The sequence below is a fragment of the Maniola hyperantus genome, chromosome 9 (assembly GCF_902806685.2).
Source record: "Maniola hyperantus chromosome 9, iAphHyp1.2, whole genome shotgun sequence".
NCBI classification, from domain to species: domain Eukaryota; kingdom Metazoa; phylum Arthropoda; class Insecta; order Lepidoptera; family Nymphalidae; genus Maniola; species Maniola hyperantus.
In genome coordinates this window covers 14,547,776-14,618,370 of record NC_048544.1, presented here as the reverse complement: position 1 = coordinate 14,618,370, position 70,595 = coordinate 14,547,776, and the positions used below count along the sequence as shown (strand labels likewise).

Here is a 70,595-nt window from a genome sequence, read left to right as displayed (position 1 = left end):
TTTCTATACTATCGGATAATTTTACGGGGAAAGGAAATAGATGTTTTTCCCCTTGATAACCCAGCGACGCATGCGCGGTTCGCGACCATTGCAATACGGTGCGTGTGACAGCTACGCGGGCCTATTTATACTAGAGGTGACCAATTTATTTATTAACCTGTTAATTTAACACATATTAAAGTTTGTTGATTAACTGCGATACTAAAACTTAACAATTTTAAATAAAAAAATATTATTAAATCAAAAAATACATATTAATATTATTATAGTTAGGACCTATACCTACGTTCTAAGTAGCTGCAGTAGGTAGCGCAAAGATTCCAGGAAATTAAATTTCGAAGCGAGCGCGCGGTGCAAAACGCGCGCGCGACGACATTATACCTACCGATTGCGACCGATTACGTCATGCGCTAAAAATACCGATGCATTGAATATGGTTAAAAATAACAAGTCAACTAATATAATGTTAAATAGCACCACATCGATATGATGATAAATTTAACATATCAAATGATTTTGTTGTTCCCATCGAATACCTACGAAGTGTTAATAAATAAGTTAAATAATTTTGTTATTTTTGTTGATGCTTTGATTTGATACATAAATAATACAATAGTCGAAATTTTTGTTATTTCTGTTTATTAACGATACTGTTCGATTAACGATAGTGCGCGTTCATAGACTTTTTGCTAGTTTATTTTTTCGGGTAAGTAATTTGATGGTGTAGTTTATTTTGCTCACTTCGTTGTCTGTCCGTCCGGTCGTCCGTCTGTCTGTCTGTGCGTCCGTCTGTCTGTGCGTCCGTCCGTCCGTCTGTCTGTGCGTCCATCCGTCCGTCTGTCTGTGCGTCCGTCTGTCTGTCTGGCTGTCTATCTGTCTGTCTGTCAAGAAACCTACAGGGTACTTCCCGTGGACCTAGAATCATGAATTTATCAGGTAGGTAGGTACCTAGGTTTTATAGCACACGCAAGGGGGAAAATTTGAAAACCGTAATTTCTGGTCACGTCATCATCATCATCATCATCAACCGATAGACGTCCACTGCTGGACATAAGTCTATTGCAGTGACTTCCACTCCACACGCCACGGTCTTGCGGCGCCTGAATCCAGCGGCTCCCTGCGACTCGTTTGGTTACATCACCAAAAATAAATTTAAATGTGTTCATGAAAGTAGTGTTTCCAATTTTCAAAGTAAGATGAAATCAAGTGGGGTAGGTATCGTGTTTTTTTTTTGTCAGTGTTATATTTTTAACGTGTTTAATTATCAATAAATTTTAATAACAATTATTGATATTATATTATGTAAGTTTAACAGCATTTGACACCACTAATTTATACATCCCTTTGTGAACGATTATCACGAATATGCTTTACTTTACTCTCTCGTGATTTGTTAAGGGTCGCGATCCCTTTCCATTCATCACATAACGGTAGTGGTGTTTTTTATATGAAAGTAGCGAGCATTCGTTGGTGACTCAAAATGGTTAACACCCACTTAGATTTTCGTCTCTGTCATTTGTATACGATAACTTAACAGAGAGAGTCCTATACTAACTTGTTTCCGCGGATAGAGTATAATCGGGTAATTTCCCGGGGAAAGGAAATAGAGTATCTTCCCCTGACAACCCAGCGACGCATGCGCGGTTCACGACCACTGCAATACGGCGCGTGTGACAGCTACGCGGGCCTATTTATACCTCCCTTTGTGAACGCTTCACACGAATTATGCTTTACTTTACGCACCCGTCGTATTCTTCGCTGCTGAGGGTCGTGATCCCTTCCCATTCATCACATAACGGTAGGGGTGTTTTGGGAATAATGCAGTGGGCTCCCAGATCCTACCGCATACGACTCGGTTACAGGATTAGGTTAATTTTAAGGATTATTTTAGGTATCAGATGTTATTAACCGGCACCAACTCCTCTCAGTAGAAGTTGCTTTCCGAACCGGCGCGGTGGTAGAGTCCTGATTATCATAAGTGCACAAGATGTCCTACGTAAAATAAATACCCTGTACCAAGCACAATTATTAGTTGCACGATCGTGTATGGAGTACTGCAGCCATTTATGGGATGGCTCTGCCAAGCACCTAGTAATATCCTTCTGTGGTACGCAAGCTAGTTCCGTACCAACTTTCGTCAAAAACGGCCGAAATTAGCCGATGCCCGAGACTATAAAAAAATAAAAATAAAAAAATTTGTTTAAGGCCAGATTTTTACGCATCAGCGTAAAAATCTGTCCTTCTAGTTAATAGGTTTTTTTTCTTACAACAGCCGTTGCTCAAAATTTTCCTAACCATGCCAATCTTACCCGACGGCCGTTTTCTAAGATCTTTAGAGTCCTTAAATCTTGACTTAAATCTCAAGGGCCCCTTAAACCTCTCAGCGTTTCACTGAAGTGGCTATTTAACTGGGAAATTGGGGCAAAGAACAATCTTCTTCGTCTTCTTATTAATTGAACATTCACTTACCTACTTACTCAATAAAACTAACCGAGACAACGAATATATCTTATAAGTACATTATTTATAAATATTTTCTAATAATGGGTGGTATAGACTGTGTACGAATGATTGTCTACTGCCTTGCGGTGTATTGTGATGCAAACCAAATAAATATAAAATAAATTTTCTAAAGTCTATTTTTAAAAACTGTCAAAGGCTTCTCTCTTAGCTAACTTTCAGGCATGCAGCTGTCTTTTCTTATTTTCCTTCTTCGTTAACATAACTCATATTTAACTGCTTTATTATATTTTATTTTATTTTGTTTTATTTTATTGAACCACTAACAGAATTATACTTACAAAAAAAATTACATTACTCAAATCCTTTGAATCAAATCCTTTACCTTTGCTTAAAACGCACGTAACTCCGAAAACTTAGAGGTGCGTGCCCGTAAACGAACCCCCGATCCTCCGAATAGGTGGCTGTCGTCTTAACCACTAGGCTATCACAGCTTTTAGTTATCACTATGATTATCACCGTAGTGGTCTCTGTACCCAGATACCTTTTCAAAATTTTCCTCACACGCTCCGATTGTACTAATCTTTTCGAAAAATTGAAATTACCCGAAACTTAAAGCCTGAATTCCATTTAATTAGATAGACAGATAGATATGGAAAAACAAAATTCGCTTCAAACGAATTGATAATATTTTACCGAACGATAAATTATTATCAATTCCTAATCTTAGACTGAAAGCCAGCGAGTGCCAGACTTTCGTTATTTTATAAAAGCTGAAATTTTCTCTACGTACCTACTGTAACACAGGGAGGAACGATCAGTGACTATGAAGTTTGGATCCTGGTGGCTTTGGGAAATAACAGGTACCTAGTTAACAAAGGTGTAAAAAATCTAACGTTAAAGTAAAAAGTCTATTTTATTATATTTTCTTCGGAATAAGTAATGCTAGAAATCACGTCATGCTCTTTTTTACCCGCTATCTCTCAAATTCACCATAATCCAACCTTCATAGTCAATGATCGTTCCTCCCTGTGTTAGGGACAATACGCGGAGAAACTTTTAGCTTTTATAAAATAAGGAAGGGCTGGCCCTCGCGGGCTCTTAGTCCATCTGATATGATTAGCAAAACGGTAATAGAGATGTAACAATTTTTTCGACTCGACTTCAGCAGTCTTCCAACAAAAAATTTTTTTTAGCATGATCAACAGGTCAATCATTTATTTTATTTTTTGTTTGTACCAGAAAGTTGTAACCATAATAAAGAAAAAAAAGTTCGCCCAATCGTTGAAGAAAATTGAACAATGCTAAGGGGGTTTTGCTATATCTGCAGTTTTATTTTAACATGTTATCTATTTTTCTAGTAAGCGATAGGTAGTGTTAGATAGATTGCTAATAGTGCAGACACGCCCTAACCCTCTCTGACGGTTCTCTAGGGCGGCTTTGGGCGGATCTATGAACTCTCTGGTGACACACAGAATGGCAGCAGTTCATTGTATACTTGTAAATTAATTAAGCAAACAGTGATTAAAGTATATCATAAGTACATTTTTTATGTTTCTCAATTCCAATGATCTAAATCTAAATTGTAGAAGGAAAAGGACTGATCTATAAACGCACAGCTCAAACTACTGAACGGATCGGGCTGAAATTTGGCATGCAGATAGCTATAATGACGTAGACATCCGCAAAGAAAGGATTTTTGAAATTTCAACCACTAAAGGGGTAAAATACTATGACCGAAATCCTTCTCATTCTGAGAGGAGACTCGTGTTCAGTAGTGGGCCGGCGATCAGTTGATCATGATGATGATGATGATAGCTCTATCATTGGTTACTTCGACTCGACTCTAGTAAAATTTTCGAATCCAAGTTCGAAACTATTAACCTCACTAATTAGATACATCGGGCATTGAATTTATATTAAAAGTTAGAGCAAATTTTGAGGCTTTTCGTGCGTATATAAATTATAAATTATAAATTATATAAAAAACAAGAAAATTTAAGAATTAACAACTTCATTCACACTTTATAATAATTTCAAATGTCTTTACTTAGTTGGTGTAAAACAATGTTTTCTTTTACCAAAAATACTTAGACGTCCAGAATTCCAAAGTCCAAACATCGATTTGCAATTTTCACTTTGCCGTTTTTGACCAAAAAAAACGAGCAAAATTCATTCACCCGACCTCTCTCGGGGTGAGGTGCGGTTAGAGGGAAAGGGTGACTCGCACAGATAACGTTGTTTCCGTTATCTGTATAAACAACACTATTTTAGGAGAGTATATAATATACTATATCTTAGATTTTAGACACCACCCATCAACGAGCTATCGCTTCTATGAAGCGGGCTCTAACAAAATTCAATATAATATTATTATTGTACGTTAATCTAAGTATTGCAAATATGGCGGCGGCGGGGCGAGTTCTTGTGTTCATGTTGGCGTTGAGTTGGGTAAATATACCTTTTTATTCAAAGTCAAAGTCAAAGTCAAAGTCAAATGATTTATTCAAAATAGGTAATAAATTACTCTTATTGATTGTCTGGTATAGTGTTAGATTTGTAAGATATAGTGGTGATAATTATAACGCAAACTTAAAACTAAAGCTACGAGGGTTCCAAACGCGCCCGTCTATTTCTCACTAGCATATGCTTGCGACTTCGTCCGCGTGGACTACACAAATTTCAGACCCCTATTTCACCCCCTTAGGAGTTGAATTTTCAAAAATCCTTTCTTAGCGGATGCCTACGTCATAATAGCTATCTGCATGCCAAATTCCAGCCCGATCCGTCCAGTAGGTTGAGCTGTGCGTTGATAGATAAGTCAGTCAGTCAGTCAGTCACCTTTTCCTTTCATATATTTATATAATATAATAGCTATCTGCATGCCAAATTTCAGCCCGATCCGTCCAGTAGGTTGAGCTGTGCGTTGATAGATCAGTCAGTCAGTCAGTCAGTCACCTTTTCCTTTTATATATTTAGACTAAGGTGGCTCCTCCAACATCAGTGGGTATAGTTTAGTTATTGGAATAGTCATATTATTGATATCAATCAATCAATGAATCATCGGTGACGGGACAACGTGTTGATTGAACATTATCTTTCTCATTAAATATAAATAAATAAATATAAATATACCAAGTCATATTGGAGTCAACGTAACGTGATTGATAAGCTTAACTTAAACTCATCCACTGCGCAGGTACAAGGTCAAATACTTTTTGACGTAACACCTATTTAATAATTAATTTTTTTGCTATTATTTTTCAGGCTAACGCGTGTGCACAAAGTCGGCAAACCACACCAGTAGAACTAGATTTCGTAGAAAATGTACGAGGTGGTATGTATTTTTAACGTTTTTTTTTTTTGTTTTTTAATGCGGACTTTGTTTATTATGTATTTTTATTAGTTTTTTAATAGTGTAGATATTTTTTTAATAGATATAGCGAGCAAACGACCAGGCGGATCACCTGATGTTAAGTGATTACCGCCGCCCATGAACATTTGCAGCACCAGAGGAACCGCCTTGGACGATCTAACCTATAGATCGTCCAAGGGAACCGCCGCCGATGCGTTGCCGGCTTGGACGATCTATAGGTTAGATCGTCCAAGGTTGCCGGTCTTTTAGGAATTTGTTGGTTCCGCCCCTTTAATAACCCAGCTGGAAGGAAAAGCTGACTGACTGACTGACTGATCTATGAACGCTCAGTTAAAACCACTGGACGGATCTGGTTTAAATTTTGCATGCAGATATCTATTGTGACGTAGGCATCCGCTAAGAAAGGGTTTTTAAAAAATCAATCCCTAAGGGGGTAAAATAGGGGTTCGAAATTTGTGTAGTTCATGCGGACTAAGTCGCTGGAATAAGCTAGTATTGAATCATTGATTCGATATTTGCACTTTGCAGTCAGTACGAGCAGAATCGTCTCGGGCTGGGAAGCGAAGGAGGGCCAGATCCCGTACCAGCTCTCTCTCCGTATGGTTAACATAAACGGGCTCGTCGCCGCTTGTGGCGCCACCATCATCCACAGTGAGTGGGGGCTCACCGCTGCCCACTGCACCGCCAAGTTAGTGTATTTGCATTTCACGAAGACGACTCATGGCTCCTGCTTGTGTTTATGTCGAATCGGTATAAGTACTGTACACTAAATGCGTGTGTTTGCGAGCGCTTGCTCGCGACTGATTGGTCCGACATACACGCACATTTACGCAATGTCCATGTAAAAGACGTAACCACAAGTAAAGTTCACTCGTCTACGCGAATTGCAAGATTTCTAGACATCTAATAATCCACTTTCGCACATTCCTGCAGAAAATTATGCAGAGCCGCGTGTGTCGTCGGGAAATAATGTCGTCTTGGAGTTCGAGTGATGAAGTAACTTTATTGATAAGATAATTTAACCATTCATCATCATCATCATCATCAACTGATAGAAGTCCACTGCTAAACATAGGTATATGTCTTCCACACGCTACGCTCTTGCGCCGCCTGAAACCAGCGACTCCGTGTCTACTATGTGCTATGTGCCCTATGTAACTATGTGCCCTGCAAATTGCCACTTCAGCTTCGCAATCTGTAGAGATATGTCGGTTACTCTAGTTCTCCCACGCATCTCCTCATTCCTGATTTGATCACTAACCATTTAACCATTAGGTTGATTCATTGCTCCGTTGCATTGCCATATAATTGAAGGGCAAACCAGTAAACAAATTACACACTTTCGAATTTATAAATTGTAGTGATTATATTTTCTTTCCTTTTCAGCCGTGTGACCATCGTCATTCGTGCTGGTGGTCGCGCCCTGAGCCGTCCTCAGCTGCTGTTTGAGACGACGGACTATTACAACCACCCCGAGTACGACGAGTCACAAGCAAGGGTGCAGCACAACGACATCGGTGTCATCAAGTTCAATAGAGTCCTCCAGTTCAATGGTAACTGATGTACCTACTTATTTGAACTTTTGAAAAAAGCAAGTCGAATTTCTTGCTGGCTCTTCTCGATAGAAAGCCTGAAGAAATACCAGTGGCAGATTATATCTATATGAAAACAGTATATAAAACTTTTCTACTTATTAAGTCATCATCATCATCATTATCAACCCATCGCCGGCTCACTACAGAGCACCGGTCTCCTCTCAGAGTGAGAAGGGTTTTGGCCATACTCTACCACGCTGGCCATGTGCGGATTGGTAGACTTCACCTTTGAGGACATTATGGAGGACTTTCAGGCATGCAGGTTTCCTCACGATGTTTTCCTTCACCGTTATTTAGCAAGTGATGTTTAATTACTTAAAATGCACATAACTCCGAAAACATGCACAACAGACGGAAACGTTTAAGTGCGGAAACCAGCCTAGAGAGAGAGAACTCCGAAAAGTTAGAGGTGCATCGGGATCGATCCTCCGACCTCCGATTAGAAAGCGGAGGTCCTAACCACTAGGCTATCACAGCATTATTAAGTAGATATTTCTAATAATAATTATGCTCTCTTTCAGACCTCGTTCAGCCCATCAGGCTACAGGCGTCTGCGGATAAGGATAAAAATTACGACAGGATCCGACTGCAGACCAGCGGTTGGGGACAAACGTCGGCCAACGGTACTAAACTAAGACAGGCCCGGGATGTGTTCAGCAGACCAATCAGATAATTGATAGATGACGCGAACTTGCAATCACGTCATCTATCACTAATCGAATTGGCCCGTGGCGTGCCGGGCTTTAAAAAAATATTTTTCTTCACTTGATAGTGATAGACTAACAAATCAAGGGGCACTCGGTAAAACTTTAGGGTGCGTTTACTTAAGAGTTAAGACCAAATTCTTCAGTTCTAGAATTATTTTAAATTCCAGTTTTATTAAGCTCTATTTATTTATTCAGAAACTACGTTTTAAATTAAATGAGTAAAGTAAAATAACGTGCGGTGACCATCCATAGAATTAGATAGTACGCGACAGGTCAGGATGGCAAACGGGGAGGAAACGCCACGCACACCCGCACAGCCCCTTTTTTTTTTTTTTTTTTTTTCCGTGGGGAAATCCTCATGGATGCCACCGCACCCGGGGAGGTGCGGAGGTTATGTCGGACTCTTACCGACTAAAACCCCACGATGTTCCACGCATCGCCTGGTGGCTGGGCTACGGGGCCAAACACGTTCGCGCAACCCAGCCAGCGGCGCCTGCTGAGGACCCACCTCAGGGGACCAATGAAGTCCCTAAACACCGTCTGAGGCGCACCAGGAACACAAAGGTGCGCCTTCCGACTCGAGGACTGGTTTCTTTACGGACGATAGACTCACACCCGCACAGCCCCTGCGCTAACCCGATGCGGGCGGGCGCGGGTGATGTGCGTGTGTTCGGGGCGTCCGTCCCCCGCCTTTTACCTCGATTGCCATCTAAACCTGTTGCGAACTTATATTTCGTAGGAACATCTAGGAACATATACTAGATCATAATATTATCACTGAACTAATACTTAAAAATTCTTGAGCGGTGACAGCGCTTACTTATCAGATTTTATGTGGATTTTATCAAATACATACATTTTAAATTTCTAGTAAACTGCGTTGATAACGCGCCCTGTCGTCGCTTATTTTTATCAAATCATCGATTGATAACATTTTTTTTAATTTATAAACTAGCGCTTGGCTGCAATCAGACCTGCTTGCTGGCAAGTGATGATGCAGCCTATAAATACGCTTGCCTAGAAGATGCCTATTCACTATTGATTTGAAGGGTACCTTCATTAAAATTTATTCTTATTAAAATTGAAGGGAAAAACTGATGCTGGAAGGGCGTTCTATATCCTAGCGGTTTGAGTTAGAAATGAGGCAATTTTAGTATTGATGGTATTACTTAATTTTTATTTTATTTTATCTAGCTGCACCTTGATACACGAATTATAGCCTCAACAGCTCAACGCTTATCCGTTGCACTATTGGCGTACCTACTTCTATCACTAGCTTTTTTGTTTTTTTTTAAAAGAACATTAGCCATGTTAGATGACTAATATTCCCCTTTTTCCTCTCCAACTAAGCGTGAAGCTTGTGCTAGGAGTAGGTACGACAATAGTGCAACGGGCGGGGTTTGAACCGTCGACCTTTCGGTTTTCAGTCCACTCCTTTACCAGTTGAGCTATTGAAGCTCAACGCTATACGCTTAGTTGGGAAAGGGGAATATTGATCATAATTAACATGGCTAATATTATACATACCTATCTCACATCCGGCTTTACTCACGTGTTTAGTCGACGTTAGCCTGACTAGTTTCGACAGTCTCAATCGCGACGCGTGCGCGAACTGACTCCCTTTGAAAAAGACCCCCGGATGGGTTCGAAACTAGTCGGGCTAGCTTCGACTAAACACGTGAGTAAAGCCTAGTGTGAAATATGTATAATGGAAATCACTCACGATAGTTTAAACGCTAAAATGGCTAATATTCTTTTAAGAAAATGTGACTGTATCATTTGCTAGGCCCCTCCCCCGAGATACTGAACTGGGTGTACCTCTTCGGCACCAGCAACGCGCGCTGCAGATCCGCCTTCGGCGGAGGCACCAGCGTCATCGCCTCCACCATCTGCGCCAGCAGCTACAACGTCAGCAGCCAGTCCACTTGCCAGGTTTCAACATTTTTTTTAATTAACGTGAAACTTCTTTACCCAAAGCAGAGAGGTTTGCAGTATTAAGTAGTTGATTACTGAAAATATTATTTTATTAATTTTTATTTTTATTTTATTTCGACTTAATTAAAAGTGAACATTTTACACCACACTTTTAGACCAAAGCACTAGATAAAAACCGAGACTGGTGTTTGCAATTTGCAGCCCAAATAGACCTGTGCCAGGTCTGACAAAGATCATTGACCTCACACGATTATATTTTTAGGTAGGTGCCTACTTATTAGGTGTTAGTTAACCTTTCATACGAAAACATTTATACAACACATTCATACTAGCATTCATACAAAACTGTACATTTTTATTTTATTTTAAATTACCATTTAGTGTTCTTTATATCATTTGGTGTATTTGTTTGTTTGTTTGTTTCTTTATAGTTTATATGGTTTATATATTATCAGAAGCTTTTATTACGAAACGAAAATGTCGTCGTCCATTTTTAAACCCAAGATGGCTGTGATATTTGTAGAACTCCGTACAGTGCCAATGGGACCCTATCACTAAGGGTGAGATCTATAGAGCGCACTCTGACTTAGCTTAGACTTAAGACAGAGTTTAAACGAGACAGAGTTACATCTCTCACATAACTCTGTCTTGTATTAACTCAATCTTAAGTATGAGTAAAGTGCGCTCTATAGATCTCAGCCTAAGACTCCGCTGTCCATCGGTCCGACCGTCGTCGCCGTCCGTCCGCCTGTCTTGACGGGCATGGACATTTGGTTCATGCACTCGGCCAAGCGGCTGGTGGTGCGAAGCTACCATCCGCGGGATTATGCCTGAACGCCTCTAAGGCCGAAGCCAGCCTAGCCGAATCCGGCAAGGATATGCTCACTGTGGAGCCCCGAGAGTCGGAAGTCTCTAAACAATGTGACTTTAATTATTCTATACTTTTCAAAATCCCGAGGAAACTCTTTGATTTTCTGGGATAAAAAGTAGTCTATGTTAATCCAGGGTATAATCAATCTCCATTCCAAATCAGCCAAATCCATTCAGTAGTTTTTTGAAAGAGTAACAAACAAACAAACACACACATACAAACTTAGCTTTTATAATATTAAGTGATACTGTGATAGTGTGATTACTGATTATCCTCTCCTTCAGGGTGACAGCGGTGGGCCGTTGGTCGGGATCGACATGGACGGCGTCCCGTCCCAAGTTGGTGTCTTCTCCTTCGTGTTCGGCGGTGGCTGCGACATGGGCTTCCCTGCTGGTAAGAGCTGTTGCCTTGAGAAACACAGTACACTGTACACATTGGATTGAATATGCTTCATTCATTATCATCATATCAACCTGCACCCACTGCTAGACATAGGTCTCTTGTAGGGACTTCTACGCATCACGGTCTTGCGCCGCCTGAATCCAGTGGATCCCTGCGACTCGTCTGATGTCGTCCGTCCACCTAGTGGGAGGTCTTCCAACGCTGCGTCTTCCGGTGCGAGGTCGCCATTCCAGCACCTTGGGACCCCAACGTTTATCGGTTGTACGAACTATGTGCCCTGCTCATTGCCACTTCAGCTTCGCAACCTGTTGAGCTATGTCAGTTACTCTAATTCTCCTACGGATCTCCTCATTTCTGATTTGATCACGTAGAGAAACTCCAAGCATAGCTCTCTCCATCGCCCGCTAAGTGACTGAGCTTTCTTATGAGGCCCATAGTTAGCGACCATGTCTCGGATCCATATGTCATCACTGGCAACACGTACTATTCGAAGACTTTGGTCTTCAAAGATATATCGAGTAAGCTTAATCTAAAATATTTTCAGGGTTCATCCGCCCAGGGTATTATCACGAGTGGCTGACGGGAGTGACTAGCATCAACTTCGACTGGAACCCACCTTCCACCACGCCCAGACCAACTACGCCACCTGGAGTACTTCCGGAAAAAGATGAAGATACACATGGTTCTTCATCAATGATAAAATCAAATAATTTACTCAAAATAGGTACTATTGTACAATTTTTGATTGTTAATTATTGGATTTTTAGATAATGTAATAGTGATAATTAATTAAGGTAAATGCAGGTATTACCGACCTATTTAAGGAAATTTTGAAATTGATGTAAATAATTGAGAGCACTGATTTCTTTCACATTTACTTTTTTATTTTTATAAATAATGAATGTATAGTTTATTTTTACTACCTTCAATACTTTCAAATAGAAGAGTTTTTTTTAAATTGCATATATCACATTAATATTTAAGGCTAGCCTTATCCAATAACTGTACAAATCATGCCCGCGTGGAATGATGCCATTTCCGCGTTGGGCAGCCAGGCTGATCTTTTGCGTAAAAAATAATTAATGAAGTGAATAAGTCAATTCTTGGTATTACCGTGTCGTAATTTGTCGGTTGGTAGCCGGTAGGTGGATAGGTTTGGAGTTAGGTTTTACAGGTAGATAGACTAGCCTTGGCTGAGCCTCGGTAGAGCTGGGTGGATTCAGGCCTTAGTTCTAGATAGACCGACAAAACAGAATAAGTAGGTAGGTAGGCAGCATTATGGGAGATTAGCAATACAAATTAGTTCTGCTTAATTTTTTTTTTATTTGATGACAGCATAATTCAAGTGTTCTTAGCCGGTGGTTCTCAAAGTGCAGCGTCACTAAATCGAATTTTAGTTAAATACTGCCCTGACGAATGAGCGCGTATCCGTCCGACTTTGTGGCATACTTCTGGCCTCAGAAATTCGCAATGAGGAGTTCTGGGCCACGTATCTTCGTCAGATACGGTCAGGCTTCAGGGCTTCGAATGGGAAAAGCTTTGGTTAGTATGTTGAAAGAAGAGTAGTAGAATATACTCTGGAATAGTTTGTTTTGCGTCCCTCCGTTTGGTGGACACGAGACTTTCCATGAGGTTGTAATGAGATTCTCTTTTAGTGTGAATTTCATAATAATATGTAAGTAGCTAGATTTACATAGAAATCAGTTAAGATGCAATGAGCTTAATGTACCTACCTACTTATTTGCAGCTCGAAAATGTTTTATACTTTAGCAATTTTTGGTCGTTAATCTATGTAGGTAAAGGCCTTTACCCGAAAAGGGGCCCATATCTCATAACATACATTTTTATTTTACACTAGCTTATGCTCGCGACTTCGTCCGCGTGGACTACACAAATTTCAAACCCCTATTTCACCCCCTTAGGGGTCGAATTTTCAAAAATCCTTTCTTAGCGGATGCCTACGTCATAAAAGCTATCTGCATGCCAAATTTCAGCCCGATCCGTCCAGTAGTTTGAGCTGTGCGTTGATAGATCAGTCAGTCAGTCAGTCAGTCAGTGTCACCTTTTCCTTTTATATATTTAGATTTTATTTTTTGTTTTTGTTATATGCATATAAGACAAACTCTGTACGTATCTACTAACAACTTAGCAATTTAAGAATACAGAAATATATTGTAATTAACGAAACTAACATAATATATTATCATTGTGAACTATAAATGCATTAAGGAGTATGGGAATAAACGGCTTTTTTATTTTTTGTTATATTTTAAAATCTATGTAGATTTATTTTATAAAGTAAGTTTTTAAGATTGTACTTAGTTGTTTTATTCATAATTTTTAGTAAGTACCTACTAGATGCCCGCGACTTCGTCCGCGTGGATTTTAGTGTTTAAAATCCCGTGGGAACTCTTTCATTTTCCGGGATAAAAAGTAGCCTATGTCCTTCCCCGGGATGTAAGCTCTCTATACCCATCGAAATCGGTTAAATTGTTTGGCTGTGAAAAGCTAGCAAACAGACAGACGACAGACAGACACACTTTCGCATTTATAATATTATATGGATATGGATTTTTAGTACATATTGTAACAGTTTTTAACTAAGTGACGCAGTCATGTGCCGCTAGGTGTCATGGCGGTCTCATTTTAGGACATTCTTCTATTCTATGGCATAATCTTGTATATCAAATATTTGAAAAGAGCAACCGCCGAGTTTCTTGCTGGTTCTTCTCGGTAGGAAAGGCATTATGAACCAGTGGTAGATGCATCCGACGATTCGAAAGCACTTGTGAAAGTTTACTTGATTAAAAAAGATTTTTATTTTATTTGTTTATTTGGTGTTGAAAGATTGAGTCTGTAGATGGCGCAATCGTTACACTTCATCATCATCATAATCAACCCATTACCGGTTCACTACTGAGCACGGGTATCCTCTCAAAGTGAGAAGAAGGCTTTAGGTCATCTGCTACGCGGGCAAAAAATGACGTGATTTTTTGTATCATCATCATGATCAACCCATCACCGGCTCACTACAGAGCACGGGTCTCCTCTCAGAGTGAGAAGGGTTTGGCCATAGTCTACCACGCTGGCCATGTGCGGATTCGTAGACTTCACACACCTTTGAGAACATTATGGAGAACTCTCAGGCATGCAGGTTTCCTCACGATGTTTTCCCTCGCCGTTATAGCAAGTGATATTTAACGCACATAACTCCGAAAAGTTAGAGGTGCGTGCCCGGGATCGAACCCCCGACCTTCGATTAGAAGGCGGACGTCCTAACCACTAGGCTATCACAGCTTTTTTGTATAGCGGTAGTTTATAGCGCTAATAGAGTGTTTTTATAAAGCGCGAATGTGGCGCGAATAGGGTGTTTTACAAAGCGCGATGTCAGAAGCTCGCGAAGAAGGTCCTGAATGAAGCGATAAATTCAATTTAATTATATGAGCAGATGTGGAGAGACAAAATTCACGCTTCACGTCATTCGATAAAATTTTATCAATTAATCTGATATGATTAGCAATTAACGGTAATAGAGATGTGACAAATTTTTCGATTCGACTTCAGCAGTCTTCCAACTATGACGACAGGTGCAATGCTCTACAAATCTGCTATCCCCTTCTAAAGTTCGATGTACATTACTACTGTAATGTAGTTTTCCCCTCCAATTTTATTATGGGTACCTTCAAGTCAAGAGTGAATAGGCATCTAGGCAAGCGCGCTCCATCTTAAGCTGCATGATCACTTGCCAGCAGGTCTGATTGCAGCCAAGCGCTAGTCTATAAATTTTAAAAATGTCCAAAAGGAGGACTATTATGTTTGACGTCAATCTACAGTACACGGCCGAAAGTAATGTACATCGGCCATTAGAATGACATTTCAGCTTTGTAGAGCGTTGTCTTCACTCATACCTATATGACATTTTGTCGGTCTCAACGACAGGGGCAATGCTCTACAAATCTGCTGTCTCCTTCTAAAGGTTCGATGTACATTACTTTCTGCCGCGTACTGAACTCAGCAGTGGTCCGGGCGACGGTGGGTTGATCATGATGATGCTATGTAGCTATATCTTCGACTCGACTCCAGTAAAATTATACTAAAAAATTCCGACTCCAACTTCGAAGTTAACACCGTCCCTAATTAGATAAATTGGGCATTGATTTAAATACAAAATTCAATATAATTACACGTTAATCTAATTATTTCAAAAATGGCGGCGGGGCGAGCTCTTGTGGTCGTGTTGGCGTTGAGTTGGGTAAATATACCTACTTTTTCAAAATATCTTTTAATTTTTTCAAAAATTTTAAACCCTTATTTTACCACCTTAGGGGTTAAATTTTCGAAACTCGTTTCTTAGCGGATGTCTGACGACCTCCCTGGCGCAGTGGTAAGCGTTGTTGTCTCATAAGTGGGAGGTCCCGGGTTCGATTCCCGGCAGGGGTTTGGAATTTTATAATTTCTACGCTTCTGGTCTGGTCTGGCGGGAGGGTTCGGCCGTGGCTAGTTACCACCCTACCGGCAAAACCGTGCCCCCAAGCGATTTAGCGTTCCGGTACGATGCTGTGTAGAAACCAAAGGGGTGTAGGTTTAATAAAAAATTGCCATCCCCCTTCCAGGTTAGCCTGCTTTCATCTTAGACTGCATCATCACTTACCACCAGGTGAGATTGCAGTCAAGGGTTAACTTCTATCTGAATATATTATTTTTTTATAATTTCTACGTCATATTAGCTATTTGCATGATCCGTCCAGTAGTTTGGGCTGTGCGTTGATAGATGCAGTCAGTCGGTGACCTTTTCGTTTTATACATATAATTATTTACTAAGATTAGTGTGAATGGCATTCCGAACCAGTGGTAAATTAAAACTACCTGACTATTCATAAGCACTTTTAAAAAGTTTACATGAATAAAAAAACATTCTATTCTATTCTATTCTAATGCTTTTCGTAGCACCGTAGGTTTACGGTTACGTAGGTTACGCGGCTTCGTAGACTGGCTACGGTTAAGGCTACGGAGGTCGGAGAAAAAACGGGCGACGAAAGATCGTGGCATGTGGATTGTGGAACCGTGGCTCTATAAGAGACCAAATGTCCGGCTGTGGAGTGTGGACATCTATCGGTTAAAGACGAAGACGAAAATAACAAGTCTAAGTATATTATGTACATATATTCAAAGACAACAGGTGCAAATTAGGGTGTTTCAAGGTTATGTTAATTAGATATTGGAGTCAACTAGCGTCAATGATAAGCTAATAGATAATATTTCAATGTTTTTGTGTCATCGCTCGAATTTGTTCTACCTAATCGATAGTTTTTTGATAACGATAACCTAGGCTTGCGTTATCAAGTACCTAGGTATAGTACGCGACTGGTTGAGATGGCAATCGGGGTATGGGGCGGGGGATGCCCCTCTTAAGCACAAGTCACCCGCGCTATCCCGCACCGGGAGCGCGTGGGCTGTGCGGGGCCGCGATTGGCATCTCGACCTGTCCCTTACTATACAATTTAGTATTACGTACCTCTGTAGGACAATCTCGTACGTACGTACCACCAATTACTTAGTATATTTTTTTTCAGGCTAACGCTTTGCCCACACCAAGTGAATTAGATTTCGTTGAAAATGTTCGAGATGGTAAGTATTTTTTTACCTATATTTAAAATACCGGTCTAGTGCGTGTTAAGGAAGCTTTTAAAAGTTTTTAAAAAAGTTTACTTAGCACTTGTGTCGTGGCAACCCCCTGCCAGACGCCCTTAAAGTTTAAAAATTTAAGGGCGTATTTTTATGTGTGTATTTAAATTTATCATTGATCATCATAGTGTAAGTGGCACTGCCGTTCCAATTAGATGTAAAATAAATAAATTATAAATAATAAGTAATCAACATAATTTTCTTGCAGTCGGTATGCCCAGGATCGTCTCGGGCTGGGAAGCGGAGGAGGGCCAGATCCCATACCAGCTATCACTCCGCATGGTTGCCAGAAACGGAGCGGTCTTCAGTTGTGGCGCCACCATCATCCACAGCGAGTGGGGGCTCACCGCTGCCCACTGCACCGCCGAGTTAGTAGCATCCATACCTTTTCGTTATAGGTGTCACCATAGAGCAGAAACAAAGAGGAGTTGGCCTAAGCAACTGTGCACTGTGACTTTCAACTAGGTCCTGACGTCATCACTGTGGGCGGGGCCTTAGTTAGTATGCTGTCTGCGTTCGTCAGGTTCACATATATTGAGACTCGTATTATCGGTGTGTTTTCGCGTTTTTAAGAACAAAAGGATGAAGTGTTGTGTTTTATCGTGTCAAAGTTATTCAGACAGACGTTCTGATGCTATGAATGGTATCACATTTCATTTGTAAGTAATTTTATACGTAATTATTAAAATAGTTCTAGATTATTGACATCTAGTGTGAGATAGCTGAACTATGTAGTGACATCAATATATCGATGTTAGGTCGCTAAGCGAGTAGTTTTGCTACTTGGTTGTGCAATGAGAAACCTGGAAATTATTACGCAGAATATTGTTTAATACACCTATTACTAGAAAGAATCATTGTAACGTTTTCTTTAGTTAATTCATTCATAGCTCCCTAGATGACGCTATATAGGTGTTGCATCGCGGCAAATCGCGCGCACACACGCTCCCGTCATAGGAGCACCTGTCAACGCCATATGTAAAAACGCAGTCTGAAAAACGACACGCTAACATCCGCTCGCGCGCAGGCCACCTATGGCCTTGCATTGGTACCAGCACGAAAATCTAGAAACGCTCTCACGCATCCCTAAGGCTGATTCAAGGAGTCCTGGAGAATTTCATAAGAACAGGTCAGTGATTTCTTCCTTGTATATATCTGTTTTAGGCATTATTTTGTTGTTTTTTCTAGGTCTTTTGTTGCACATACCATCGCCGCTAATTTCATACTATTGCAGTATAATTATTATAATTAATTTCGCACACGCACCCAGGATCAGTGACTATTTACACGTTGCCGATTCATTTTATGGTCCATTCGAACCTAGGATATTGTTTCTAGTCACATAATATTATAATACTCGATTTACGTAAATTACTCGTAACGCATTGTCTGTTCTTTGTTAGCCGCCATCTTAGCTAACATTTTATTTGTGAACTATTGCTGTTAATTTGTCGTTAAAATGGACAAATTAACGTCGCATTTAAATATTTTAATTTGCAAAAAGGAAAATCTATTTCAACGAATGAATAGGTTATATGAACTATCTAAAGGTATTTCAAATTTTGATTCGAGAAAAAAATGAAAGATTCTTGAGTGAGTCAGAGACGGTAGATGAACTTCGATCAAAGTTTGAATCGATATTAGACGAAATAAACGTTATTTCGCTGAAATTAGATCCACCAGAACCGCCTAATTATCAGCCTCTTGATGCTTTCGAGGATTTGTATGCGCCTGTTAAGAGAATACGCAATAAAATCTTATCATGTTGCAATGATTCCACAACTACAAGCAACAATGATAGCCAATTTCAGCCTCAAATAAAGCTACCGCCTATTAATATTCCAAGTTTTGATGGAAAAAATGAGAATTGGCCCTTATTTTATGAATCTTTTAAGGCCAATATACATAATAATAGTAATTTAACCGATGCACAGCGCGTTCAATATTTAATTAGTAAATTATCGCACGGTGCATTGCATTTCACTGCAGGTATTGTACCTACAGGGGAAACCTATCATATTATTTGGGATAGTTTGGTAAAAAAGTATCAAGACAAGCGAGCACTAGGCACGCATTATTTAAATAATATTTTTGAACTAAAGAACTGTACAAATAACGCTAATAGTTTAAATACATTTATCGAAAAATTCTCCGCTTCGATCGCCGCTTTAAAACAGTTAGACATTCCAGATCTTACTGATTTTATATTTTTATATCTTGCTTTAAAGAAGATAGATTCGCAAACTATACAAAACTTCGAAATGACGATGCGATCAAGTCAGTCCGACATACCGTCATACACGCAATTTATTGAGTTCATTCAATATCACGTTAAAGTTCTCGAGCGCTCAAATAAACCTACCTATTCTATTAATAGATCGGACAAATCGAATGCTAGTTCTCGAGGTACCTACAAGTCATTTGTCGCGTGTGAGAACAACGAGTCCACCACCTCGACGCAAAGCGAATGCGTATTGTGTAAGGGTATACATAGAAACCTATATCAGTGCAATAAATATATGGAGATGGAATCGCCGCAAGCGAGATTCGACTTTATTAAGTCTAAGAACGCGTGCGTAAATTGCCTATCTTTATTCCATACTCTTAGTAAATGCAAGTCTAGATCGTCTTGTGTCCGGTGTCTCCCAGCTAGGAAAAAACACCATTCCAGCTTATGCCGAAATAATAATACGGATACAAACAATAACAATTCGCTGTTAGGCCGCACGCACACAAGCACGGCGCCCGCTGTAACTGTGGACGTGTCTCCCGCGCCCGCCTCTCTGACTAGTGTTCAATCCACAAGTACTTCGTTACCTACGCACGCTTCGAGCTCGTTCACTACAAATAACTCGCGTTCGAGCGTTTTATTGTCCACCGCGCAAGTATACGCCCAGCCTTATAATAGTAATAAGAAATTAACTATTCGCTGTTTATTAGATACTGGGTCACAGAACAACATTATTAGTTATAAATGTTGTAAATTGCTTAATTTGCCTATTACTCCCGTTTTTAATTCATCTATTAAAGGTATAGGTTTAAAATCGCAACCAATACATGGTTATGTTTATTTAAACATAGAATCGCGCGTTTACCCTGTTAATAAGTATCATATTAAGGCTTTAGTTTTAGATTGTCTTACAGACAATTTACCGTCACACTTTATTGAAAATTGTGATATAAGCCATATCAAAGATTTACCCCTAGCAGACTTGACATGGAACGCACCTGGAGACATTGACGTAATTTTAGGTGCCCAATTGTTTCCACATATTTATCTAGGCGATAAAATATTATCGGGTAGTAATGTCCCGGCCGCTTTATCAACAACGTTAGGATACGTATTAATGGGAGATTACACGCCGTGCAGTCCCAAACATTTGGATGAATCCTCGTTCTCCGCGCTCGCACTGGAGGATTTAGAAACAAATCTTCAAAAATTTTGGGAACTGGAACAAATTAATGAAAAACCGCACCTCAGCCCCGCAGAAACGGAATGCGAGAACTTATACCGCGCTTCCGTCTCTCGCGATGAGAGTGGTCGATACTCAGTCGGTTTACCCTTTTCGCAAAATGCAGCCGAACTAGGTAACTCGCGCTGTGTCGCTCACCGCCGCTTGCTAGCGTTAGAACGTAAGTTGAAGACGGATCATTCTTTGCGCCTTGCTTATAATGAGGTCATTATGGAGTACATAAAAAGAGGTTATTTATCTGAAGTCCCGGATCATAGCAATACAGCCGAGGGCTATTATATTCCGCACCACGCTGTTATTCGCCCCGAAAAAAGCTCGAGTCGCGTTCGAATCGTGACCGATGCATCGGCTAAAACCGCGGATAGAATCCTATCATTAAATGACGTACTTCATACTGGACCTAATTTACAGGCAGATTTATTTTTACTTTTATTAAATTTTCGATTATTTCCAGTCGCTATGACTGCGGATATAAAGCAAATGTACTTACAAATTGAAATTTTGCCTCGCGATCGTAGGTATTTAAAAATCCTCTTTAGATTTGACGCAAATGATAAAATACGCACCTTTCAGTTTAACCGCGTACCGTTTGGACTTAAGTCCAGTCCGTATTTGGCCATGCGTACTGTACGACAACTGTGCCAGGACGAAGGTGATCGCTTCACGGACGCCGCAAAAATAGCTGAATCTCAGTTATATATGGATGACCTTGTGCATTCAGCTACTAACGATCAAACCGCTATAACATTGTCGCAAGAATTAATCGAGTTGTTCAAATTAGGTTCCTTTGAGTTGATCAAATGGTCAAGTAACTCGTCAACGCTTTTGGACAGTCTTCCAGACACGCATCGCGCTTCGGTAAACTTCACCGACAGTAATAATACCACAAAGGTCTTAGGGCTGTCTTGGGAGCCCAGTGAAGATGTTTTTCGCATGACTATTTCCAAAATCGATCACAAATGCACCAAACGCACAATTTTATCCCTCTTCGCTAGATTGTTCGATGTTTTAGGATTAGTCGCGCCAGTTATCTTGTACGCTAAACTGTTGATCAAAGACCTCTGGCTCCAAAAAATCGACTGGGATGAAACTCCTTCCGAAGATATAATTAAAAAGTACTTAGACTTGGTCCACGACTTTTCAGTACTTCCAAATTTAAAAATACCGCGTCACACTGGTATCACCGACGGATGCAGAGTAAATATAGTCGCCTTCAGTGATGCTAGCTTAAATGGCTATGGCTGCGTGATTTATTTACATGTTACTGATGCTCTCGGTAACATACGCGTTAATTTATTGTGCTCAAAATCGAAAGTTTCGCCTACCAAAATAACAACCCTCGCTAGATTGGAATTATGTGCCGCGCTTTTAATGTCAAAATTGGTTAAGGTCGTAAAAGATACATATTCCTCCCGCATTCCTATTGAAGGAATTTTTGCGTTTTCCGATTCCACTGTAGCTCTGTCATGGATAAAATCTTCGCCTCATAGGTGGAATACTTTCGTTAGCAACCGCGTCGCGCAATGTCAAGAAAATTTAGACCCACAACATTTCTATCATGTTGCCGGAATCGAAAATCCAAGTGACTGCTTATCACGTGGTATTTTGCCATCGCAGTTACTCTCGCACCCTCTTTGGTGGAACGGCCCAGAATGGCTTCGCGACTCGCCATCGGAATGGCCAATAAATAAGTTCTCGCCTACCAAGGACGATCAATTACCGGAATTCAAATCAACCGCTTTAATAACAACCGATGTTCAATGTGAACAACCGATATTATATGTTTTATCGCAACGCTTTTCCTCATGGAATAAACTTATTCGCTCTGCTTCGTATGTATTACGCTTCGCACGACTTCTACCGCCGACTGGAGAAATTGACAAACTTAATTTTATTGAAAACGCAATAATAAAGGACATTCAAAAGGTTCACTTCTGCGATGAAATCACGCGATTAAAAAATAAAAAATTACCTTCAAAGAAATTGCAAAGGCTAGCCGTGTTTTTAGATAATGACGACATTTTACGAATTGGAGGTCGGCTTTCTAAATCGGATTTACCTTACGAATCGAAACACCCCGCACTTCTTCCGAAACATGATCATGCGGTTAACTTGATCCTTGATCACTATCATTCGCGCAATTGTCACACCGGGCCTAGCCTGTTAATGTCACTTATTCGACAACGATTTTGGATACTCGACGCTAGGACAATTATTAGGTCTAGAGTGCACAAATGTAACACGTGTTTCCGAGTAAAACCCGTGCATCCTACGCCAATAATGGCTGATCTTCCCTCTTATCGTCTGCAAGAAGCGAAAGCCTTTCTGCACACAGGTGTGGACCACGCAGGTCCGCTTCGTATAACACCAACGCGCCGCCGCGGTTATCAGTCGCAGAAAGCTTATATATGCTTATTCGTATGCCTTGTGACAAAAGCCGTTCATATTGAGCTTTCGTCAGATTTAACTACTGACTGTTTTGTCATGGCTGTAAAAAGGTTTTTAGCACGCAAAGGTCCGATTTCCTGTTTTTACAGTGACAATTCTGGAACTTTCCTTAAAGCCAAATCGCAGTTGAGCGAAGTATATTCACTTCTGAATAGTTCCGATTATAAAACTAAGTTAAACCTTGAATTACAAATTAATCGCATCGAATGGAAAAATATTCCCCCTCGATCCCCTCACTTTGGATCTATGTGGGAAAGTAATATAAAATGTGTCAAAACACATTTATATCGAGTTATCGGTAATCAGCTTCTTACTTTCGAAGAGTTAGTTACCGTGCTAACGCAAATTGAATGCATACTAAACTCGCGCCCGCTTTGTTTAATATCGTCAGATCCGCATCCTGAAATTTTAACGCCGGCCCACTTCTTAATGTCTACTCCGCTGCAATATTTTCCCGCTGCGCCATTACCTAGCGAACGCCCTAACCTCGTACAGCGAAAAAGACTACTAGATAGCTTAGTTCAGTCTTACTGGAAGAAATGGCGCTTAGAATACTTACACACTTTACAAGTTAGGCAAAAGTGGTGTACATCTGATAATCCGGTTAAAGTAGGTACGGTAGTTTTAATTGGGCATGATGACTTACCGCCTTTACAATGGCCGCTAGGAATAATTACGAAGGTTTATCCTGGGGCTGATAATGTGGTTCGTGTTGCTCTAGTGAAAACCGAATCTGGCGAATTCAAACGCCCTGTTGTAAAACTTTACCCACTTCCAACGCAACAAACGCATTGTAATTTATAAAAGGTACTTAGAATAAGTAGCTATAGATACCTTAGTGTTTAACTTGATTAATTTGATGTAAATATAATTTCTTTACCGCTATTTTATTAGATTTATAAATAAACTTTATTTTATTTAGTTAGATTAATTATCACTCGCGCAAATTATTGCAATAATTATGAAGTATTGGACTTCGTCAACGCGGGGAGTATGGTTGTGCAATGAGAAACCTGGAAATTATTACGCAGAATATTGTTTAATACACCTATTACTAGAAAGAATCATTGTAACGTTTTCTTTAGTTAATTCATTCATAGCTCCCTAGATGACGCTATATAGGTGTTGCATCGCGGCAAATCGCGCGCACACACGCTCCCGTCATAGGAGCACCTGTCAACGCCATATGTAAAAACGCAGTCTGAAAAACGACACGCTAACATCCGCTCGCGCGCAGGCCACCTATGGCCTTGCATTGGTACCAGCACGAAAATCTAGAAACGCTCTCACGCATCCCTAAGGCTGATTCAAGGAGTCCTGGAGAATTTCATAAGAACAGGTCAGTGATTTCTTCCTTGTATATATCTGTTTTAGGCATTATTTTGTTGTTTTTTCTAGGTCTTTTGTTGCACATACCATCGCCGCTAATTTCATACTATTGCAGTATAATTATTATAATTAATTTCGCACACGCACCCAGGATCAGTGACTATTTACACGTCGCCGATCCACTACTAACCCGCAGATGGAAAATTGAGAAGTGGGCGGCGTTCCACAACCCCTCACCCCGCAAAATGTCACTCGATATTTCATAGGGAAATCTTAATACAACATCTCCTCTTTGTTTCTGCTCTATGGGTGTCACCGACAGTCCTTTGTGCAGGGCCTGCATGGAGGTCGATGAAACACCGACGCACGTGCTCCTAGAGTGCCCGGGCGTAGCAGAACAACGCAAACGCCATTTGGGTTCCCCAACCTCACTCCGTGAAGCCCTCGGCAACCTGGGCGGTTTACTCAGCTTCTGGAGCGAGCTTCGATGGCTGGAGTGCAGACTTCAGCGGGGAGGGACAATGCACGCACAATAGACGGCAACGTTTATGTGCGGAAACCAGCCCAGAGCGAAGAAGGAGAAGAAGGGCTTCCAAGTTCCGACACGGTCAAGCGGCTTGACGACGTTTTGCTTAATTAAGCAGCTTAATGCGCCCGTCAAGCAGTTTGAGCCAGCAAACGACACTTTTCTCATATCTCGAACACTGTGCGAACGGCGCGCAAGCAAAAATATAAAAGTGCATCAATCACGCGTCAAGTAGGTACGTAAATGCTTGAGTCAAGCTTGCATCAAGCAAACTTTGTAAATGGTCAAAGTGCTTGGCTCAAGCAAAAATCTACGTGTTTGCGGTTAAGCCGCTTGACTGTGTCGAAGGCCCTTCACAGTTCCCGTGGGAACTCTTTGATTTCCCTGGATAAAAAGTAGCCTATGTCACTCTCCAGGTCTTTAAATATACCCATGCAAAAAATCACGTCGATCCGTTGCTTCGTTGTGACGTGATTGAAGGACAAACCAACAAACTAGCGATCCAACAAACCAATAAACCAACAAACAGACACACTTTCTCATTTATAATATGGGTACTGATTTAGATGCTCCCGACTGTACTCACTTGGTTAGTCGACGTGGGCCCGACTAGTTTCGAACCCATCCGGGGTCCTTTTTCTCAGGACTTGAAACTGCTTGCCACTCGCGCTGCGGCTCGCACGGACCGCTGCCTGTGAGGGTGGAGAATGATTTTGCAATATTATTACCTATACGTACCTAGTGATTATATTTTCTTTCCTTTTCAGCCGTGTGACCATCGTCATTCGTGCCGGTGGTCGCGCCCTGAGCCGTCCTCAGCTGCTGTTTGAGACGACGGACTATTACAACCACCCCGAGTACGACGAGTCGCTAACAAGGGTGCAGCCCCACGACATCGGTGTCATCAAGTTTAACCAAGTCCTAGAGTTCAATGGTAACTGATAACATCTGGTGCCAAACAAATAGCCCCTGAGCTTAAACCATGGGAATTCGCGTCGTTAAATTCGAGTCGCGCACGTGTATTGTGTATGCATGTAGCACTCACACTAATGCAATATCAGCCAGATGGGTGCAGCGCGGAGCGCGGGCTGGTGTCGTGTGCTCCTCCTCCCTAGTTCGTTTCACTTCACTGATTCCTAATAAATGCCATTGCGACGCGTCTTGCGGTTAAGTTCAGAGACACGTTCAGGTTTTGTACATTGCTATAGACTGAGTCGCCATCAGACTAGACCCACCCCGAGTATGATGAGTCGCTCACAAGATTGTAGCCCTACGACATCGGTGTCATCAAGTTTAACAGAGTCAATTCAATGGTAACTGATAATATCTCTGCGTAAACTGAACCGCCCTTAGCTGTCGATCGATACAATGCTTTTATTTAGTCAGATACACCCTTGCGTGGACGGTGAATTTGACTTACAAATGCACTAGGCTATTTTTTTAACAACCTTCTAATATTTTATTGTTGGCTCTTTTCGATAGAAAAGGGCTTCCCGAATCAATGAATAGCAGATTCTTTTGATGATTCGAAAGTTGGTAGGTATACTTACTTTGTAAAAGTCAAGAAAGAAACTTTTCTATTTTCTAACAATCTCTCTTTCAGACCTCGTTCAACCGATCAGGCTACAGGCGTCGGCGCATATGAATAAGAACTACGACGGGATCCGACTGCAAACCAGCGGTTGGGGACGAACGTGGACCAATGGTAGGTACTACTAAAGTTAATTAAATATAAAGTTAATTATACAAGTCTCAGCCGAAATAGTAATTAACGACCTCGTTTAGTTTCCCCCCACATCCACCCCATTTGTCCCACCTCTTTCCTCATCTATCCCCTCGTCTCCCCTACCTTCCCTCAACTCTCCTCTAACTTCCCCCATCTCCCTCCCACTTCCCCTCTTCTACTCCATCTCCACCACCTTAATTCTCATCTAACTTATCTTTCCCCACCTTCCCCCAGATGGGGGGGAGGTAACCCCCCCCCAACACCTCCTTCCTCGTCTACCCCATATCCCCTGACCTACCCCTATCGAAATTTATTCAGTTGCTAATAAATAAAATTCTCGATAATTTAAAAGATACCCACAATCATATGAACAGGTTCTGTTTCTATTTTTTAGTCGCTAAGCATTAGTCGCCAACCTAATACTTTTGGAAGCCGAAGTTAATATTTCAAGCACCCGAATTACTATTTATTTGCCGCCGCGTTAAATACGACTATTTTAATTAATTCACTTGAGAAGTCCTCGGCTTTGCCCCGTCCTTCCAATAATACTCGATCGCAATACCTTTATTTCCTGCCTGGACAGTAATGCATTACTACTTTATCATTTGCTAGGCGTCGGCCCCGAGGTGCTGAACTGGGTGTACCTCCTCGGCACCAGCAACGAGCGCTGCAGAGCCGCCTTCGGTGGAAGCACCATCGTCGTCAACTCCACCATCTGTGCCAGCAACTACAACGTGACCAGCCAGTCCACTTGCCAGGTTTTCTCAACTATTTTTACCCGACTGCGGCGAAGCCGGGTTCTTCTTTCACTTTTCTACAGTACCTGACCTTTAGAAAGAAATAGCGGTTTCGTAGCGCGTTGTTTCTGTCGTTGAGACCGACAAAACGTCACATAAGTATGAGTTCCAGAGACAACGCTCTACGAAGCCGCTTTCTCGTTCTAAAGGTCGGTGTACAATATATCCTGCCGGGTTAGTACAGTAGGTAGCCTGTACCACTATAGTACTGCAAGGCATCGCCAAGATCTGCACCCATACGTAGTCAAAATTCCACGGATACACCGTACGAAGCGATTCGATTCGCCGCGCCGGCCGCCTCGTTTTTAATTTGAACTACTAGGATATTGAACGCCCTTCCAGCATCAGTTTTCCCCTCCAATTTTATTATGGGTACCTTCAAATCAAGAGTGAATAGGCAAGCGCGCTCCATCTTAGGCTGCATGATCACTTGCCAGCAGGTCTGATGCAGCCAAGCGCTAGTCTATAAATTTAAAAAAAAGTCCAAACGGACGACTATTGTGCTATTATGTTGGACATCGTACGCGGCAGAAACTTATGTACATTAGAATGACATTTCGGTTTTTTAGAGCGTTGTCTCTGTCACTCATACCTAAATGATGTTTTGTCAGAATACAGGCGGAGTTTTTTTGAAGTTGGTTAAAATTGAAGTATTATCTTGTTCAGGGTGACAGCGGTGGCCCGTTGGTCGTGATAGACGTGGACGGCGTCCCGTCCGAAGTTGGCGTCACCTCCTTCGTGTCAGGCACTGGTTGCCACACTGGCTTCCCTGCTGGTAAGAGCTGCTACCAAGAGTGGAGACCATAGTTGTTCTACTTTACGATGATGATTATAAAGCCTGTTCGACCTATTACGGTTCACGAGATGCAGCCCACTGGCAGACAGACGGACGGACAGTGGAGGATTAGTACCTTCCTAATAGGGTCCCGTTGGCATACTTTGGGTACGGAACCCTAAAAAGATTAAAAAATATAAAATATCCAAACTTCTCTTCCGCAGATTCAGCGTCATCTACCTCACTTGGCAACTTTTTCTAATTATCATAATATGGTAGCTTTTTTAGGGTTCCATACCTCAAAAGGAAAAAGGAACCCTTATAGGATCACTTCGTTGTCTGTATGTCTGTCTGTCTGTCAAGATACCTACAGGGTACTTCCCATTGACTTAGAATCATGTAATTTGGCAGGTTTCCCATAGTAACAGACATTATAGGAAAAATATGAAAACCGTGAATTTGTAGTCAAATCACAAAAAAAATTAAAATGTGTTTTGAACAAATAATTAGTATTTTCAGCTTTTAAAGAAAAATTACTATACCAAGTGGGGTATCATAATAAGGGCTTTACTTGTACATTCTAAAATAGATTTTTATTCATTTTTATGCAAAACAGTTTTTGATTTATCGTGCAAAATGACGTAAAAATACGACTGTAGTACGGAACCCTCGGTGCGCGAGCATGGCTCGCACACGGCCGGTTTTTTGAATATCAGTCGGGTTTCAGTGTTTGAAACTATTAATTTATATCGTTAGATATAAACGGGTAAGCTTAGATGAATTAATAATTTTCATCTAAGTGGGTAAGTAAGGTACGAGCTTAATTTATTCAAAAATATTTTCAGGTTTTATCCGCCCGGGGCATTATCACAGATGGTTGACAGAAGTGACTGGCGTTCACTTCAACTGGGACCCACCTTCCACCACGCCCAGACCACCCACGACACCTGAAGAACATTCCGAAGAAGATGATGATGCATCTTCTTCATCATCATCTTCAGAAGAAGATGATTAAATTAAAAGACTATACTTAGTTACTTGCCTCAATTATTGGATACCTAAACTCGTTCCAGTTTATTCATTGTTACAAATAAAAATATTTGACTAATATTTTTTTATTTTTTTAACGCCGACGACGGTGTTAGAATCTAGAAAGACGAGAAATACTACTAAAAGTATTGCTGCTGGCGGCATACCAAAGTATAATATTGTAGTCTCTGGACATTCCTATTTTCCTATGGAGCCTACTAGGCATGAATAGTTATATAGTTACTCACATTTTTTAACGGACCAAAAGACCAAATTATTTTATTTGTAGCGTTACTAAATACCGTAATGCTAACGTTAAAAAGTAACGGGTAAAATGACGATATCCATATTCCATGCTCATCCAATATCATTATCCTCGGCTAAGCTCGACTAAAAGGCCGTGGCAACACTGAAGTCTGGACAACAGTTCAACAGTTGATGTTCAAAAAGACCGTATCCAGAGCCGTAAAACCAGTTTAAAAAAATAAGACAGCTAACAGTTGAACTCAGTTGTGATTATTGGTCTGTGGTTGAACTGTCTGGGTCTGTCAGAAAAAAAATCCGTTTGTGCTCGTCATAGATTAATATGTATACCTTGCTCGTTTGTGAAATGTAGACGACGACGTGCTACCTAATGTTTTAAGTTTTCTCGTGGTTTTATCTTTAACGTGTAAACTTAAAGAATTGTTTACTGCTCGAAGCTAAACAGTTTATCAAAAATGAGTCCGTGGCCTGAGGTTGAGACTGCAAAGTCAGAGAACCGACATGAAATCAAGTTGGCGGGCGCCGCAATCTCGAAGCGTATTTCAGAAGAAGGTTTAGACAAGACGCTGTTCACATTAACTAACATAAATCTCTTGAACATCAGCGACACATGTCTTTCATCGATTCCCGATGACATAAAGCGGCTCGTGAACCTCCAATCACTTTTATTGTACGGGAATAAGTTGACTGAATTCAATGAAAACATAACCTCTTTACCTAAGTTGAAAGTGCTCGATTTGTCGAGAAATCAACTCGCAAAGATACCAGAATGCCTGAACAAGATGAAAGAGTTAACTAGTATTAATTTCAGTTCGAATGAAATAGCAGAAATGCCGAAATTAGGCGACTTTCCCCATTTAATCATAATCGATCTTTCTAACAACAAATTAACGTCGTTTTTGGATACGGAGAACGCAAATTTGTCACATTTAACCGACTTAAAGATAAAAAGTAACGAAATAGAATCCATTCCGAGCCACATCGTCCGCACAATGCCTTCATTGAAGAACTTTGATATAGGGGATAATAAAATTAAGACAGTGCCCGGAGAAATTGCCAGCATGTCCAAATTAAAAGGTAAGAATATCCAGACTAAGCTTTGTCAGTACTATAAAAGTTATCGTTAAAGTAGATCATGTGAAATAATGATGCAATAATACTATCATCTTGTTAGTTAGTTTAATTGTTTATGTTGTAATATTGGGTAAGCAGTGATAGCCTAGTGGTTAGGACGTCTGTCCGTCCTTCTAATCGGAGGTCGGAGGTTCGATCCCGGGCATGCACCTGTAACTTTTCGGAGCTATGAGGACAAACAAACAAACAAACACAGTTTCACATTTATAATATTAAGTTTAGTTTTTGACACATTGTATGCAAACTCTTTTCACAGAATTAAACCTAAAAGGCAATAAACTATCGGACAAGCGGCTGATGAAACTGGTAGATCAGTGCAGGACCAAGCAAGTGATAGACTACATTAGGGAACACTGCCCGAAGGAGGACAACACACCAGCTGTGGGCAAGGGGAAGGGAAAGAAAGGTACTTCATATCCATCATAAATATATCAATTACAACCCGGGTATCTTTAAAACAAGAGTGAATAGGCATCTTCTAGGTAAACGGGTACCATCTTAGGCCACATCGTCACTTCCCATCAGGTGTGATTGTGGTCAAGCGTACACCTATAATGAATAAAAAAAAAATAGTTTTTTTTTAATTAAGAGGTTAATAATCTCTTAATTAAATACTACCTAAAGGACTACCCAAATTTCAAACCCCTATTTCACCCCTTTAGGGGTTCAATTTTAAAAAATCCTTTCATAGCAGATGCCTACGTCATAATAGCTATCTGCATGCTAAATTTCAGCCTGATCCATCCAGTAGTTTGAGCTGTGTGATAAAAGATCAGTCAGTCAGTCACCTTTTAGATTAAGATTAAGCATTGTATTGGATTTGTCTGCCTTACTTAGGTATTTCATGCATATCATTTTCTTCTCTCAAGGCAAGAAACAGGAAGAACCCCCACCCGACGAAATATCTGACTTGAGCCACTCTATGAAAATATTACATGTGGAAGATGACACTGTAAGGGTGAAAATCGTGGAGCAGGAAGTGTGGAACATACGCCCTTTCATCCTGTGCTGCGTCATCAATGAGCTGAAGTTTGACGATGCTCTGTTCAAGAAGTTCATTCAGCTGCAAACTAAGCTGCACGATACTGTCTGTGACAAGAGGAATGTTGCCACCATTGCTACCCATGACTTTGGGAAAATACCGCCAGGTTAGTCTCCTTTTTAACCGACTTCAAAAAAAGGAGGAGGTTCTCAATTCGTCGGAATCTTTTTTTATTGATTTATTTGCGTGCATGTACAATGTACATTGAATGGTGGATGCTTAGAGCTAACATCCATACTAATATTATAAATGCGAAAGTGTGTCTGTCTGTCTGTCTGCTAGCTTTTCACGGCTCAACCGTTCAACCGGTTTTGACAAAATTTGGTACAGAGATAGTTTGTATCCCGTGGAAGGACATAGGCTACTTTTTATCCTGGAAAATTAAAGAGTTCCCACAGGATTTTCAAAATCCTAAATCCACGCGGACGAAGTCACGGGCATCATCTAGTAATATAATATTATGAGGCCCTGTGAGACTGAACACTATAATATTTAGATTTTAAAATAGAATCAGTACCAATATCAAAGAATCAGTATCAAATTTAAAAAAAATTGATCAACTGAGAGTTGAACTCACACACGAAGGGATCATCGTACAATCATAAGTAATTTTGAGTTGTCAAATTTATCTACCACTACTATTGCTATCTGTCAAATTTGTGTGAAGTGATGCTATAAAAGTTCCTTTTTTTCTCTGGAGAACCCTAAAAATTATTTTTTGTAGGTGATCTAATGTACACTGCGAAAGCCCCAGCCAAGCTGAGGCTAACCCCGCTGTCGCGGGCGAAGCTCTACTCGGGGGAACAACTGTTTCAACAGCTCACGGCCGAGGCTGATGCGTTAAGGAAGGAGAAGAAGAGGAATGTTTACTCCGGCATTCACAAGTATGTTATACTAGCTTATTTCCGCGACTTTGTCCGCGTGGACTACACAAATTTCAAACCCCTATTTTACCCCCTTATAGGGTAAGTTTTCAAAAATCCTTATTTAGAGGACGTCTATGTCATAATAACTATCTGCATACCACAGCCTGATCCGTCCAGTGGTTTGAGCTGTGCGTTGATAGATCAGTCAGTCAGTCACCTTTTTCTTTTATATATTTAGATTCAAATTCAAATTTCTTTATTGCGAATATGGGTAAACAGTGGAGGTGTTACAAAAATAAAAAGGTACAGCCAAATTCTGCCTATTAGCATGCAATATGTTATGATGTACCTAACAACGTGTACATAGTTTTGATAAAAGTAGTCACATTAAATACTTAGTCACAAAAAGCAATTTCTGAGGAAGTGTGAGAAAAGTAATACTAACTATGGATTTGTTGTAGATATCTGTACCTGCTGGAAGGTAAGCCAAAGTACCCGTGCTTGGAAGACGCGTCCGGTCGCGTCATCAGTTTCCCACCCATCACCAACTCTGAAGATACCAAAGTAAGCTATACCTTTGAATATACTACGATTTGCCTGTGTCAAAAATAAATTATTTTTCAGTGATTATTGATATTAATAGAGGGTCTTCTAAAATATATAAAATCCACGCCCTTCGTTAGTTTTAAGTGTAATAACTATTTAAAATTATCGATTAAACTAAAAAAAGCACGTCAAATAATTGTGACGTCACATTCCAGTATTTCATAGAATATCGCATAGGCACTATGTGCGCAATGTGTCAAGCGGACGGACGGACGGCTTAGTAATATGGTTATTAAAATCTTTCTGTATCTATTGGAATTGACCTTGTTTTCTTATCACAGATGTCGGTGGATAGCAAGATGATGTTTGTGGAAGTGACGTCACATTCCTCGCTGGGTGCCTGCAAAACTGTGATGGACAAACTGCTGCAAGAGTGCCTTCTGCTGGGCATCGGGGACGGCGACGACAACGAATACCACACCCTCACTGTGCAACAGGTGAAATTTGCGCTCACTTCGCTCGCCATAAGTTTCCCCTTACGTTATGTCTTACAGTTTACAGTTCACAACTTTACAGTTCGTTCCATTGACATAGTTAGTCTAGAGGTGTCAAATATGGTTGTATTCGTATATCATAGTATTAACGTTTGTTAGAGAAAAATATTTAAATTTTTAGTGTACCATACCTCAAAAGGAAAAACGGAACCCTTATAGGATCACTTTGTTGTCTGTCTTTCTGTCGGTCTGTCAAGAAACCTACTGGATACTTCCTGTTGACTTAGAATTCTGAAATTTGGCAAGTAGGTAGGTCTTATAGCAGACATAAGGAGAAAAAATCTGAAAACCGTGAATTTAGGGTTACATCACACAAAAAAAAATTGTGGTCATGAACTAATAATAATTAGTATTTTCAATTTTCGAAGTAACATAACTATATCAAGTGGTAGTATCATATGAAAGGGCTTTACCTGTGCATTCTAAAACAGATTTTTATTTATTTTTATGCATTATAGTTTTTGAATTATCGTGCAAAATGTCGAAAAAATACGACTAATACGGAACCCTCGGTGCGCGAGCCTGACTCGCTCTTGGTCGGTTTTTTTTAGGTTAAAATATATTAAAGCTTGATCGATTTTGATTGTATTTGTTTCAGGTGAAAGTGGTAGATACTGAAGGCAACTTGAAGAGCGTGTACCCCTCGCGCACGGACTGCGTGTTCGACTCCAGCATCAGGGTGCTCAGGCTGCCCAAGAAATAGCCTGTTTTATTGCTATTTCTTATGTTTTTTGTAATTTTCTGTTAATTTCACTTGCTTTTTTATTTATTTTTTAAACCGCTTGGTGCTTTATATAACGTCGTTTTAAATGATGTAAACTGTAAGGAAGAAGAAACGGACACTTTCGGAGTGAGAGGCAGTGTTTTTTTTTTTGAGAGGAATTCAGATCTTTTTTCGAACAGAAGTAACGTTCAAATGTCACTTTCACCGAATGTAGCCGCTAAACAGAACAGCTGTTTTGAAGCCGCCATCTTTGTCGAGGTGCGTAGTCGATTTATATATCTGTAACGGGAGCCACAGTCGACCTTTAGCTTCTCGCGCTGTAGGAAAGTATATGCGTAGATATCTCGTCTACTGCCGTCCGTGATTCGCTAACTCGATGTTCAACAAATGGATAGCCATCGAGCCCATTTGACGTTTATTTTTAATCCATTGAAGGTTTTCTACGAAAAATCATTTAACATCACTCAGTGAAGCAGCAATGTAGAACCAACCAATGTCAAATGAGCTCAGTGACTATCATTCATCGTTGAACACTGAGTTAGCGAATCAGCACGCAGATATCTTTTTGACTGACGGCAGTGGTTTACTACATTTGTTTATGTGTATGAAAAATGTATATTTTTGATATTGTATTATATTATTATTATCAAAATACCATAAACCAATAACCATCTACCATACCCTGAAAATGTTTTGCTAATTATTATCAAAAAAGTTAATTTAATAAATAACTATTCCTTTGCGTTGCCCAGTCGAGTACTAATAGTAATAATCGGCCATTTTGAAATAACCGCAATTATGCCATACTGCCTTGTTGTAAATAGTATAAAAATGGCAACAAAACCTACCAAATTTTGTTTTTGTGTAATTAAATAAATTACTTATATACTTTTATTTTTGAGAGCTAAGTGTGATGTAAAACCTAAAGGTATCAGACGGTTCATCAGAGTGAATCATCATCATCATCATGATCAACCCATCGCCGGCTCACTACAGAGCATGGGTCTCCTCTCAGAGTGAGAAGGGTTTTGGCCATAGTCTACCACGCTGGCCATGTGCGGATTGGTAGACACACACCTTTGAGAACATTATGGAGAACTCTCAGGCATGCGGGTTTCCTCACGATGTTTTCCTTCACCGTTAAAGCAAGTGATATTTAATTACTTAAAACGCACATAACTCCAAAAAGGTGCGTGCCGGGGATCGAATCCCTGACTAGATGGCGGACGTCCTAACCTCTAGGCTATCACAGCTTGATAATTCAGAGTGAATAATAATAATTTATTAAGGTAACAAACCCAAAGCACAAAAATAAAAATATACAGATATCAAATAAAGCATACTAAAATGAATAAATGTTCATTCAAGTGATTCTCTTATTTCGCTTGTCATTTTTGATTCATTTTTTGTTGAAACATTTCATTTTGAATGATTTCGAGTCAAAGATGCCGAATGAAAGACTTGTCCATCTTGTCTAACACAGGCTAACCCAATGTCTTTGTCTGTGATTTTGATGTAAATCAGAAAAGTTTGTTCTTAGGTGGTTTTTATTGTAAGATTGGAGAAATAAACATTCACTTATAATATTATGTTTGTTTCTTTTAAGGATTCCCCTTCCCCATCCCAGATGCCCTTCCACCATTAGTTTTCCCCTCCAATTTTAATATGGGTACCTTCAAGTCAAGAGTGAATGAGGCATCTTCTAGGCAAGCGCGCTCCATCTTAGCTTCCGAGACGGTCTTGTTTTGCTTGATGCGCCCGTCAAGCGGCTTGATCAAGCAAACGGCACTTTTCTCATATCTCGAAAGTTCGCGTCAAGCAAAAATATAAAATCACTCCAAGCACGTAAATGCTTGACTTGACAAGCAAACTTCGTAAGCGGTCAAAATGCTTGATTCAAGCAAAAATCTACGTCCTTGACGTCAAGCCGCTTGGCCGTCTCGGTACCTCTTTAGGCTGCATCATCCTGGTTTTAACCCAAATGGGAAGAACGGGTTATTACCCATCTCTAATCCTACCTACAGCCTACTCCCGCTAAATGTAGGTACTAATCCAATGTTACCCGATTCTGTTTCTATATGTAGATCGACCAAAAAGAGTAGAAATTAAATGAGGGCGTCACTTAAGTTCTTGTGGTCCATGTACTGCAACCAAAACAATATTGATATTTTATATTTTTTTTAATTATTAAAAACACTAGAGAAACCTATATCATAACAATAGTAATATTGTAATGAAAGAATAATAAAAACCATTTATAGGCCATGGACTTGCAATTTATCATGGTTACCTGCTCAAATATAGCTATATTTTGCTAGGTAGCATAGCTATATTTAGCTATGTTTACCTGCTCAAATACGGCTAATATGCTATTAAATATGACTGCATCTTATAGCTATAAGATACAGTCATATTTATGCTGTATATATTGTCAGGAGATATTGTGATGTTATGTATAATATGGAATAACTGTCACATTTTGAAAAAAACGGGCGGAATTGAAAACTATCTCCTTTTAGGAAGTCGGTTAACAAAAACAGTGAATTTAGATTTTTTTACTTAGCAACACCGCATATAAGGGGACAGCGTGACACTTCACAAGATGGCGGCGTTAGTTCCGATTTTTGCCACGCGCCAAAAAGGCCTTGTCGAGCTTGTCGCACCTGCTTATTACATAACTAGTTAATATGTTTATTACATATTTTTATTTTAGTGTAAAATCTATTCATCCAAGGCGAAATCAACATTATTATGTCCCCGTCACCGTATATTGTATATTCGATGTACTCTGTGATTATGTCAACTGCCAGCAGCCAAAGTCAATGCCTGTCAGACGTCAACAAGCAGTCAAGTTTTGACATGTTTCATTTTAAAATTCAAATTTGTTTTGGTTTTATTATATCACAGCCAGCTGAAGTTTTGATAAAGGTATTGAATAAGTCGTGAAAATTACTTTATTTTAGCCTTAACTATTATATCTTCCGGTAGTTTCCGGACTTTCCCAAATGGTTCGGTGACTGGCACAGTGAAATTGAGTTCAGGATGAGGCGTAGCTTAGCTCCCAGCCAGGTTGGTGCCGGCGACAGTGTGTTCAAAAGTCCTCTACTAAATTCGACCAAACGAAAGAAGCGGCAATGTACAAGGATACCGCTGGCGCAAAAATCTGCTTCACAGACCCTCTCGACCTCGGACCATGAGAATCTCATCAAGCAAATACTGAGCAAGCCTTTCAAAGTTCCTATTCCGAACTATATATCATCTTATTGTAGTAAAAGTCTAGGGTTAAAGAGAACTCAAGTAAGGCGACCCTTACACGATCCCGATGAACCGAATGCACTGGTGTTGTTTCTTCCCAAGAGCATCCCAGAACATGAGAAGATGAAAATGAACCCTAACGACATAGAAGTGGCAGTAGTCGTCGATCCAGTGCTCGGTAACGTCTTACGTCCCCACCAGAGAGATGGAGTCAAGTTCATGTACGACTGTGTCACAGGAAAACAGATTGAAAATGCTTATGGCTGTATAATGGCTGATGAAATGGGTTTAGGTAAAACACTGCAATGTATCACTCTTCTATGGACTCTCCTGAGACAGGGCCCTAACTGCAAACCGACAATTAGTAAAGCCATAATCGTGTGCCCTAGCAGTTTGGTCAAGAATTGGTACAACGAAATACAAAAATGGCTCGGTCAAAGAATAAACGCCTTACCGATGGATGGGGGTACAAAAGCAGAGATAACTTTAAAACTACAGCAATTTATGAACACATTTGCTTCAATAAGAGTCGCTACACCTGTGTTGATTATATCCTATGAAACATTCCGGATATATTCAAACATTTTGCATTCATCTGAAGTAGGATTGGTCTTGTGCGATGAGGGCCACAGATTAAAGAACAGTGAGAATCAAACATACCAAGCTCTGATGGGACTGAAGTCTAAGAGGAGAATTCTCATATCCGGCACACCCATACAGAATGATCTAACAGAATACTTCAGTCTCGTTCATTTTGTAAACGAAGGAATTCTTGGTACTGCACAGGATTTCAAGAAGAGATATGAAAATCCTATTTTGAAAGGTCAAGATGCTCTGGCTACAAGTCAAGAGAGAGAAAGAGCACAAGAATGCCTCAATACTCTAACATCAATTGTGAATAAATGCATGATACGTCGAACTAGCAGTTTGCTAACTAAATACTTGCCGGTCAAGTTTGAACAAGTTGTTTGTGTGAAGATGACGCCGCTGCAAACACAGCTCTACAAGAACTTCATTAACTCAGATGCTATAAGAAATAAATTTGCTGGAAATGGTGAAAAGAACACTTTAAGTGCTCTGTCTAGTATAACGATGCTGAAAAAACTGTGTAACCATCCAGACTTGGTGTATGATAAAATTATTGAAAGATCGGAAGGCTTCGAAAAGGCGAGAGACTTGCTACCGAGCAATTACGACATCAAGGATGTGAGACCAGAGTATTCTGGAAAGCTAATGATTCTCGATTGCATATTGGCGAATTTGAAAACTAATACAGATGACAAGATAGTCCTTGTATCGAATTACACTCAAACTCTCGATTTATTTGAGAAATTGTGTCGCAAGAGATGTTACCAATATGTCAGGTTAGACGGATCTATGACAATTAAGAAGCGAGCCAAAGTCTTAGAAAGCTTTAACAATAAGGATTCTAAAGAATGGATATTTATGTTGAGTTCGAAAGCAGGAGGTTGTGGACTGAATCTCATCGGAGCTAATCGGTTAATCATGTTCGACCCAGATTGGAACCCTGCAAACGATGACCAAGCAATGGCTAGAGTATGGCGTGACGGACAGAAGAAACCGTGTTACATTTACCGCCTTCTAGCAACTGGTACGATAGAAGAGAAGATATTCCAAAGACAAGCTCACAAAAAGGCATTAAGTGACACTGTCGTTGATCAAAATGAGGAATCCTTACGTCATTTTACATCAGACGACTTAAAAGACTTGTTTAGGTTGGAAGAAAACACTTTGTCGGACACGCACGGCAAGTTTAGATGTAAAAGATGCGTTAATAATATACAGGTTACGGTACCACCGGAGAATTCAGACTGTACATCGGATTTATCAAATTGGTACCACTGTGCTGATAAGAAGAATTTAGCTGATCTTGTCCTTAAACAATGTTGGGATCTAGCTAAAAGCATATCCTTTGTATTTCACCATAGATCAGCTAAGACGGAAGCGCAGAAGGTAGTTCAAGAGGAAGAAAAAGAGAATATTCAAGAACGTAAGAGAAGGAAGATTGAAATTGATGAGGATTACTCTGAGCCTGATGACAGTGCCGATGAGGACTACGAATAATCATGTTTTACTATTATAAGAAGTACTATAAAAATTATGTTTGTTTTATACTCTAAGATGAATTTAAATAAGTATCTATTTTGTGTTTAAATTATTAATTTTGCAAGTCTATGCATATACTCTGAAAACGATTTGTTTTTTTTTCAAATAGGTATAGACTTGCGCTTTTATGTACACTGTACAGTTCTTGCATTTCACGATGACGAGTGGCTCATAAGTAAGGTACAGTATACGTGTGCGTTTGACAGCGCTTGCTCGCGACTGATTGGTCCGACGTGCACGCACACTTACGCAATGTCCGTGTATGTGACGTAACCACAAGTAAAGTTCACTCGCCTTCGTGAATTGCAATAACTGTATGTAGGTACTTGAACATAGTTTTTTTTTTACTTTGGATCACTGGTATCACTTTGAAAAATCATCTAAAGGTTGTTTGTTATATTATTGGAATTATGTTGACTTTGTAAATACTGTAAAAAAATTATTTAAGGCTGTAAAAAGCTGTAATTTTGTTTCTTTATTCATAGATCTTGTTTATTTTCTTTGTTCTTGTAATAATTGTGATAAAATTATTAAGGCAAATATAATGATGAGTTTCATTACAACAATCTTTTCATTTGAGCAACTGGTGAGTGGTGGCTAAGGGTGAGATCTATAGAGCGCACTCTGACTTTGCTTAGATTTAAGACTGAGTTAAAACGAGACAGAGCTATATCTCTCACATAAATCTGTCTCGTTTTAACTCAATCCTAAGTCTGAGCCAAGTCAAAGCTCTATAGATCTCAGCCTAATTCACACTAAATTGTATATGCAAAAGTTTGTTTGTGTGAGTCTACTGGACGGATTTGGCTGAAATTTGGAATGAAGGTATATTATTCCCTGGATTAAAGTAGGCTAATTTTTATCCCGGAAAATCAAAGCTCCAATGGCATTTTACAAAATCTAGATCCACACGGACGAAGTTGCGGGCGGGCTAAGTAAATAAAACTAGAGTTATCAAGAAAATAAATACAATAATATATTGTTTAACTTTATGTAACTATTAATAAAACGGTAACAAACAAAACCTTAAAACTATCACCAACTTAAATATAGTATTTTTAAGAAATTGTATTGCCTGCTTTGTGATACAATGGCGCCGATTATGTTGTCTTTCTCTAAACTAACTCTAGTCTAAATTTTAGAGTATCTGCATCCTTTTCTTTTTAATATTGCTAAAAAAGGACTGAACATGAATTTTACATTTAAAGACTAAATTTTAGTGCACGCAACAAATTTAAACAATGGGCTCGCGACTGGCAGCTAAAGTCTCGAGGTTTGCCGGCTCTAAATTAAAGCACAATGACAGAATTTCTATAGAATCGTGACCCATTTTATTATATATAAAACTTGTTTACACATGCTTTATGGAGCATTTTGTTGCTGTTTCATCACTGATAACTAAACATAGAATTTAACACCTCTAGAACTTGCGGTTTTTCATTAAATCTACATATGTTTAAGTCACAATGATTCTAGGTTATATATGCAATTTACCTATAATATTGTGAAACTAAATGGAAACTAATAAAAACATCCGCACGTTTAAAATCACAATTTTTAATTTTTAAGTGGTTATTTAATACTAGGATAGTTATCATTAATTTATATTGTGTGTAAATAGGTGGGCCAGGATCTGTCATTCTCTTTTAAAACTGTCAAACTGTGTCTGTCTTTTTTATATTACATTAGTATGAAGAGGATGCAAATACTATAAAATTTAGGTGTGCTCAGAATCAGTACCGTTGTGCATACAAACAAGTCAAGCACATAAAACTTCTCAGCTGGAACAGCTCAGTTTGAGGCCGTAGGACCAGCTCGGTGGTTGAGAGGAGTAACCGAGCATTTCTGCCTCTTTATTGACTGAGTACGGCTCTTTGAAGATCTTTAGCAGCAGTCGCACCTTTAAAATAACGATTATATTTGTAAAATGTTTTTTGAGTTCTGACTTAAGGCCTGTATTTATAAAATTATTTTTTGAGTTCTGATTTAAGGCCTGCATAGACGAGGGAAAATTAAATAAATAAAAATAAAAATCTGGCGAGAGTTGGAGGAGGTCTTTGCCGCGAGGCACTCAGAGTTAAGAGACTTTTTGTGATGCAAACGACTGTAATATAACCAATAAGAAAAAATTGTACACTCTGAAATAAAGGCTATTTTTATTTTTATTTGTAGGCCTTTATAAGGCAACAATGGCACAGAGACAGACAGATAGACAAAGCAGTTAAACTTAGCACCCCTGTTTTGCGTCGGGGCAGAGTGAGGGAATTGTCGGTTTCGATCCTGAATCGACGATATGTCAAATATTATGCTATGGTGACGTAAAATCAACGAAAAGTAGGGCGTCAAATGTACTAAGTTTGCTAGAACTTCCCTAACTGTCGTAAACTGTACTAGGGGTGACGTGAAATCAAAGCCGTTTCATAGCCTAGCAAATGTGGGTATAGTCCGTATAAAATCACTTCTCACGTGCCATTTTAACTCGGGTCAACTGTCATGTCGGTTCACCTTTAAAATAAGTACTAAAACATGAAACTTGTCACATAAAGTCAAAATGGCGAGTGAAGTCATTTTTTACGCATTATAACATTAGACTCCTGCCAGTGTAAGAGAAGCCTCGACGTTTTGTTACAAGTTTCCTAACTGTCATGAACTGTGGTTTGGGTAAAGCAAATAGATACCTTGTGGAAGTCGTTGTTGTCTGCATCGGCAATGGCCTCCTGCAACATCCAGTTTCTGGGCACGTACAGGGGGTTCACTTTCGACATGCGCTGACGACGGCTCTCTTCACTCACTGCCATAAATGAATGAAGACCATCAGGATTACGAGGCCAGAAGCAAGCATAAAATGTGAGAGAGATAGATTTACCAACAAACCAAATGACAGAGACAAAAATCCTCAGTGGGCGTTAACCATTTTGATACACCAATCAATTGTATCAGTACCCTTATTATAAATGTGAAAGTGTGTTTGTTCGTTGGTTTGTCCTTCAATCACGTCGCAACGGTGTGCCCGCGACTTCGTCCGCGTGGATTTAAGTTTTTTTAAATCCCGTGGGAACTCTTTGATTTTCCGAGATAAAAAGTAGCCTATGTTCTTCCCCAGGATGCAAGCTATATCTGTACCAAATTTCGTCAAAATCGGTTGAACGGATGGGCCGTGACAGGCTAGCAGACAGACACACTTTCGCATTTATAATATTAGTATGGATTTTGAATAAACCATTTTATTTGATTGGATTTTTAGATTTTTTGTAGATAAATACCCACCATTTTCTTTCTGTAGCCTGTCAGTGTATTTGTGGACCCACTTGAGCCAGCCCTTGGCTTTGCACACTTTATTCAGTGACCATTTTGCCTCGAGCGCGGCGGTGTCTGACAGCTTTGTTACATCTAGCTGTAATACGGTATTTGACAACCAGTCAAATCAGTTACTTTTTATCAAACGTGAATATGCGATATTCTATGAAATACTGGAATATGACGTCACATCATAATGACGTACTTTTTTAGTTTAATCTATAAGTAATATCTCTAATAAATAATTAAAAAATTGATAATTTAAAATGGTTATTCCAATCAAAACTAACAAAGGATGTGGTTTTTCGTATTTTGATGGAACCATCTATTCAATAATCACTGAGAAATAATTTATTTTTGGGATGATGATGATGATGATGATGATAAATTATTTGTAAGTGATAATTGATTATTATTAAATTAGAGCCTTACAAAATTAGTAAATTCTACGTCTGCTGCTAGTTTTTAGTTTGCTAACCATTTAAAATTACCGATTTAACAGCCTCAGATACCGATTCAGAGCCTCAATAGGTCAACCGGTATAGGAGTGGACTGCAAACCGAAAGGTCGACGGTTCAAACCCAGCCCGTTGCACTGTTGTCGTACCTACTCCTAGCACAAGCTTGACGCTTAATTGGAGAGGAAAGGAGAATATAAGTCATTTAAAATGGCTTATATTCTTAAAAAAAAAAAAACTGCGTCAAATGTTTATGACGTCACATCTATGTATTTCAATAAGCGAGCGTTTTAACGTTTGATAAAAGTATCTGAATAGGGTCTTGGACTGTAGTAATAAAATAATCTGATGTTTTGTATAGCGGTAGATTATGGAACTAGAATTCATTATTAAAGAGAATAATTTGAAAAAAACCACGATTTTTATTTATTTATAACATGAACTAAAGCTGTACGGAAGGTTAATATGACGTCACAATGCATAAACGACAAATATTTTTAACGTAAAAATAAGAGTAATTTCTGCGGGAAAGTCGTTAACGCCCTGTGACGTCATTAATTGACGTTGTGACGTTGTGACAATGTGACGTTGATAATTATGTTACGATTTTTTTTTTTCAAATGAATTCTAGCCGCATAAACTACCGCTATACAAAAAATCACATCATTTTTAACAGACTTCAAAAAAAGGAGGAGGTTCTCAATTCGTCGGAATCTTTTTTTATTACTAAACGATACCCCTATTGACTATAGTACGCGACAGGTCGAGAAGGCCACCCCGGTGGGGATGCCTCGCCCACCCACCCACACAGCTCCCGCGCTAACCCGGTGCGGGATAGTGCGGGACGTCGCCCCCCCCCCCCCCCCCCCCTCCTCATACCCCGATTTCCATCTCGACCTATCGCGTACTAATAGTAATTAGTATTCATCATCGCTATCGCATCACTGCTGGATATAGGTCTCTTGTAGGGACGTCCAGAGTCCAGACACCACGGTCTTTTAATTTTTTTTGGTAATTATTCATTTGTTTAGTAATTAAATTAAACTATCGAACTCCAAACGTATAGCCTAACCTAAATGATACTATACACAATTTCTTTTTATTATCGATGTATCCTCGTAGATACATCTTCCAAAAATTGTTATTAAATAACAAAAACATTGACTTTACATATATATTACTTCGTAAGTTACTTCGTCATTTATATCGATGTGTAATAATTTATGATTTGTTATAGTATTATATCTCTCTAACGCCCTAGCTCTCCCCCGCGGGCTTAAGTCATTTAGCGCCATCTATCTTTAATTTTAATCGACATAAAAATGTGCTATTGTATAAAATCCGATACAATTTCTATGGAAAAGCTAATTCACATTCTGACAATATTATTATCATACATGGAACGAAAACATTCGATTGTTATTTGACTAAGTATATTATGTATTGTACATTAGAGAATTTAAAGTTAACTTTGATTATTAAAAAAAACGGTTACGTGCGAGTCCGACTCGCACACGAAGGGTTCCGTACCATCTGCATCGTACAAGATATAACACTTTTATGTGCAACACTGCAAGTTAATGACTGACAGCGCCATCTACATGTAATTTAAGTAAACTAATTATTTGTTCATGAACACATTTTCATGAACATGATTTTACCTAATACCTACGCCCTCGAAACTCGTATGTGTAGACATTATATTGAAAGTTTAAATAAAACTCAAATAATTATGAAAAAAATTGAATATTAATTATCGTTACATGCAATTTATAAATGGACAACTCATGAAATAAGCATGAACGCGGACCAATCAGAAGACAGTAAGCTCTTAACTCCCATAAGAACAAAATTGAATTTTGTTTGCACTATCCTAATCCTAATGGATGCTGTGATAGCCTAGTGGTTAGGACGTCCGCCTTCTAATCGGAGGTCAGGGGTTCGATCCCGGGCACGCACCTCTAACTTTTCGGTTTTAATTAATTAAATATGATTTGGTTTAACAGTGAAGGAAAACATCGTGAGGAAACCTGCATGCCTGAGAGTTCTCCATAATGTTCTCAAAGGTGTGTGAAGTCTACCAATCCGCACATGGCCAGCGTGGTAGACTATGGCCAAAACCCTTCTCACTCTGAGAGGAAACCCCTTGCTATGTAGAGAGCCGGCGATGGGTTGATCATGATGAATCCTAATCGCGATTTTCGTTTTTCTAATGAAAATATCATTACCTCGGCCAGTTGTCGGAATGTACATGTGAAGTCGGCCGAAGTGCTTTGCATCATGTCGAGCAAATCCTTTATGAAGGACGAGGCGCCATCTTGGATTTCTTTGAGACCGAGTTTTGCAAGATATGTTTTTCTGTAAAATCATCTAAATATATAAAAGGAAAATTTGACTGACTGACTGACTGATCTATCAACGCACAGCTCAAACTACTGGACGGATAGGGCTGAAATTTGCCATGCAGATAGTTATTATGACGTAGGCATCCGCTAAGAAAGGATTTTTGAAAATTCAACCCCTAAGGGGGTGAAATAGGAGTTTGAAATTTGTGTAGTCCACGAACGGACGAAGTCGCGAGCATAAGCTAGCTAACAATAAGATGACTTACAAAACTTGATTGTTTACATATTCAGGCAGCGTGGCAATGCCAGCTTTAATCTTGGCTTTATCCTCTTCTGATAATATCGGATCCAAAGCTTCCGCGAATTTCCCCAAGTTCCATACAAGTATCTGCAACCAATTTATTTATAACTAGCTTATGCTTATTAAATCCCTGCGACTTCGTCCGCGTGGATTTAGGTTTTTAAAAATCCTGTGGGAACTACTCAATTTTCCGGGACAAAAAGTAGCCTATGTCCTTTCCCGGGAAGTAAGCTATCTCTGTACCAAATTTCGTCAAAATCGGTTGAACGGTTGAGCCGTGAAAAGCTAGCAGACAGACAGACAGACACAGTTTCGCATTTATAATATTAGTATGGACTAGCCGCCTAATAGTCGATTCAAATTTTTTAAATTTTTCCCTCCGTAAGAACCATCCCCGTACTTCAAGGAATATTATAAAAAAAGAATTAGCGAAATCGGTTCAGCTGTTCTCGAGATTTGCGATCAGCAACACATTTAGCGATTCATTTTTATATATAGAGAATAGTCTCAGTGAAGAGGAGTTAGTATAGGGTTCTCTGTTATGCAATCCCATATAAATGACAAGGACACAAAACACAGTGGAAGTTAACTATTTTGAGGCCCCAACCAATCACAAACATGTTTTCAAAACATTCTAAATTCAATTCGAAAATGTTTGCAAAAAACATTGGTAATTCAATTCAAAAACAGTTTCTTTTGTGTCCGGATGGTGACTCAAAATGGTTAACACCCACTGATTTTTATATCTTTGTCATTTGTAAGGGATTACGTAACAAGAGAGCCCTATAACAAAGTGAACTAGAGTGAGGGAACTCTCGGTTTGATCCTGAATCGACGATATGTCAAATATTAGGCTATGGGTGACGTGAAATCAAAGAAAAATTGACGATTCATAGGTGACGTCCAAGCCTCGACGTTTCGTTACAATGGGAACTGTCGTGAACTGCGCCTATACTAACATTCCTCCGTGGATAGATTATAAGTTGTAACTCGTCCAGTACCCGTAGTACAAGATTTTACGTCTCACCAAACCAAACCAAATTCGAGAGTCGAAATACTTCCGCGTTACAGTAAACTGGATCTTAAATGCCTTGTTTTAAAGCTCAAGTTTGTCTACACTTCTACAGCCAGCGCTCCAAGCGGAAACATTGCGAAACTAAAATCAGTGGCATTGAATTTTGACTTCAATTCAAGGCTGTTTAGGTCCATTTTACTGTAACGCGGAAGTATTTCGACTCTCGAATTTGGTTTCGTTTGGTGAGACGTAAAATCTTGTACTACGGGTACAGCCCTCAATCAAGGTTGTGGGCACAGCCACCCGAAAATCGGCCAATTGCGAGTCGGAGTATGAATTCGCTCATGATCGACATCTTTGTGTATATTTAGGAGAGCTAGACCGGGTTTTCTGTGCCATTGAGGCAAGCAACAAAGATTTTACTCTGCAGAGTAGAAAACAATCTCTCTGCGGTAGCTACGCAGACTGGGAGAGTTGTTTTTTATTTTATTTTATTAAGGCATTGGATATAACCTATATTACCAGCCTATCGATCTGAATAGACTGTGAAAGTGTAACGTCACAAGTCTATTAGGGTTGTGAGCATGCCCATTGTGCCCACAACGCTGGATCCGCGCTTGAACTCACCTCAGGTTGCTTGTTGAACGCGTATCTGCCCATGTCGTCGGAGGAGTTGGGCACGTAATGCTCGTAGTAGTGGTCCATGAAGCCATACGGCCCGTAGTCTATGGTGTCGCCCAGGACGCTGATATTGTCTGTGTTCAGAACGCCGTGCGTGAAGCCTACACCTGCAGTCAAGGAAAATACAAGCCCTTTAAAATTAAAATAAATAATTACAATCATTCTTGTAAGTGTTACGTGTCCGAATCGGACTTGCACTTGACCTGTTTTTTTTTTAATCAATCAATCAATCATTTATTTATTTTGCTCAGATATGGTAGATACATGTATATAAAAAAAAAACTTTTTTATTCGTATAAACTTTTACAAGTACTTACGAATAGGGATGCATCTACCACTAGTTCGGAATGGTGTATTATTTACATGGGGTCTTAGAAGGTAGGTTTTGTTTTTTTTTTGGTTTATTCCTTTGGTAGATATTTTTTATTTGATTTTTTTTGGTAGATATTTACCTTGCCAAGTAGCCACCATGTCCAAATTCGTGTGAGCCACCTCTGAGAACCACTTGACATATTTGTCTGCATCATTCATATCGATGTGCGGAAAATGGTGCTGCAATAAATTGAAGGATACAAATTATAGCATGAGCGAAGCGAGCTCGACTATAGGGTATTATACACCAAACGAAAAAATTCTAAAAATGTATAAACAAGATGATGCAATAAGTAATGGAAAAAATATGTTGATTTCAATTTATAATATTATATTATAAATCATTAAAAAAAATACTTTATCATCTGTTCTACAAATATTCGAAGTGCACGATACTATAGGCGCGTTCTTGCCGCGCCATACCGCTATAAGTCCTATTGCGCCATACGTTATGTTAGTAGCTACCTTGATGATGAAGTCAGCGAGGGTTTGAGCGAGCTGTGGCTCTTTCCTCTTGAGCAGTATCTCGAAGGAGCCGAGGCGGTACCAGGCGCGCGCGACGCGCATCACTATGGCGGCGCGTTCTTGCCGCGCCATACCGCTATAAGTCTTATCGCGCCATACTTTGTGATCGTCGCTCACTGAGGATGTGTAAGACGGTTTAAAGTTTCGCATTTCTATTTAGTTTATTATCTTGTGGATAGGTTGTAAATAGGATTTATATTTTAGCCAAGCGAAGCTGTGGGCGGTCGCTAGTCACTACCCATATTACAAATTAGGAAGTGTGTTTCTTTGTTGGCTTATTGGTTTGTCCTTCAATCATGCCGCAACGGGACAACGGATTGACCTGATTCCTGACATGGATATAGTTGAAGAGAGAGTAACACAGGCTACTTTTTATCCAGAAAATCAAAGAGTTCTCACGAGATTTAAAAATATCTAAATTCACGCGGACGAAGTCGCAGGCATCAGTTAGTCACATCACATTAATAGTATCAAGGTGAAAGCTTGTGTGTGTTCATTTGCGTGCTTGCCTGTGTGTGTGTTTGTTATTCTTTCACACAAAAACTACTGGACTGGACGGATTTGGCTGAAATTTGGAATGGAGATAGAATTCACCATTTATTAACACATAGGCTACCCGTAAAATCCTGCATCAGTGGATCCCGCAGGATTGTTTAAACTGATAACCACGCGGACTAAGTCGCGGGCATCAGCTAGTTTCATATAAACAAATCCATCTTACCCACCAAACCAGCCGCCCTCGTGGTGGGCACTCCCAAGTGGTGACAGGCTTCGCTGGCGACCATCTCCCTAACGGATGAGCGCAGCACCGCTCGTCCGTCTCCGAACCTCGAGTATGGAGTCTCCCCTGACCCCTTCAGCTGAGGCTGCCAACATTCCCCTTTGCTGGAGTTGCACAAATATGCAAATTATGAAAAAAAAAACCAGCCAAGTGCAGGTCAGGCTCGCGCACCGAGCGTTCCGTACTACAGTCGTATTTTTTCGACATTTTGGACGATAAATCAAAAAGTATAAAAATAAATAAATAACTGTATTAGAATCCACAAGTGAAGCCATTTCATATGATACCCCACTTGATATAGTTATCTTACTTTGAAAACTGAAAATACTAATTATTAGTTCATGACCACAATTTAATTTTTTTTGTGTGATGTAACCACAAATTTACAGTTTTCAGATTTTTCCCATGTCTGCTATAAGACCTACCTACCTGCCAAATTTCATGATTGTAGGTCAATGGGAAGTACCTTGTAGGTTTCTTGACAGACAAAAAAGTGATCCTATAAGAGTTCCGTTTTTTTTTCAGGTACAGAACCCTAAAAAAGATTTTTTATTCAAATAAACCTTTCGGGCGCCTTCAAATTAGCAGCAAAGTGCGCGTCAGTTCATCGATCGAAATTATACAGGGTGTAACCAGAACGCTTCTTCTTTCTTCATTCTGGCCTGGTTTCCACACTTAAACGTTTCCGTCTGTTGTGCGTGCATCTAACCAGAACGCTATCAAAAACTTAGCGTTACTGTTATACTACCTAAACACAATCCAATACCAATCACCTCATTTTGTAGTTTTAGTGATTTAGTATTTTTCAAACCCACAATGTGTAGCGTGCAAAACCCCCCTACGAACCAGCATTGACTCAGAGTGATGCTCCAAGCTTTACGCTTAGTTGGAGGGAAGGGAAATATTAGTCGGCATGATAAACTTGCCTAATATTCTTTTGAAAAAAAATATTTATCCTGCCTACCTGTTGACATATTCCCCAAGTATGTGGGCTCTCCCATCACCCAGCTGGTCAGCCCAGAATCCAAATTGGTAACCTCCATACCTATAATAAAAATCAAGAGACCTCATTGTAATAGGTTCTCAAATGCATAATAAACAAAATATTAGCTGCAAACTTTTAAAGTCAACAAACAAGCAATTATGGTTGACTTCAAAAGTTTCTTTAACTAAATCTAACATATTTAATTTTTACTTGTTCCTAAATTCTACAAAAAGCTTCAGGACCTAGAAGTTAATATCCCCATAGAATTTTTAAAAACCTAAATGCATATATGAACAAAGTTCCTGACATCAGCTAGGTTTTTAATTTAATAAATTAACCACTCATAGCTAAAATTTTGAATCAAATTACAATATTACCTATGAGAAACAGTCAATCCGCCTTCAGGCAAGTACTTCCCTGCTAGAAAGTTCACGAACTCCTCTGTCTCCGCCACCTTAGGGTCCAAGTCCAGGATATCTGACAAGGCTTCCTCCGACACACACACTAGATGCAGCTTGCCTGTTAGAGGTTCTGTGGGTACCTGTAATGTAAACCCAGTGGTAGATCCTGGTCAAAGACTGACCAGATTAAAACTAAGATTATCCAATCCAATTTTTAAGAAACAGACATACTTTTGAAAAAACAGCATTTTTAACAGCTACTGGCTCATTATACTGAGGGTTTTCATCAATAGGCAGCTCTGCATAGCTAGGCGACGATCGAAACTTCCACTCTTTGAAATCTGTTAGCTTTGCCATGGTCGACACGGTGAACTTGGTATCTTGGAACAGCGGCACTAATACGCAGAATGCGCGCTTCATTTAGATCATAGCTTACACTAGTACATCTTACACTTAATTATAAATACTTATTCAACTAAATTACGGCAACACAAATAACTGTTTGTATTTGTCAATAACTTTTTGCGTAAGTGCAATCGGCAGGGCTATTGTCTAAAACCTGCATCAATCATTATTACAATCTCAATTGTTCTGATTGGCTGAATTTGTGCGATTCTTGTTGCAACAATGCATTGTGGCCAATAGTGAGCGAGCATTAACCAATCAGAGATGATTGCGATCGTGACATTGTAGCTTTCAAACAACCGCGGTAGGGCCACAGAAGAGTGTACTACAGTACGTAGGGATGTTCCACTTTATATAATCAGTTATCACAATGAGAATTTGAGATGAGGTTGTAGGAAACTACGGGATAGGAAACTGGAAACATGATTGATAATTATTCAATTAAAATCAATGGAAAATTTCTAAAATTATCACTTTACAGCTGTTTTTGACAGTGACAAACACTGACAGCACCTGACAGGACTTGACTGCTTGACAGGCCAACAGATAAAGAACAATAATTTGTCAATGTCACGTTGATATTAAACGGCTTTGGATTCTAACTCTTGCACCTCCTGCTTATACAGAGAATATATACGATTTAGGTTTAGAACGTTACAAAAAAATAATGAGCCACTCAACATTTAAAAAAAACGATCTGTAACTGTCTGAGGTAACTGTAAATATATCGTCTCATTAGTGATATCATTTAAGGTCAACTCAGATTACAGAAGCAAAGCCATCAGGATTTCATCAATAAACAAAAAAAACTAGGAAGGTAAACGACAAAAAAAACACCACATATCACATAAAAACTATATTTTATACAAATCACAAATACAGTACGAACAGCCTTAAATCAAATCAAACGCCCTTGTATAAATATATGTACATCTGTACATATACAGGGAGGTCCCACCACTCCCACCTAATAGTGAGTGAGTGACGTCAAAAAAAATGATTCCTCGTACCTATCAGTGAATGTTCAGCTACTTTCAGTAATTCATCGTGAGATTTCTGAGGGACACAAGTGCACTACAGAGTTTAACACTTAAGAAACAGCATGTTTACAAAATAAATGCTCGGAAAACCACAAAAATAATTTAACACCTCCCTCAGAAATCTCACGACAAAACACCTAAAACCGCTGAACGTACGAGATACGAAGATAATTTTTTTTTGCTTTGGACGTCACTATTGGGACCTTCCTGCTTAGAAAAACTGCTCCCCGATTGGTAAGAAAAACGTATTCATCGTAATCGACAGCAAATTCTGCCCCTAGATTGGTTCAATTCGCTGTTCACCTTTTCCCATAGGAAATCAAGGGGCAGAATTCGCTACGATCACGTTAAGGATGAATACGTTCTTTTTACACGATTTGGGGGTTTGATCCATCTATCAATGTAGACGGAGTAAAAAATCTAGACAAAGAAACGTTTGCTTTCTCATTCCCACTAAAAAAGAGAGCACAGATAAAGTTACTAATGTGATAAACAGAGACGCAGCTAACCTATTTTTTGTCCCTTATCGTGTAACCGCATTTTTTTCAAGGAATACAACTTTAGTTGCAAAAACAAACTTTGAGAATTCGTGGCATCATTGTATTTCTCATTAGTTAATTACTTGTTTTCACATAAAAAAACGTTTAATACAAATATTGTTGATCGGTTAATACAAATATTGACTACTAAACAATGGTAATTGTCGTGTTATTCATCGTTACGTCGTGCTATCGCTATCTCAGACGCGGTTACACAGTACTTTAGTCTAGCTTTTTAGTCAGTCTACGTCTATCAACCACTCCCTTATCTATCAACTTCATCATTCGCATCTTCTCTTTGGGGGTAGTCCTCAAAAACCTTAAGAATCGCTTGACAATATTCCTTTTCCTCCATAAACGTGTTATCTTGTAACTCGGGATGTTTCAAGTGATTTTCTAGTACATTCTTGAGGTCTAAGCTTGGGTCCCTGCACTGCTGGAGTATGGTGGGGTCGAGTCCTTCCAGTAAACTTTCAAGGATGCTGAGTAAGTGCTCAGAGTTGTCATCTCGTCCTGATTTGATTTGTTCTGTGATTACTTTCACTAGGTTCAGTTGGATGAATTTTTCTGAAAATTAGTACCCATATTATAAATGTGAAAGTGTGTTCGTTTGTTGGTTTATTGGTTAGTCCTTCAATCACGTCACAACGGAGCAACGGATCGACGTGATTTTTTGAATAGGTATAGTTTAAGACCTGGAGAGTGACATAGGCTACTTTTTATCTCGGGAAATCAATAAGTTCCCACGGGATTTTTAAAACCTAAATCTACGCTGGCATCAGCTAGTAGAGATATAAATCGATATCTGGCTTTTAAATCTAGAAAAACGAAAAACAGAATAAAACAAGAGTGAATAGGCATCTTGTAGGAAAACGCGTCCCATCTTAAGCCGCATCATCACTTTCTATCAGGTGTGATTGTGTTCAAGTGTTTGCCTATAAGCACAGATAATATATTACTATAAGTAATGAATAAAAAAAAATCTGAATGGAATTTTTGTATGGAGAAGAAAGGTAAGAAGTATAACCTTTAGCTTCGGCATGATGGTGGCACAGGTAGCGTATGAGGAAGGCAGCTTTGGTGCGGGCGGCGGAGTCCGGCGACTTCAGCACTTGCGCGAGCACCTCGCAGCCGCCCTGAGCCGTCAGCTCCTTGCACGCCGGCTCGAACTCGCGACTGGCACCTGGGGAACAATCACAACCATCATCAACTCATCGCCGGCACACTAATGAGTATAGATCTCCTCTCAGACAAGGGTTTAGCGTGGCGCGCTCGCGCCTTCTTTGAACGCGCAAAATTGTGCACGTTGGTCGTGTCGGTTGTATAGAACTTCTATTATGAATGATTTCTACATAATATGATTTATAGAAAAAGCCACTACTAAAAACTGCTATTTTTGAAAAATGCATATTATTGGACAAAATGCTCCTCACATGATCTCGCGCGCCCCTTCGTAACGTCGCGCCTCTAGACATGTGCCTAGTTTGCCTTAGGAATAATCCGCTTCTGAATATCACTCTCATCTACTTAACAATACTTACAAGAAATAGCCATAATGCATTTAGCCAGAGTATTTCCAGCCTCAGTACTGGCCAAGTGCAGCAACACATTAAGCACACCAGACTCAAGTGCCAGAGACTGGCACTGCGGGTTGTTCTGGCACAACTCTGCTAGAACTTGGCTGGCTTTGGCACGGACCACTTCATTCTCACTGCCATAGCAAATGGGGAAGATGGCAAAACCGCCCAGCTTGTGAAAATCTGGAAGAAATAGTACAGGTTATTATCAGTGATCAGAACATGTAACGTATATAATATATACTACTAGCGACCCGCCCCGGCTTCGCATGGGTGCAACGTAGATACTAATGTGGTGTCATTGAGGTGTCATTGCCTCGGAAACTCTGAAATGAGAGGATTTATTTTCGACCTAATTCACATTATTTCAATTTCTCTAGGGATCTCTATTTTTTTGAGAATTAAACTATAGTTATAAACCTTCCTCTTGAATCATTCTATCTATTGGTGAAAACCGCATTAAAATCCGTTGCGTAGTTTAAAAGATCCACGCGTTCATACATACATACATACATACAGATGCGAGAAGCGACTTTATTTTATACTATGTAGAGATTAATAAATATATATAAACTAGCTGACCCGGCGAACTTCGTACTGCCCAACAGTTGATTCTTTATTTTTTTAATACTTACAATTTTTCTGTTCGTAAGAACCATCCTCGTACTTCAAGGAATAATTTAAAAAAAGAATTAGCGAAATCGGTTCAGCTATTCTCGAGATTTGCGATCAGCAACACATTTAGCGATTCTTTTTTATATATAGAGATATCTATTTGATGTAATTTTTTAATTAGAAGAGCTTTATGGGTGAACCAAAATTAACCAGAGTTAAACTATTTTTAGATTTTTTTACTGCATTTAGTTTGTATCGAATTTTGTCACACTGCAAGACTCTATCGCCGCGATTTTCTAGTCCATAAAGATGGTGCCTAAGGGGTTTGGATTTGACATAGGTAATATTACCATTAGCAACATCAATGTCATCAATGAACTCCATGATATTATTGAACGCTGTCTCCACATCCTCGGGCAGGGTGTCTCCGAGTTGTATGCTGCTCATCTTCTCTGAATCCGTGAGCACCTTGATAGCGTTCTGTAGTACCTGCACTACATCTACTGTCAGACTTTTTAGGGCTTCCTCAAGGAATTTACGTCTCTGTAATATATAAAAATACCAAATTAAAATGTGTAAAAAATACATTATAGGAGAAATTCTAGTTCTCGAAGATTAAGTGTAAACAGCACTGTCAAAATATACAATGAACCAAAAGCTTATACCAAATTAAACTTTTGGTTCAATGTATATCATGGATTTCTGCAATGTAACGCCTGATTTTATACAGCACTGCCAAAGACAAAAAGCAAGACAGCTACAGATACTTCAACTCATCTTGGCGCGCGGCTCTAAGTGTGCGTGAAGCTCGTATAGAGATACAGTTACTGCGTGTGCGTGACAAGGACAACATCTGCTGCGTCACTGTCACACAAATCAAAGCTGCATATGTACAAAAACACGCGCACAAGATGAGTTGAAGTATCTGTACCAACTTTTATATAAGGCTCTAAAATACAATATTTAAGGAGAAACAGAATGAACATACAATTACTTAATATGTATAATACAAATCATTTTATATTTGCGTAGATTGAGGTAGGTACAATAGATGTTATAGTAGCTACAATCTGCCATGGAGTGGCATGCAAAATAACTTAATATTCTAATTTTACATTATTAAAATTCATGTATTAACAACAACAAAATCCAATTAACCTATTAATAATCCAATTATATTTAGTTAGCTATTATGACAAAGGCATCTGCTAAGAGAGGATTTTTGAAAATTCAACCCCTAAGGGGATGAAAAAGGGGTTTGAAATTTGTGTAGTCCACGCTGACGAAGTCACGAGCATAAGCTAGTAATAATATAAATTAATAGTACCTCTTCATCCATAGGACCTAGTTGAGAGTTTTCCGGTGCATCTTCTGCTTTGGTAGCCTCCATGGCAAAACGCAGGAGACCCTGAAAATTATACAATATCAGGATTATAAACAGTCCAGAGATTTACACAGAATTTAGTGACTGTGATACACTATTACCAAGATGTGAGTCAACTTTCTAGGAGTAGCTAAGAAATCCAATATCTATTAAAGATGGGCGTTATTGGCTATTTACGGCAACGGTTATTCAACAGTTACTTAGTTTCAATACCGATATTGTTAACCGTTGCTGAATATCGGTATCAGAGTTGTGTTTCAACTAATTTAATATGCGCAACGCGCAGCGGTTTCCGTAGTAGTAACTAAGCTAGCTGCCGTATCAATACCGTCTGTATAGCTAGCGCGCGCATATTCACTAAAATAAAACCAATTTTACTTTCATGAATATCGTGAAGTAATCACAACCTTAAGTTCATAGCAGTAAAGTTTAATTTGATCATTGACATAGGTCAAACTATAGTGGACGCCTGCAGGAATAGTTTGCCACAGTCCAGTTAACCAAAAACATTTCATGAAGATTGATAAACCAAAGAGGACCTTATCTCTATTACTCTAAGGCTAACTGGATTTAGAATGATAGATCAAAGTGTAATGGACAAGTACTTGTACAGTTAAGCCTTAGCGTAATAGAGATAAGGTCGGCTTTGGTTTACCAAGTTCTTAGTTACTAAGCCGGTAGCCAATAACCGCTCCTTCTCAGCATTCAGTGAAAGAAAGAAAGAGAAGGCATAATTATTGCGTTTCTAGTTACCAAAAGACCAAACAATGCATTGTCAGTTGCCAGTTGGCAGTGTTGCGTTGTCAGGTGGATCGTCATAGATGATAACTGAAAACCGTTGCTAGCTACGACAATAACGCTACGGTACGCTATGGGCATGGCAGCGGTTTTCAGTTAAGTTTAGCTATAGCGGACACATGTCTAATATCTATATCTAACCACTAGCTGATCCCCGCGGCTTCGCCCGCGTCTATATAATATAGCCTATGTCACTCAGGAATAATGTAGCTTTCTTTTGGTGAAAGAATTTTCAAAATCGGTTCTGTAGTGTAGGGTCCACTGGTAAAAGTTTATGAAATGTGCAAGCAAGTATAATATACCTACACCTAGTTACATATTATTATCACCACTTGTAATCTGTAGTTCCGGAGATTACCCCCTACAAACAAACTTAACGACATTACCTCTTTATAATATTAGTATAGAAGGTATAGATTAGTTGTGATAATTAGCCAAAGACCCCTCTAGCACAGACTTAAGTAGTCTTACCTTCCAAGCTATTGGTTCACTAACTCAGTGTCTAACACTGAATGATAGCCACGGAGCTTATCATTTACTAGCTTATACTCGCGACTTCATCCGCGTGGACTACACAAATTTCTAACTCCTATTTGACCCCCTTAGGGGTTGAATTTTCAAAAATCCTTTCTTAGTGGTTGCCTACGTCATAATAGCTATCTGTATGCCAAATTTCAGCCTGATCCGTCCAGTAGTGTGAGCTATGCGTTGATAGATCAGTCAGTCAGTCAGTCAGTCACCTTTTCTTTTTATATATTTAGATTTATAATCCATTGAAGGTTTTCTACTAAAACATTTTAAATATCACTCAATAGGGTAGCATGTAGAACCAATGTGCATAATTATTAGACATTAATAATTCGGTGAAGGAAAGTATTCTCACAGTTTAACGAAATGTATTATGTACCATTATAATTATACCATTTAGAGAAAAAGGAAATTCAGAAGAAAGTCACAATAAGTACCTGTAAATTCGTCGGTTGACGAGGCTGCACCGGCACAGGCTCCTCATTTCTAGCAGGAAACGTTAAAGCACCGGCAATGCGATTATCTACATTATTTGAACCCGCAACGGGATTATCTTCAATATTTGAACCCATTTTAATTCAGTTTGAACAAATTTTCACAACTATGTCACAGTGGAACTTAAACAGCAAGTATGGTATTAGTAAGATCTTGAATATGTGAGAACTGAGTCACCAGTCACCACAGTTAATTTAGTTAGAAGCACCTTAGAAACTTTATAATGAAAGGTAAAATAAAATTGTGAAATTTTAATTTTTTCGAATAGTCGAGAACACGAGAACGAGAAACGCCGTATTGTTGATTTTATTTTTTGCACATTGACACTTAATGACAATTGACAATTCAAATGACAAGAGACAGTGACAACTGACAGAGACATACAGTGTTTCTAGACTACTCTAGAAAATTACCACTTCTCATCCATGAAAAAAAACTGGTCAAGTGCGAGTTCGACTCGCACACAGGAGGTTCCCGTGCTACAGAAGAAGAAAAACGGTAAGAATCGCTTTTGCTAACGAACCGCAAAACTGACTTTGTTTGTAGAGGTGAGTGATATTAAATCACAAAAACTATGATATGTAGTTAGAGCGTTAATGTTATTTTCCTCTTAAATATAGATTCTTGGACCATAATTATTATTTTAGATTTTTGCGGTATTTTTTTCAACATTTTGCACGACGAATCAAAAACTATTATGCTTAAAAATAAATAAAAATCATGTACAGATAGGTAAAGTCATTTTATATTATGATACTCCACTTGGTATAGTTAGCTTAGCTGAACTGTTTTCATGAACAAACAATTATTTTAGAAAATTATTAAATACCCTCATTATTAAATATTTTAAAATATCTACTTATCCCCTTACTTCAGAAACAAAATTGCTAAAAATGGAAAATTTACCAATAAAGTGGTAAAAAGGAGGATGCTGACAGCATTATTTTATACATATTTTCAAGGTCGAAATGAATGCGATCAAGAACTGAAGTGTTACGTTCATTTTATTTAAATATCAGAATATTTTGATAAATACTATAATTATTATTAGTTTTAGTTATTTTAATTTAGTGATATTTTTAATAAATAAATCACTATTTATTTACATGCATAGTAATATTATGTTCGGTAATAAAATGAGGCTTAATTAATAAGAATAATTATTTATTTATATTAAAATAACTAGTGAATTAATTACTCATATGAAAATAAATACTTAGTGGTTTTTTTTATAAATACAAAAGTTAAAAATCTATTGAAGTAGGTACCTAATGTTTGTAGATAATATGCTTAATAGATTTTGTACATTAATATCTAGAGTATTTAGGTTATAAGCTGTGATAGCCTAGTGGTAGGACGTCCCTCCTTCTAATCGGAGGTCGGGGGTTCGATCCCGGGCACGCAGTGAAGTCGCTGATCCGCGCTTTGCCAGCGTGGTGGACTCTTACCTAAACCCTTCTCATTCTGAAAGTCCCTTGCAAAATCTATACATTTTATCCCATGCTCAATAGTGTGCCGCCGCGATGGGTCGAAATGATGATGTTGATTATGCCTTTTTTCGTAAAGAAAATCCATCATGGATACCACACCACCGGACACAATGGTTATGTCGGACTCCTACCGACTAAGAACCTCACAAAGTTCCTTTATCCCACCGCTGCTGACGACGGAGCACAAAGGACCGGCAACTCCTCGTTACTCTGCCAGCCGACGGAAGTCCGCCGAAGCAGACCCACCACTGCAAAACACCAACCTAAGCTACCTAGGTTAGGTGACCTAACTAAAACCATTAAACTATCTGAATTTAGGACTAAGAAACTACCTACCTACTTGAATTTGATTAGAATCTTGTTTTTATCTATTTATCTATTTATTTTCTGTCAATGATTTAAGCATTATAGGTATTCTATTCTAGATATGCTAGTTATACTTGGGCCGAACGGCAAAAGTTTATGAAGTATTTTTGTGTTTATTTCATAAACAGGGTTATCATTAATTAATTAAATCTATATATATATAAAAGGAAAAGGTGACTGACTGACTGACTGACTGAATGACTGACTGACTGACTGATCTATCAACGCACAGCTCAAACTACTGGACGGATCGGGCTGAAATATGGCATGCAGATAGCTATTATGACGTAGGCATCCGCTAAGAAAGGATTTTTGAAAATTCAACCCCTAAGGGGCTGAAATAAGGGTTTAAAATTTGTGTGGTCTACGCGGACGAAGTGGCGAGCATAAGCTACTAAGCTAGCCTATACTAATAAATAAAATTGAAGTGTCTGTCTGTAATTTCGAAATAACTACCCCAAATTAAGATTTTACCGTTGAACTCGAAGACTCAACAGCTTAACCCTGATGCTGTAAGGAATTGCATTCCTGAATCATGGTGATCGCACGGGATTTTTAAAGAATCATCCGTTTAAATGTTTTTACGAAATTCGGTACAGAGACACCTTGCATCCCGGGGACGGGCTTCTACGGATAGGATACTTTTTGTCCTGGAAACTCAAAAGTTCCCACGGGATTTTTAAAAACCTAAATCCACGTGACGCGGGCGAAGCCGCGGGCATCAGCTAGCTTATTACTAAAATAGGATCATGAAAGCAAAAACAAATACTTAGAAATCCCACACATCGAGAGCAAAACGGTATTTCTATGTAATCCATCTGTAAAAGTGATAAGTGATAACATTCGATAGCTTATCACTGATAACACGGTGAATGCTTCAAACATGTTTTCGTTTTGAGATCTCGCGGAAAGCGATCTGTTTTGTACATTTTATTGTTTATTTATTGTTCTAGAATTGTGTTAATTATTGTTATCAGTTTCATAATAATTTACGAATTGCGTAAATATTTTCAGTTTTAAATTTTAGTAGGAGTGATTTGCTACGAAATTTCTAGTTTCAGTGATTAAGGAAAAAGGTGAGTGCTATCTTCAAAGACGGATTAAATGTCGAGAGCGCCGTAGGCAAGCATCTTGTAGGCGCCCCTGTAGCAGCCAATTATAAAAATTACTAACTTTGAAAGAACGATAAATCGCGTATAGTCCGCGACACGTTGAAATTGCAAGCCCCGCCCACACGCACGTTATCCACGCTCACCGCGGGTTAGCTTGGGGGCTGTGTGGGTGTGGTGGCGTTTCCTCCTCGATTGCCATCTCGATCTGTCACGTTCTATAATAGTTGGCTTGATTATATTAAGTGAAAGAGTGAACACTTTGCTTATGTTAAAGAAGAGGGCGCGGTCATTCCATGATTTTGGCATAGAAACCCAACTCTACATGATCGCACGCGCCTCTTCGTAATCTCGCGCCCCTAGGGCACGTGCCTAGTTTGCCTTAGTGATATCCGCCACTGGCCTATTCTAAAGGGTTTCCGAGACGGTCAAGTGGCTTGATGGCACGCACGTAGTTTTGTTTTGGTTACTCAAGCAGCTTGATGCGCCCGTGAAGAAGCTTGTACCAGCAAAAGCCACTTTCTCATTTCTCGAACACTGTCCGAAATGTCACGTCAACCGAAAATACAAATCGTAGCAATCACGTTCAATCAAGTAACTCAAGCATCAAGCAACATTGAAAACGTTCAATTTGCTTGGCTCAAGCAAATATCTACGTGCTTGAACCAACATGTACTTTGTACAAGTACCTACGTGGCAGGCCACACGTATTTTCCGGGATAAAGTACTATCCCATTTTGCCTCCAGGATGCAAACTGTCCTTGCCCAATAAAAAGAAAAAGTTGCCTTCGCGTCATATTTTCTCAAAGTGCTAAGCACTCGATAGAGTAGATATAATGTATCTACTTACTGCCAGATTGATCATACCTACCGGCAAAAGCCGTGCCGCCAAGCGATTTACGCGTTCCGGTACGATGCCGTGTAGAAACCAAAGGGTATGGGTTTAATAAAAATTGCCATACCCCTTCCAGGTTAGCCCGCTATCATCTTAGACTGCATCATCACTTACCACCAGGTGAGATTGCAGTCAAGGGCTAACTTGTATCTGAAAAAAAAAAAAAAAAAAAAAAACCTACTGATCTTCCGTATTCTATGCCTAAGCAGGTCAAGGCCGGATCCATAATACTATTCATATTTTAATATTATAAATGTAAAGCATGTCTGTCTATCTGTTAGCTTTTCACGCCCATCTCTTCAACCCATTTTGATGAAATTTGGTACATAGAAAGCTTGGATTCCGCACTAGGCTACTTTTTATCTGGAAAATCAAAAAAATCCCATTAGTTTTTTAAAATCTAAATCCACGCGGGCGCAGCCACAAGCATCTTCTAGTAAGTCATATTGCCTAGTCTAGGTCTAGGAAGTGTTTCATGTAACGATATTTTATATGTACAAATATGCACTATTAACAGCTTTTAATTATATAACAGTTTTTTACCTAGATTTTATTTAATTTGTATAACGCGAACTCGCCATCCTCACATAAACTTTAACAGTTTCTAGAGGATGGCGAACTGTTTATTTTAAAATGTATTATTGAAATTTACGTGATCAATAAAAAAAAAAATAAAAAAAATATTCAATTCACTGTGTAAAATTATGAAATGTTCTCAATTCCAGCGATGCCGCCTCGCCAAGACCTGGTGATCCAGGTGGAGCGCGCCCAGGTCCAGTCCTCCAGGCCGCCGCCGCCGCCGCCGCCGGGGCGCCTGCAGCGCCCGCCGCACGACCACCCGGCGGGTGTACATCGACCGATCCAACATCCGACCGACCCCGCATCCCGCAAATATTACGGCGATCTATGAATAACAACGCGAGGAGACCTTAGAAAAATATAACATTACAAATCCATACTAATATTATAAATGCGAAAGTATGTCTGTCTGTCTGCTAGCTTTTCACGGCTCAACCGTTCAACCGATTTTGACGAATATTAGTACAGAGGTAGCTTGTAACCCGGGGAAGGACATAGGCTACTTTTTATCCCGGAAAATTTATGAGATCCCACAGGAATTTTATAAACCTAAATCCACGCCAACGAAGTGGCGGGCATCATCTAGTACTTAATATTACATTAAAACACTTTCAAATTCCAAAAGCGAGTCAAGTAAACCATTGTCCAGGATTTACGCAAAGCTGTTAAAAATATAGCGCTCACTGCGCTCGTCTTAGTATTCTTCACTTGCTTAAGTTTTGCTATGTAAACGTACTAAGTACCAATTTTCAAAAGCAAAAGACTGAGCTCGCTTCAGTTTGCAAATACTTAGTTATGTTACGTTACTTCTCTACATAGTATAAAATAAAGTCGTTTCCCGCTATGTGTATGTATGTATGTATGAACGCGTAGATCTTAAACTACACAACGGATTTTAATGCGGTTTTCACCAACAGATAAAGTGATTCAAGAGGAAGGTTTATAGCTATAGTTTAATTCTCAAAAAATTAGAGATCCCTAGAGAAATTGAAATAATGTGAATTAGGTCGGAAAAAAATCCTCTCATTTGAGAGTTTCTGAGGCAATGACACCACATTAGTATCTAGTGTGCTATATTACACCCATGCGAAGCCGGGGCGGGTCGCTTGTATTAGATAAATTAAGATAAAAGTAGATTAGAAATTTGTAGGGCGTTTGAACCCTGACAACTTAATAAATTATTAATTGTTATTTAATGATTTAAGACAACAGAAATAACCATCTAGCTGTAGTACCTAGCATAATTAAGAAGGTTTAATGTAAATAGTAAAATAGATGTATTACTTAAGTATCGTAAGAATTCGAGGCATTTAAGAATTAACTCGATTAATTTTTATATTTTAGAGACGACCTTAAAGGTTAAAGATTAACTTTTATTCAGACATAAGATCGTGGAAAGTTGGGTTTCGGAGTAAGAACTAAATATTCGAAAATAATACATACATATATACTTAATCTGTATGTGTTTCTATAAATAATTTATTACAATATTGATAAGGCTAGCTTGCAGTTTTATTTTATTGTAATATTAGCTTATGCGCGCGACTTCATCCGCGTGGGGACTACACTTTCAACCCCTATTTCATCCCCTTAGGGGTTGAAATCCTTTCTTAGCGGATGCCTCGGTCATAAAAGCTTCTGCATGCCACAGCCCGATCCGTCCAATAGTTTGAGCTGTGCTGGAGCTTGATAGATCAGTCAGTCAGTCAGTTTTTTTAGTAATATCGCTGTATGTACCTACCTAACTACTTACTAGTACTACGTACTATTATATATTCTGTGGTAGGTACTAATTAGAAGGGGGGGGCGTCCATAAATTACGTGAGGTTTTTGAATTTTCTGTCCCTCCCTCCCTTCCTGGTGAGATGTCATGAGATTTTATTCAACCCTCCCCTATCCCAATTTCACGTGAGATTTTTCAAAATGGTGGGTTTCTTACGTAAACGCGTTGTATTGTTATTGTAAAAGGAAAAAACATTTACAACAGTTAAGACTAGTAACAATATTGCTGAGGAGTTATAAGTGTAATAAAAATTTAACGATAGAATACTTAATCGTATTACGATTACGCTTAAGATAAATAAGCATGTATAATCCGGATTAAATGGACCAAAATAGTATAATGTTTTTTGTTTGTTTCAATCAGAAAAAAAATGCGTGATATTTGCCGAGATCCTCCCTCTCCTCCAACGTAAGATTAGATGAGATTTTGACTCGACCCCCTCTCCCCCTTAAACATCTAACGTTATGGATGCCCCCTAGGTACTCTGAAGCAAAACCATCCCAAGCTAAACTACACAGCTTGCTCATTAATAATCAGCTGCTAATGTTAGCTTACATCGCTATAACCTATGTTGTACGTCAAAATGTTAGTTTTCATTTAACGCTGGTATAAGTCCCGCAAATTGCTATTGCGCTGGATCATGTCTCATTAACATCGAAATGACGTAATTTTGACGTCATTAGTTTGGAAGTAAAAATATACCAATCATCTCGAAACTTCAGGTCTAGTGCTGGCCGTCATCAAAATTAAAACTTCATCAAAATGGCGACCACGAGCATTAGCAATTTGCGGGGACGTATACCTAGCCCTAATGTAGCCCTATTTTTCTTTGATTTCACGTCATCATAGCACAGATACCTACCTACCTACTAGGTATGACATATCGTCGATTCAGGATCAGCCCCCCCATTGTGTAAGGATAACCATTTCATGGCTATCGCATCGTCGAGAAATTCTGCCCTTTGATTGGTTGATTCGCTGTTTACATTTTTTTCACAGCCAATCAAAGGGCATAATTCTTGACGATTGCCATAGCCATGAAATGGTTATTCTTACACAATTAGGGGGCAGTTCCCTCACCTCTAGTTCACTCTGGTTCTGGTGGCTCTGAGACTGCAAAATGCATTAGAACTCGGGAGTGTTCTAAATGTAGCCATGTCGTTGCAGGCAGGTGTCATTATTCCGCGTATAATTGATTGGCAACAAAAAATAACACGCCGCACAAACCGCGGCAAGTGGAGGCGCGGAGCGGCAACGTCGCCCGATCGATCGCATGGCGATGCCAGCCCGCCGCGTGAAAGCAACATTAAAAAGTTTTACTTTACTTGTTGGGTAGTTGGGCTTACAACTTTACATGCTGACTGCTGAGTTGTTCTGCCTCTAGAGACTAAACCCGCTGTCCGAAGCTGTTACATTATATATTCTGTGGTAGGTATAGACTATAGTCAAACCAACCGGCTAAGGGTTAAAAGCCATAAAAGTTTACTAATTAGATAAAATCACAGAATAAAATAACTATTCTAAAAGGCCACAGTTAGTACAGGTTAGTACTTACACATTCAAAAAGCCAGGCTACATACGGCTGTACTATGTACCTAGGTACTCATAAGTTCATAACTGGTACTACCAACCTTCTCTAACAGCCGAAATTAATGGTAGGTACTTACTCAATCTACTTACCATCGACGGGAGCTTCATATTCGTGCCTTTGGTGTGGAGATCTTGAGGCCGTGGGACCCGGGGTCTCGAGCTCTTTTTGAGGAAATTTCGAAAAGGGTTATCGAGTCACCGGGGACCCGAGAGCTGGCAGCTACCTTGGTCAAAGAATTAGTTTGGCCATCCAAAGAGGTAATGGCTGCCAGCATCTTGGGTACAATGCCTTCGCTGCGGTGGGTCTCGAATGAGGTTTTAGATTTAATTAATTTATTTAGTTTAATTTAATGTTTGTTTTTTTAGATTTAAATTATAATTATCCTTCTTACCGGTTGTAAAATCGTTCAGTGATCTCAAATCTCTTAGTAAGGAAGTAGCAAGGTGTTATTTGTCCAAAAAAAATTACAGAATAACAGCAGCGCTAAGTGTAACTTATCGACATATTAGGTACCTACAGATAGATTGATTATATTAATTTCAGCCGTGAAATTTCGCAATTTAGGTATCGCCTCACCAGAAATATAAAAAAAACTTGCTCTCGGAGCGCCACTAGTAAAATATGTTCTCTGGTCACTAAACATATTACGTACCTACTTAGGTATATCTTGCTCTTGATCGTATAAAAATGAGTTCCCCGCGTTTTTCGCAATATGGCGAGGTGTTTTATTTTTCTGGTCAGGCTTTAAATGATTACTTATATATCCTTGACAATGTACTTATTATTTACCTATTTACCTATTTAGAATCTTAATATTACAATGTCAAAGATATGCAAAATTGCTATTAAGATTATTCGGCTGAATAACGGCAGAGGTGGGTTTTGCGCACAGATCATCCACATCCACACGCCTGCCACAAGGTGGATGCGATCTAGGAGGCTTCTCTAACCGTCAGATTAATCGAGCTGTAACTCTAAACCAGGGATATTACAAAATTATTTGGTTCTAAAATGTCAGCTACTTACAGGTCACACACGCCTTTTTTTTAACGCTGGGAAATGCGTTTACGCATCCCCCCTCCTGGAAGCCAGCCAGCTAACCAGCCAGCCAACCAACTGGAGGGAAGGTCTTCTTCTTCTTCATTCTGTGCTGGTTTCCGCACTTAAACGTTTCCGTCTGTTGTGCGTGCATCGCCCCTCCTCGCCGAAGTCTTCACTCCAGCTATCCAAGCTCGCTCCAGAAGCCGAGTAGACCGCTGGAGGGAAGGTATTAATCGAAAGAATGAACTTCGGAGTCCATTTTAGTAAATTTAAGCCGTTTTGCTTGGAAATGAGTTCAGATTTCTTTGTGTTTGTGGTTTTTACTAACCTACCTATTATTCATTGGGACTAAAAACTCCGGATTAAAGAAAAAGTATTTGATCAGAAATGTGATTAAGTACTTACATGTGGTCTAGCTATTATAGGTTCATGGTAGGTACGTACCTACCATACTTATTACATTTTGAAAACAGGATGTTTTTCAGAAAGCCGACGAGATGGATTATCTAAAAGAAATATAAAATATTATGCACACTCAGTATGCACATAACTTTGTTTATATTTCAAAAATGATTTAAAATTTGAAATCTCCTCGAAATGTTGGCATGGGCATGGTGCGGGTTATGTTTGTGCGACGTTGCCGCGCCGTGCGCTAACGGGCGCCCGTCACTTCGAGGCACTGTCGAGTATTCGAATTTCGAACTCGACTCACCGAGCCATTGGGATACCGATTTCTTTTGACCAACTATGACGAGAGGGTACTGATTTTGCAATCCATAAATATCCATGCTTCCATGCTTATAGCTTTCCAAAGTCCACTGTTAACCAATTTTAACAGAATTTGATAAAACAGAAAAACTTTTAGTTTTTATAAAATAACGAAGATCCCTCGCGGACTCTTATGGACTCATAGACAAAAATATTCACTTGCTTGCGTGCTTGGACTCTAGGATCAAGCAAACTTCACCGTCAAAATGCTTCACTCAAACAAAAATCTAGGTATCTACGTAAATAGAATAGGTACATAGAATACAATACCTATATCAATAATTTGGAAGGAAAATGATTCTTGAATTGGCCGAAACAATAAGGACGTAAAAGGCACCTACATAATAGGTTATTTCCCTAATGATATTTTGATGACCCAGCGATTTTTGAACGTCTAAGTATCTACCTACCTACATTAGGTAGGTGGTACTTACACGAAAGAGATGAATTCTGTCTACCTACCTATCCTATAGTAGGTATATAATATAGATAAACACTAATATTGTACCTAAATACGAAAGTGTGTCTGTCTATTTGCTAGACTTTCACGACATCCATTTAACCGATCTTGAAGTGGTAGGTACCTACTGGGTATAGAAATTCGAGTAGCTTGCATCCAGGGGAAGGACATAGGCTACTTTTGTTCCCAGAGGACTAATAATGTAGGTATTTTGAGCCGGAGGTCCCACGCGATTAAAAAAAACGGAAATCCACATAGACGAAGTTGCGGACCATCTAGGTAGGTATGTACTTGGTACAAATATAATACTATAGAATGCTGAAGACAAACTATTCTTGACAGACAGACAAACAGACAACGAAATGATCCTAAGGATCAGAAGGATTCCTTTTTTCCTTTCGTACCAAAAAAAAGGTAAAATGGGTAAAACTAACCGCAAGGGCAGTCTCACGACAAGTATAGTTTTACACGCACATGTACACGTATACACATGTACCGCCAAATGAAGCGTGTAGTAAAACGAGAAGGGTGAGGCGGGGCCGCGCGGCACTGTCAGTGTGAGGCAATAACGGAGCTTCCGTGAAGGTCGCCCCAACCTCCCCCGCGAGTACCTATCTACTTGTGCTGCGTTTAGCTAGCTTCTAAATAGATTTTGGAGTTTGAACTTTTTTTTATTCAGATACAAGTTGGCCCTTGATTGCAATCTCACAGTGATGATGCAGTCTAAGGTGGAGTTTAAGTGTTTATATAAGTCCTTATATAAACAGAAATATAATATTTTGACAATAATAATAAATTATAACTATTTATTTAACTACTAAAAAACTGTTCAATTATGAAACACATTTAAGTTAATGATTTTGCAATCATTAACTTAAATGTGTGTGAAACAGAAGGAAATGCAAACCTGAATGAATGCAATGAAACAAGGAAAATAATAATTTTATTATGAAATACAAGCGCGAGAGAAGCGAACGCGAAAATCTTTCCTGAATTTTACAGAAAATATATTGAAAAATGTACTCAAAAATACATTTTTCCTTTTATTTTTGTACCAGCCCGGGCGTCCGGCAATCACTTCGTACTTTGTACTATAATATGATAGATCCTGAACATTTGCTAATTCTAGGTGACGTTATTTTTGAATATCGAATAGATCGCAATGTTTTCCCGATAAGTACTAGCCACGACCGAAGCCTCCCACCATCAGTTCTAAGCTTAAAGATGGAAAAAATTGAAGATACCATGTAGGTAAGTTAGTGAGTAAGCGAATAGTGGGTAGGTAGGTAGTTGGTACTCACAGAGAAGTCAACCTCACGGGTACGCATATTCAAGGTTTTGCATGAAAACAAAATCGTAAAATGTTGACGGGGGACAGAGGAGAATGCTTTGTTGTGATTGGCGGACTCAAAAGTCACGTAATAAAGACAATATGCGGAATGAGGGTACCGAACAGGCGTGGGTCTACTTTTATGCTAAGCAAATGCCTAAGCTCGGCGATCGGGGGTGTCCGGCTATAAGGCGTCTATAGGTGGTGGTCTGTGTTGGTACCTACTGTACCTAGAGCAAAATACATTAGTATTTACACACATCATGTTATCTCAAGGAAGGAAAATGACAGTTTATTATGACAAGTTATCGAATAATAATAATACTGCGCACTATGTTAACGTTAGTCACGTTTAATTTAAATATATAAAAGGAAAACTTGACTGGATCTATCAACGCACAGCTCAAACTACTAGACGGATCGCGCTGAAATTTGGCATGCAGATAGCTATTATGAAAACAACGTGAAAACATGGCTGTAGCAAGAGCTGGGCTGTAGATTGGGGGGGGGTGCCCCGCCCCAATCTCAGGCAAAGGAAAATTATTTTTATAAATATATATTAGTACTTACTTATATCAAAAATTTCGAGCTCGCTTTGCTTGCGTTTCTCATTAAAAAAATTTGGTTAAGGCCGTGATAAAACCCCTCCCGAAATCAATTTCGGGCTACGGCCATGCGTGAAAACGTCACAAACAGACAGACTGACACTTTCGAATTTACAGTAGGTACCTACGTGGTAGGTAACTATCAGTATGAATTTGGATGGAGGTCCCGACTCCCGACTCCCGTCCGTTGTCCTTTCAGTATTTATGGCAGCCCTAAGCTAGTGGTCTCGAAATTTTTAAAATTTACGGTTCTTCGGTTACGCTAGTCTAGTAATAGGTAGGTCCTACCTACATACCTACATATTAACTATTACTTATCACGCAAAATTTTAAAGTACTAGTTACCTACCTATCGCATGGATTTGCTGTCAGTTGCCTGTGCCCTGTACTG

The 70,595-nt window shown here is 39.3% G+C and overlaps 6 protein-coding genes and 1 long non-coding RNA gene across 8 annotated transcripts; 5 read left to right on the top strand and 2 right to left on the bottom strand.

The window, feature by feature from the left end:
* Positions 1-4,863: 4,863 nt before the first annotated feature.
* LOC117985302 (collagenase-like) lies at positions 4,864-13,006 on the top strand. The gene is made up of 9 exons (XM_069500637.1): positions 4,864-4,911; positions 5,728-5,797; positions 6,365-6,524; positions 7,223-7,389; positions 7,953-8,054; positions 9,925-10,070; positions 11,229-11,337; positions 11,891-12,028; positions 13,002-13,006. The coding sequence occupies exons 1-9, from the start codon at positions 4,864-4,866 to the stop codon at positions 13,004-13,006; spliced, it is 945 nt and encodes a 314-aa protein (XP_069356738.1).
* Positions 13,007-15,553: 2,547 nt separating this feature from the next.
* On the top strand, positions 15,554-29,120 carry LOC117985301 (collagenase-like). The gene is made up of 8 exons (XM_034971991.1): positions 15,554-15,598; positions 16,920-16,974; positions 17,240-17,399; positions 25,575-25,741; positions 26,411-26,512; positions 27,146-27,291; positions 27,997-28,105; positions 28,951-29,120. Exons 1-8 carry the CDS (start codon positions 15,554-15,556, stop codon positions 29,118-29,120), a joined length of 954 nt encoding a protein of 317 aa, XP_034827882.1.
* Positions 29,121-29,707: 587 nt separating this feature from the next.
* LOC117985155 (leucine-rich repeat-containing protein 47-like) lies at positions 29,708-35,851 on the top strand. The gene is made up of 7 exons (XM_034971845.2): positions 29,708-30,475; positions 30,789-30,938; positions 31,402-31,680; positions 32,299-32,458; positions 32,902-33,004; positions 33,328-33,483; positions 34,139-35,851. Exons 1-7 carry the CDS (start codon positions 29,854-29,856, stop codon positions 34,241-34,243), a joined length of 1,575 nt encoding a protein of 524 aa, XP_034827736.1. The 5' UTR covers positions 29,708-29,853; the 3' UTR covers positions 34,244-35,851.
* Positions 35,852-37,095: 1,244 nt separating this feature from the next.
* okr (DNA repair and recombination protein RAD54-like okr) lies at positions 37,096-40,203 on the top strand. Its single transcript, XM_034971951.2, has one exon. The coding sequence runs from the start codon at positions 37,307-37,309 to the stop codon at positions 39,602-39,604; it is 2,298 nt and encodes a 765-aa protein (XP_034827842.1). The 5' UTR covers positions 37,096-37,306; the 3' UTR covers positions 39,605-40,203.
* A 394-nt stretch (positions 40,204-40,597) lies between these two features.
* LOC117985382 (protein adenylyltransferase SelO-like) lies at positions 40,598-51,705 on the bottom strand. Of its 2 annotated transcripts, XM_034972080.2 has the most exons (13): positions 51,526-51,705; positions 51,038-51,344; positions 50,783-50,946; positions 50,385-50,465; positions 49,361-49,524; positions 48,580-48,755; positions 48,195-48,294; positions 47,689-47,849; positions 46,012-46,133; positions 45,629-45,758; positions 42,914-43,040; positions 42,325-42,437; positions 40,598-41,546 (listed from the first exon to the last, which is right to left on the bottom strand). In XM_034972080.2, exons 2-13 carry the CDS (start codon positions 51,224-51,226, stop codon positions 41,424-41,426), a joined length of 1,650 nt encoding a protein of 549 aa, XP_034827971.1. In that variant the 5' UTR covers positions 51,227-51,344; positions 51,526-51,705; the 3' UTR covers positions 40,598-41,423. The 2 variants fall into 2 exon arrangements, with proteins under 2 accessions (XP_034827971.1, XP_069357014.1); XM_069500913.1 differs by lacking the exons at positions 42,914-43,040; positions 46,012-46,133 and having other exon boundaries at positions 51,038-51,705.
* A 347-nt stretch (positions 51,706-52,052) lies between these two features.
* On the bottom strand, positions 52,053-58,503 carry LOC117984852 (hsp70-binding protein 1). The gene is made up of 6 exons (XM_034971509.2): positions 58,130-58,503; positions 56,310-56,390; positions 55,333-55,525; positions 54,332-54,550; positions 53,818-53,973; positions 52,053-53,357 (listed from the first exon to the last, which is right to left on the bottom strand). Exons 1-6 carry the CDS (start codon positions 58,262-58,264, stop codon positions 53,056-53,058), a joined length of 1,086 nt encoding a protein of 361 aa, XP_034827400.1. The 5' UTR covers positions 58,265-58,503; the 3' UTR covers positions 52,053-53,055.
* A 2,317-nt stretch (positions 58,504-60,820) lies between these two features.
* LOC138402793 (uncharacterized) lies at positions 60,821-64,128 on the top strand. Its single transcript, XR_011237130.1, has 2 exons — positions 60,821-61,119; positions 62,773-64,128. It is a non-coding gene; the product is annotated as an uncharacterized lncRNA (long non-coding RNA).
* The last annotated feature ends 6,467 nt before the right edge of the window (positions 64,129-70,595 follow it).

What these genes read in the sequence shown, in the direction of transcription:
- LOC117985155 (XM_034971845.2), top strand. Translation starts at nt 29,854, where the DNA reads ATGAGTCCGTGGCCTGAGGTTGAGACTGCAAAGTCAGAGAACCGACAT. An exon ending in CAGCATGTCCAAATTAAAAG is followed by an intron (nt 30,476 to 30,788) that starts GTAAGAATATCC and finishes CTCTTTTCACAG; the next exon opens with AATTAAACCTAAAAGGCAAT. An exon ending in CTTTGGGAAAATACCGCCAG is followed by an intron (nt 31,681 to 32,298) that starts GTTAGTCTCCTT and finishes TATTTTTTGTAG; the next exon opens with GTGATCTAATGTACACTGCG.
- LOC117985382 (XM_034972080.2), bottom strand. Translation starts at nt 51,226, where the DNA reads ATGAAGCGCGCATTCTGCGTATTAGTGCCGCTGTTCCAAGATACCAAG. An exon ending in CGTTCAACAAGCAACCTGAG is followed by an intron (nt 46,134 to 47,688) that starts GTGAGTTCAAGC and finishes AATTGGTTGCAG; the next exon opens with ATACTTGTATGGAACTTGGG. An exon ending in TATGTAAACAATCAAGTTTT is followed by an intron (nt 45,759 to 46,011) that starts GTAAGTCATCTT and finishes ATGATTTTACAG; the next exon opens with AAAAACATATCTTGCAAAAC.
- LOC117985301 (XM_034971991.1), top strand. Translation starts at nt 15,554, where the DNA reads ATGGCGGCGGGGCGAGCTCTTGTGGTCGTGTTGGCGTTGAGTTGG. An exon ending in GCTGCCCACTGCACCGCCGA is followed by an intron (nt 17,400 to 25,574) that starts GTTAGTAGCATC and finishes TTTCCTTTTCAG; the next exon opens with CCGTGTGACCATCGTCATTC. An exon ending in CCACACTGGCTTCCCTGCTG is followed by an intron (nt 28,106 to 28,950) that starts GTAAGAGCTGCT and finishes AAATATTTTCAG; the next exon opens with GTTTTATCCGCCCGGGGCAT.
- LOC117985302 (XM_069500637.1), top strand. Translation starts at nt 4,864, where the DNA reads ATGGCGGCGGCGGGGCGAGTTCTTGTGTTCATGTTGGCGTTGAGTTGG. An exon ending in GCAGCCAGTCCACTTGCCAG is followed by an intron (nt 10,071 to 11,228) that starts GTTTCAACATTT and finishes CCTCTCCTTCAG; the next exon opens with GGTGACAGCGGTGGGCCGTT. An exon ending in CGACATGGGCTTCCCTGCTG is followed by an intron (nt 11,338 to 11,890) that starts GTAAGAGCTGTT and finishes AAATATTTTCAG; the next exon opens with GGTTCATCCGCCCAGGGTAT.
- LOC117984852 (XM_034971509.2), bottom strand. Translation starts at nt 58,264, where the DNA reads ATGGGTTCAAATATTGAAGATAATCCCGTTGCGGGTTCAAATAATGTA. An exon ending in GTCAACCGACGAATTTACAG is followed by an intron (nt 56,391 to 58,129) that starts GTACTTATTGTG and finishes TATAATTTTCAG; the next exon opens with GGTCTCCTGCGTTTTGCCAT. An exon ending in TGACATTGATGTTGCTAATG is followed by an intron (nt 54,551 to 55,332) that starts GTAATATTACCT and finishes TATTTCTTCCAG; the next exon opens with ATTTTCACAAGCTGGGCGGT.
- okr (XM_034971951.2), top strand. Translation starts at nt 37,307, where the DNA reads ATGAGGCGTAGCTTAGCTCCCAGCCAGGTTGGTGCCGGCGACAGTGTG.